The 72089-nt window shown below is 38.1% G+C and overlaps 1 pseudogene; it reads right to left on the bottom strand.

Moving 5' to 3' along the window:
- Positions 1-40265: 40265 nt before the first annotated feature.
- On the bottom strand, positions 40266-44588 carry LOC131411612 (transcription initiation factor TFIID subunit 10-like; annotated as a pseudogene).
- Between the last annotated feature and the right edge of the window lie 27501 nt (positions 44589-72089).

The following is a 72089-nucleotide window of genomic DNA, read 5'->3' as shown; positions in this document are numbered from 1 at the left end:
GTGCTTATATTATGTATTAACTGAAAATGCATTGCAAAAAATACTGTATATAATGTACAATGTATGTACATGTACATATACATGTATATGTATACACACACACACACACACACAGTTGTGAAGTAGGTTGAGGACAACCTAAGTGTAAGAGAGAGAAGAATTTAACCTAAAAAGAACTAAAGGGACCAATTTAAGCAGTCTATAAATATAAAACAAAGTTTATTGTGATAAGTAATGTTGACAGATTACAGTTAAGAAAAAGAAATGAGTAAGAAAGAAGAGAGAAAGTTCCTTTTGGAAAACAGCACAGTTGACAGAAACAAACAGAAAAAAGTTTGATTTTCTCTTTGCTCTGTGCTCCCCCAGTTCCTCTGTAACAAGTACTAAGTGCCATTTTTGGAGAAGAGACTAAGTTCATTTCAGGAGGCTTGTTCATGATGAGAAATCTGATCATTATTTTAATTCTGCCACTTTTGTGATTGTGTGTTCATTGTTACAATTACAAGATTGATATGAAGTCTGTACAGCTATGATGCCAGGTAAATTCTACCTCAATGAACATAGTCTCTAATGCTGCTTTTTTTTGTAGAAAAATACTAAAGTAGTGCTCAAATTCTGAATTGATAAATAAAAATCAAGTTATAAAGCCCTCCTATTTTATATGTGATATTTTTTATTATATTAATTTAATGCTATATTAAGATATTATCAGGCTTCAGCCTTATAACGAGAAAAGTAATTTCTCTATATGTGGGAGAAGAATTGTGACTTCAGGTAACTCTGGCCCCCCTCTCCATCCCCATCACGATGGCCCTAGTCGGACCCTCATCATTTCTCTGCTAGACCATTTCTGTAATCTACTGCCAGATTTTCACGTTGGGCAGTCATTGCTCTCTGCAATCTGTTATGTACATTACAGAAAGAGTGATATAAGGATTTGAAATGCACACCTGATCATTTATATCCTGAGATGGGCTCTGCGGTGAGGTGTTCCCCAAGAGTTTGGGAATCAGATTACGCTCTGGGAGGGAAACTTTAATATCAACACAGAATGATCAGATTGTAAAAGTCCAAATGGCCCCCAGGTGAGCCAGACTTCACTGAAACCTGATTGAATGTATCCACTCAAGTAGGGAGAATGCTAGTCAGTCACAGAAGCTAGAAAAAGGAGAATTAAAGAAGCCAACTTGCACTGTCAAGGAGAGATGGCCTATCGGCCCTCAGGTATTCTATCCCATTGGTAGGATTATATCTGCTGTGGAATTAAGTACTACTGCTTCTCCTAAGACACCTCAATGGCTCTACCTTGCTGCTGTGATAAAGCGCAAGCTCTTTGCACTCGCCCTGTTAAGTGCCCTCTCCTTTGCTCTCAAGACTCTGGCACTTAGCACAGTACATTCAGATTATACTTTGTGTGTCTAACTCTCCTGCACTGTTTTCTTCTCAAAGACAGGGAACAGAGACTGTATACGAGGCAACGTGTCTTATTCATTTTTTCACTAGGGCTCAGCACCGGGCTATTTCTTCTGTCTATTATGTTCTTGTTTCAACTGTTAGGTTTGCTTTCCTACCAGCTGTGTATGAGAACGACTGTTTCCCTAAGCCTTGCCAAGAGAGTGGTTTTTTTTAGTTTGCGTTTCTCTTAGTACGAATGAGGGTGAACATCTTTTCATACGTTTAAGGGCCGTTTTTATATCTTTTGTGTGTATGTGTGAATTAACTGTTCATGTCTTTTGCCCATTTTTCTATCATGTTTTTGATCTTTTACTCTTCAATTTTTAAGAGTTCTTCATATATGAGGGATATTAACCCTTTATCTGTGATATATGTTGCAAATATTTTTTCTGTTTGTCAGTTGTCTTTTTACTTTCCTTTTTTTTTCGCAATGAAGTTGTTGATTTTTGTGGACTTAAATTTATCAGTCTTTTAAAAATTGCTTTTGGGTTTTCAGTTATGGTTAGAAAATTGTTTCCTATACCAGTTTAATGAATAATTCAACCATGTTTTCTTCTAGTACTTGCATAGTTTTATTTTTTACATTTAGCTCTCTATTCCATTTGGAGATGTGTATGTGCGTGCGTGTGTATGTGTACCACAAGGTATGGATCTAATTTTATCTTTTTTCCAAATGGCTAAACGTTGTTCCAGTCCCATTTCTGAAAAAGTCCATTTTTGCTGTAGTGACTTGAGTTGTCATTTTTATCATATACTAAAGTTTAATATGAACTTGAGTCTATTATTTGAATTTCTATTCTATTTGACTGGTCCATTTATACACCAATACTACATTATTTTAATTATAGAGGGTCTATGGTGTTTTAATATCTGGTAGAATTAGTCACCACTCCCTCCATCATACTTTTCTTTTTTAGTGTTTTTCTGACTATTCTTATAGGTTTATTTTTCCCTGTGAAGTTTAGTATCAGTTGTCTAGTCTAGTTCCATTAAAAAGCTCATTGGTATTTTTATTGAGAGATGGCATTAAATTTATAAGTCAACTTAGGGACAACTGACATCTTTAAGATGTTGAATCTTCCCAACCAAGAACAAGGGATGGCTTTCTATATTGACTCTACTTTATGTCTTTCAGGGTTTTAAAGTTTTTCTAATATAGGTTTTGCGTATTTCTTGGTAAATTTTTTCCAAGTATTTTGACTTCTTTGTTGCTATAGTAAATGGGCTTTTTTCTACTCTTACATCCTCTAACTAGTTGTTGTGTATATGGAGGCTATTAATTTCTATATGTGAATTCACAAATTATTTTGAATAGGAAGACACAGTAGTGTAAAAATAATCTATAATTTAAGCAAATATAAATAAAAAGTTTAAAATACATTTTGGGTAAACCTGGAAAAAATGAAATTATATCTGAAAGAATAAATATGTGAGAATATCCAGGGAATTTCTTAAAATAAATTTTAATGAGGGGAGACACGATCAAAGACATTTTAAAATATATTATCAAGCTTTAGCAGTTAAAATAGCCTGGTATAGGGGCCAGCACAGTGGTGTAGTGGTTAAGTTCATGCGCTTCACTTTGGCAGCTCAGGGTTTGTGTGTTTGGATCCCGGGTGTGGACCTATGCACTGCTCATCAAGCCATGCTGTGGTGGTGTCCCACATACAAAATAGCAGAAGATTGGCACAGATGTTAGCTCAGCGACAATCTTCCTCAAGCAAAAGGAGGAAGATTGGCAACAGATGTTAGCTCAGGGCCAATCTTCCTCACCAAAGGGGGAAAAAATGTCTGTTGTAATAGCAGCCATGTGGATTAATGAAGCAGAATTCAGATATATACTTTTGTATATACAGAAATTTAATTTATGATAAAGCTGTCACTAAACTTATTAAGGAAAATGTAAACTATTTAATGAATCATGTTGGGAAAGCTAATGACAATTTGGGAAAAAATAGCAGGATTTCTTCCTTTAGTTTCTGCACTTAAAAGAATTTAGATCCATCAAACTTTTAATTACAAGAAATGAAGCCATAAGAATAGTGGAGAAAATATAGTTGAATATTTTTATGATGTGGGGGCTGAGGAAACCTTTCAAAGCATGATACCTAATCCAGAAAAGAAAGGAATAAATTCAAATAAGGCAACAAACAGACAAACGGAAATCAAACCAAAACAAAATCCCCAAATGTTGAAAGGTAAATTACAACCTAGGAAAAATATTGGCAACAGATATGATAGAGATGGGCTGGGAAACAATTTTTTTTTTTTGGCAGTCAAAAGTTTTGACTTTTGAGATTATCATCTGTACTATAGATATCAAGTGCTTATTTTGGAACTCAAAGTCAAGAATGAGAATTTTTTGTCTTCTCCCCACTTATCACTCTACTGAAGCAATGTTTCATTCTCATGGTCTAATTTTAATAGCAGGAGGGCCTTGAGGTAAAAGGGAATTTCCAAAATGTAAAATAAAAACCAGCATTAGATAAGTATGTTGCTAGATTTTAAACAGCTTTTATAAATTGATAAAAAAAAGATAAATCCATCAGTAGAAAAGTAGACTAAAAGATAAAGATGGTATTCGCAAATGGAGAAGTGCAAATGGTTAATACATATATACAACAGATGGTAAGCTTTGCTTCTGACCAGAGAAAAGGAAACAAAAACTTATTAAGATGTCATTTTTCACCTATAATATTAAAAAAAGAGAAAGAATATAATAATTTCCATGGTTGGAAATTGTGTAAGGAAAAAGAACTCCCACATAGTAAATACTGACACTTCTCAAGAGAGCAGTTTGGAACCTGCGGCAAAATGTGTAATGTATATACCTCTTATTCTATACCTAGGAATTTATTCTAAGTATATAATCTTTTATCTTCACAAAGGTATATGTTTGAGGAATTAATTACAGCATTGTTCATAATAATGAGAAATAAGAGGTCAGTTATGTGTGTCGTTTACAGACAATAGAATGTTATATAGTATGGTGGTGGGTGTGCTTCCTTATGAAGATGAGCCACCTCCGGCATAGCTGTGACAGACAGGGAAGGAATAAAGAGAAAGCTGAACTCTTCTGCGTAAGAAATTAAAAGGAATTTTGAGATTAGATGCTAGCTAGAGAGAGTGGAAAGGGAAGATGCGAGGTGTTATACAGCAGCAGGAAATAAACGGAAGATGTAGTACGTGAAAACTTCCTTATAGAAGAAATGGCTTAGGGACTTCTTCAAAAGAACAGGATGCATAAGGTGAAATTTTACATTGATTGCCTTTTTCTGATGCCCCCGCTGTTGTCTTAAGCATCGGTAATTTCTGCTACATAGACAGCCTTCATTAGGAAGTAATCTGCATAGTGAAGGGGGAGGGCAGTGACCAGCTGGATCTCTAGCAGAAAAACACAGAATGGAGGCAGAGAAGCAGTAGACTTAGGGTCAGAGCCAAAATACACGTACATGATTCTCACCAGTCACGGGGACTGTAGCTAATGTTTGGGTTAGATATTCATGTAAGTTGTTCGTCAAAATAAAAACTATTTTTTTTTTCAGGTGGTGGAATTTGGGGTATTTCTTACTTCTGTTTTTAACATCCCTCTGAACTATTTACAACGATCATAATTATTTTTTAAATTAGGAAAACCAGAAAATTATTTTCTTTTTAAGTAGCACAACAATGTGAATGTACTTAATGCCATTGAACTGCACTCTTAAAAGGGCTAAGATGGTAAATTTTACATTAGGTGTATTTTATCACAGTTTTTTTAAAAGGCCACACCAATGACACAAAGACATGGATATTTGCCACAAATCCTTGTGATTTAAAGGAGAAGGAAAAATAAAGATAAAAAATATACTACAATTCTTCTGGGGTAACTGAATGACTCCTGAAATTTCCTGCATTGTTTGCTTTGGACTAGGGATAGTAGTAGGAGAGAAAAAGCAACGAGGAGGCAAGGAAAGGAACAATTATCAAGCTACTGTGCATGACAAGGAAGGCATCTCATGATTTTTGTTTGTTTCCACATTTTATTTTTGCCCTTACTGCTGCCCATATACTGCTAAAAACAGCCACCAAGGGGCAGGAGTGTGCCAAAGTCAGGTGTCTGAACCTGCCACATTTGGTTTTCCTTGCAGACAATGTTCTCATGGAGGAATTACTATTCCCAACATACAGATTAAGAAACTAAGGCACAAAGTAAATAGTAGGCGACTTAGCATTACGTGAGTGGCAGACAGAGGATTTAAACACTGGTTTCAGTAATTCATTGGTTAGGCTCTTTTAGAGCTCGCCTGAGTTTATAGCTATGATTTCCACATTTTTTTCAATGTTTTACAACTCTCTTTTATTAAAGTCAATAAATTAAGCAAATTTTAAACAAACAACCATACAAAAAACAAAACAGAAGCCTAAGTGTTTACTTCGTGGATGGCATGGTGGTAGAGTCAGAATTAATGTGAGAAAGTCACAAACAGAAGATAAAACTCAAGGGAATAGTTTGGATTTTGCTTGTCCATTTCCCTGTTTTGAAACCCTTCTGCTTTCAGAGTTTTTACCTGTGAAAACCTTGAGTTTTGTGTTTTTAATGCAAAAGGCTGCCTTAAAATTGGCAGCAACAGTTGATTAAGATGACTCCTATTCACAGATAAGAATTTCTTTTCAGAGCAAAGTTTCTCAAAGGACTGCTGTTATGGGTGGAGTTGTGTCCCCCCCACATTCATATGCTGAAGTCCTAACCCCCAGTACCTCAGAATGTGACCGTATTTGGAGATCAGGTCTTCAAAGAGGTAACTGAGGTAAAATGAAGTCATTAGGATGGGCCCTAATCCAATATGACTGGCGTCCTTATAAGAAGGAGAGATTAAGACATAGACACACACAGAAGACCATGTAAAGACACAGTGGGAAGGTGGCCATCTACAAGCCAAGTAAAGAGGCCTTCAGAGGAAACCAACCCTGTTGACACCTTTATCTTGGACTTGTAGACTCCACAACTGTGAGAAAATAAATTTCTGTTGTTTAAGCCACCCCGTCTGTGTTACTTTGTTATGGCAGCCCAAGCAAACCTACATCAAAACACCTACATCAAAATGACACAGGAGGCTTGTGAAAAATGAGAGACCTGTGAATGACTGCAAAAAGACAGGAAAATCCTAAAGAAAATGTCTATAATTATAATTTCTTCTGAGAATAATCAGACTCAAGTTCTGTTGAAAGGACGGCACTGACCTCTTGTAATTTTCATTCTTCAGGAACCATAATCACATTACCATGTGAGCAAAGCACACAGATATTTTTTTGCCTAAAAAAGTGTGATTTTCTACTCTTTAGAATAATGCTATTACCTATGCATGGATATAGGTGTATATATCCATGGGATATAGGATGTGTATCTATAAGATATATATATCTATAGGATATAGCTGTCAAAAAGGCAGCTCCACGTTGACTATGGATTCTGAGATTCCCTTGTATTGCATTTACTCTTGGATTCTCAGGCCAAAACCTTGGGACTTAGACCAATGACTCATGGATTAATATGTGGATTTCTTAAAGCTCTGACTGGTAGATTTACAATTGTACTTACTTCTTGTGTATATCCTTAGATACACAAACAGAAGATCCTAAAACTTTCTGATCCAAAATATATTATTAGTTGATCAGTTAAGGTGTACAGATTCTGATATCTTTGCTCTTTGCTCTATTTTAATATTCTCTTAGTCTGTTTGTACCTCTTCTTCATGGCTCTTGTCTCCTCTTCCCCCCCCATCTCCTCTTTTCTTTTTCCTTGTCCCTGGCCCTTGCATGTCCTGTCATTGCTATAATCCAGTTCATAAATCCTTGTGCTAATTCCACTCCCAGTGGCTATTAAGATGGTATTCCACATTTATCACAATGAATATCTACATGTAGAAAACAATTAGTGATATTATTCTCTGAATGCTTCCTTTTTAAAAATTTAGAAGTAAAAATGTACAGAAAAAAAATAAAGCAAGAAACAAATGTTTGCTTATAAAGCATGCTATGCTTTTTGGATGTCATTAATTTTGTAACACCCCAGCAGGGAGAGGAGAAAAGGGAGTTGATTTTCAGCTACTTTAAAGGGTTTTGTAATGTTCTTATAAATGTCTTTAAACAAAATTAATATTAATTCTGTTTAATATTTAATAATGTTTTGACTAGAATTTGTAGAACTCCAAAGTCTTTAACCCTAAAAGCATTATAGTATGCACTTAATGAAGCTGTTTTGTAGCAATGTTCTATAGAGATGATCTCTAAATTTGGTACTAGCTGAGAAGAGTGCTATAAGAATGTCTGAATTTATCTTTGTGAGAAGGAAAGGAGAAAGGAGAAAAGACATTTTGAGAGGAGGTGAAAGAGGGCTGCATTGTGACCTGTAGAAATTAATCCTCCTCATAGAAAATTGGGGAACCATGGAACCATGGAACCATGGGGTCTGGGGGTAGAAGCAAAGGCTGGCTGACTTTTTGAATCCAGAAGGTGCAAGGAGATAAGCTCAGATGGTGTGAAACAGAGAGGTTTTATCTGCTTGGCTCCGGGAAGTAGACTAGGAGGCTGGCCCTGGGACAGGACAGAGCTACTCACCCCAGAAGGATGCATTTCTCTTGGAACAGAGAGCAAACTGAGGTTAGCACATATATTTCAGCTCTGAGAAAGTTGGGAATTGGAAACAGAAGCAAGTAGATGGCAAAGTTCTTATATGCAAAGGAGACTGCCCATTGCTGGCTTGAAAATGGAGAGAACCAGGTGTCCAGGACCTGAGAATAACTTCCAGCAGCTGAGAGTGACCCCTGGCCGGCAGCCAGCAAGAAAACGGAACCTCAGTCCCGCATCTGTGAGGAACTGAATTTGGCCAATGGCTCGAATGACGTTGGAAGCACATACTTCCCCAGAACCTCCAGATGAGAACTCAAGTGGGCTAGTCGCTTGAATGTGAGACCCAGAGCAGAGAAGCCATTTGATCAGCTCTAGGACTTCAGATTTACATAACTGTGAGAATAAATGGGTGTTGTTGTAAGCTTCCAAGTTGATGGTAATTTGTAATGCAGCAATAGAAAATTAACAGAGTGACATAGCATTGAAAACTCTTTCCTTAAGATATCTTAGTGTCCATAAATCAGCTTCAAACTGGCTCTGCCTTTTACCAGCTGTTTCACCTTGGGTAAATTACATAATCCTTCTGAATCTGTTTCCTTACCTGCATAGACAAAGGAAATAATGACTACCTCCTTGAATGGTTTATAGATGAAGTGAATTAATATTAATGAAAATTCCTAGTAGGTTTCTTGGCATGTGGTAGACACTCATAAATAGTTTATTGTTTCCCCCCTTCTCTTCCGTTTCCCACAAGCCATTCATGCTCCAGCGGTTTTCAAAGTATGGGCTGGGGTTCTTTGGGGGTCTCTCAGACCCTTTCAGGGGTCCTCGAGGTCCCTATTTTCACAATGATACTAAGATGATATCCACCTTTTCCACTCTTATTCTTTCATGAGCGTGTGGTGGAGTTTTCCAGAGACTACATGACTTATCACGACAGATGGAATGCAAAAGCAGATATGAGACTCTAGTTGTCTCCTATTAATCCAGACAGTAAAGAGATTGCAAAAATCTAAACAATGCCAATCTTCTCACAAAATACTTTTGTTTTGGAAAAAATAGTTATTTTTAAAATTGAAAATATTATTTATGTTAACATACATGAAATTTATTATTATATTTTAAATGAATTAATAAAAATTTAAATTTTCTTAGTTTTAATTGCCAATATGATAAATATCAATAAACAAAAGCTCTTTGGTGTCCTCAATAATTTTTAAGAGTGCAAAGGGGTCCTGAGACCAAAATATTGTGCTTTAGCAGATAACCCAATATTTCCTAAGTGTTTGTCTTCCATAAGGAGATAAAAGGTGCTTAGAAAAAGAGGTCTATGGAAAAAGAATTTAGGAAACACTGCAATGTATTCACCTCTACTCCAGCCCTTACATTGCAAATTAAAGGGCTGAGGAACTCTGGAAATGCAAATACAGTTTAAGTTTCCTTAATTCAGCATTTCCCCTACTTAAACTGCTCTTTACCATCAGGTTAATAACTTCGCCGGGATTATTTTACCAGCTACTGAGAGCAAGATTGAAATGCAGGCTCAGATTGTGAGAGAGTAATTTTATTTTAAGGGTATCAGAAAGGAAGAAAAAGACATTCATAAGAAGGAAGATACTTTTTCCCAAGGAAATAAAGTGTCTTAAAACAGAATGTCTATCAAGAGATCAACAGCCTTCTGTTCACAAGTTGCATAGAGCGACTCCAACAAAGTCATTGCCACTGCATTTCACCCACCCTGCTCTGTCTCCTCTCCTCTATGCTTATTGTTTACTTTCTTTGGGCATACATAACCTCCCTTTTGGAAAATAAAATTTTAAAATCTTTCTTTCATTTTTTTTTCTTTGTTTTTTTTCTGCTTTGAAAGAGCAACCATCGTTTCTAGAAGACGTTTTTCTAAGCCAAATATGTCCTTTCAGAAGACAAAAATGGCTGGGAGAAGGGGAAAAGTTAGCTATTACTGATTCTCAACCTTGTTTCCAGTTTCATCCTCACTGTCCTGTCTCTTCAGCCTGCTCGGTGCCTCAGACCATGGAGCTGTCATTACCCTGAGGAGAGGGGGCCCTAGGAGACCGCCCGCCCCATACGTAGGGAGCCAAAGCTGTGAGGGTGTAATGAAAGGTGTTAAATTCTTTTCCTTGTTCTATTTCTGCAACAGCTCAATTCTGTGACATGAAAATCTCCCTCTCTATCTTAAAATAGTCTGTAAAGAAAGCTGCAAAGCTGTAAATCATTAAATGTTGCCCCCAACTGATTGCTAAGGAACCTAAACATAACAGAGGAGGGTGTTGGGAATTTGAGAAATTCTTTCGGAGAAGAAAAAGAAATAGAACTAAAGCAGAAAAACCTCAACCGGTGATTGGGGATTAGGGGACCAAGGGGGAGATGTTACTTTTTAAATGGGGAAAGACTATTTTGAGAAAACCTTCAAACAAGTCATGATACCAGCAAAAGAAGTCTGGAGTGGAAGCATGTGAGCATCAGAGGGCCCTGGACAAAGATGCTCCTCATTATGCAGATCCTCTTCTTCCTTTCTGATCCTCCTGAGTCCCGCTGTTTTTCACAGTGACTGGTCAAATAATTCTAGCTAAGATTTTGATAGTCAGAGCAGTTTAAAATAGGGTTAGTCCTTTTGGGTATTTATTTTCAAGGTTGGGGAGAGAGGATGAGGAATAGATTGGTAGATCCAAACCCTGACATGGGTTGTGTAACACTGTTGGTGTCAGTATCTTGGGCTCAAGGGACTCCATTGGTAGCCTCTCAAATGCTGTCTCCACAGGAAGGACCTACCTGTAGGTAGAGAATAAACCCTCTAATGTGGAGTTTATTCTCATGGTTTGTTGCTTTTAGTTTTTATTGTTTGGCTTAGACCACATATGTTCCTGACAGCAGGGTTTTGTGTCTGCTGTGCTCATTACTGGAGCCCTGCTACGTTGTAGCACACGTTGTTTAGGTACCTAGATGTGGCCCTTGGTAATATCTCAGGGGGAATCTCAGTATGCCCTTTATTAGTGGGCATCTCAGTATTGCCCTTTACAGTGCCAAACAGGATACTCAAAAGCTAAAAGCATTTGTCAATATGCATGATTAGAAATTTCTATTTTCTGTTTAGTCCTTCAGAATTTTCATTATAGATACGCAAAGTGGTCAGAAACGGGTGTATATGAAAGACTGAAGGTATAATATTTCAACAGTGCAGCAGAAACTCTAGGAGGTTGGTTCCATATCCTATACATTAAATAGCGAATGAGGATATTTGTTTCCTTGATGTAAAAATAATATGTTCTTCTTATCTTGACCTTTCAGATGGAAATTTTTGGATCAAAGATTGACTATATACTGATTCCAAATAATTTGGTAGTCAGAGTATATCATCTATACATTTGTAAAAGGTGTAATACCTTAGAATACGTACAAAATCCAATTGTTGTTATTTAGAGATTGATATTAGCACAAGAACTGGAATAAAACTCAATCCTCTTTAAGATCAAAAAGATGAGATCATTGTACTAATAGTAGAGTAAATTTTAAAATTTAGAATGGAAATAAAATGTGCTTAAATAACTGTTTTTGTTTTTGTTTTTTAAAAGAATGATCTATTTGCTATGGATTTGTTTGGGACTAGTCTCTTGGAAACATGACAGATCCTCAAATTTGTCATCTTTTGTTCTTTGATTAGTACATACTTTTCTTTAGGAAATAGGTTCTCCAAGTTTATTTTCTTTTTGCCCTAGAGATTTCACTCATCTTTTTTGTATTATCCTATAGGGTTAGGCGATTAGGTCCATTTATTTTATGTTTCTTCTCTGAATGGATTTAAATTCCTTTGCTTAGAAGCCATCCCTTCAGGGAATGAAGAGGGCTTATCTTTGCTGGCCATGTGGATTCCTGTGAACTCTCTCATCCAAGATGAAAGCAATTTACATTCCCGCAATGCTGAGCTGTTCCCCCAACACTGGTGATTTTTCAGTTGCTTTTTCCTCTGTCTGGGATGTCCTTTCCTAGCTGTTAAACACTTTGTTCATTCTTTAAAATCTTACGTATGAATCAATTCTTTGTCAAGTTTTTCTTTTCCATCTTCCCCTCCCCCAATCCCTGCCCCACCCTCCTAGGACAGAATTTACCACAGCTTCTCCTCTAGTATCGCCACACCATGGATATACCTCTATTATTACATTAATCACACTATATTGTGGCCGTAATGTTAACTCACCTGATTTCATTTAGCTTTCTAGGACTAAAGTTGTTCATCTTTCCAATCTCTGTAAGCTCTATCCTCAGGTCTCCATACAGATCTCCTTAATAATGTTATATGTGATAACAACAACTAATATTTATTAAGTGCTTACTAACATGTTTTATCAATTCTAAGATGCACATAGTTTTCTCCCATATTTAAATATCTCTAAAATGAGGATGCATCTTAAAATTGATGAAGTCTTAGGTTTGATGATATACTATGTATGCCAGCCACTGAACTAATTTCTTTCTTTTTTTTATGTGTAAAACAATAAATTCTAATCAGTGTTGCAAACGATTCTGCTATTGTAACACCAATAAACTCAAACTAACTTTCTAAAAAACATTTTTTAGGATGGGCCAGCTAACATTCAAAAACTGCCCATATAAATTCTTAGCTTACACTCTATTTAAACATTTTCTAGAGCAAGGAGTTACTGTAATAGAAAAAAAACCAGACCATGTATCCGTACCTAAACCTAAATGTGAAAATGGATCCACAGGCACACTCTTAACCATTTTTCCAAAGAAATACTTTTAAACTAATTTCTTAATACTACATTTCATTCTTAAAAACCCCATAAGGTAAGCACTATTAATATTCAGTTTATGGATGAGGAAACAGAGACTTAGAGGGATTTAATAACTGGTTCAAGGTCACGTAGCTGCTAAGAGGCACAGCAAGGACTGAAACTTAGGTATGTACGTCTCCATCACCCATGATCTTAATCACTATGCTGGAGAAGAGTGGTAAAAATGGAAGAAAACAACAGTTTTAGGACCTCTATTATGTGGCAGCCACTGTGCTAGACACTTTATATACTACTTCTCATTTTATTCTTACAAAAACTTTATGAGATAGATATTATAGTCTTTATATTATAGACAAGGAAATTGAGGCTCATGTTAGCTTGTTTGAAGTCATACAGATGGGAAGTATTGAAGCCAGGATTTGAACCCAAGACTGGTGGGTGACAAAGTCCCTTTCACCACCATTTTAGCAGTGTCCTTGCAGCCTAAGGGAACCACCCACTGATATAGGCAACGTGAACCCAACAGATGATGTAAAAGTCCACTCCCCAGATGGCAAAATTAGGTAATAATTCCTTGTACCATGTCTTAGAGTGTCCTAGAATCTTGGCCATCCTTAAAGATAAGAAAAGTAAGCACCAGTGATGACTCTTCTGATAATCTGAATGTGAACTAGTCTCAGAGTGTTTTCTTGGCCTGCATAGCAAAGATAATGCTCTTTAGCCTCCACTGCCTCATCCTGTACCCCAGCAATGTGTAAACAGGTGACACAGGGCTCCAGTTAGCTGGACCATGCCCTGCAGCTTTGTGTGTTAAAGGACATTGATCTGGCACCATAAACAATGTTTAACTGATATTCCATTTGTTAAACTGTTTGACTTGGGGTCCTATGAAGTTGGTCTTATAGACTTACTGATTTAGCCTGGGCTAGACCATTAACACTTTGGACACTCCGTTATGTAGGATGCCTATCATATACATTTATTTTGTCTTGCATAAAGAAATACTTTCTCCCTTCTTTGTAAGGAAAAAGCAAGATGGTTTCACAAGCTAATCTTAATGAGTTCATTGTAAGAATTCAAATATGTGGTCTTTAGGTATATTCAGACATTTTAAAGAGTATAGCATGTGAATATGGCAATGTTTTCATTTTTAACTTGAGTAAATTTTGGTACCTAAGCAGAGTTAATGAATTTAAGTAGCATTCTAGAGTTGTGGTTCCCGAAATGTGTTCCACAAAGTATTAGCTCTAAGAGTTGACTTTTGAAAAATGGGTTCCATGGTCAAATAAATTTAGGAAATGTAGCAAAGCTATTCCTCCCTCATAGAGTTTAAACATTAGAGTATTAAAGCTTCTGATAAGTCCAGCTATAGAGAACTTGTTTTTTGGTAAACCTGTTGACATCTCATGGAACTAGTGTTTCCTTAATACACTTCAGGGTACATGGTCTGTGGCAGAGACTGTAATGGTCTCCAGTATCCATTTTCTTTTACCTTTTAGTAAGAGAACCTCTGAACTTCAGCTAGGCATATAGCTTTCCAGCTAAAGATTATGTTTTCCAGCTCTTTTCTAAACAACTGTGGCTTTGTTTTTGCCAGTAGAATGTGAACAAAAGTGGTGTGGACAACTTCCGTGTTACTTCTTTAAAAGGAAGTTGCTTGCCCTCTGCTTTCTGCCTTTTCGTCTTCTTGCTGGCTGGAACACTTAATTGCTGGTGACTCAATTTTGACCATATGGCAAGAACAACACTTCAGGAGATGCAGAGTAAAAAGATACAAGAAATGTGGATCCTGAATGGTTTTGTGGACTAGCCATCTATCTCTGAATTGTTTCATGGAAGAAAAATAAAATTCTATCTTGTTTGAATCACTGTGTTTTGGATGTCTTTGTTATAGCTCTATAACCTAAATTGCCACTAATCACTGTCCTAGAATTCTGTAAGAATTTTATGCTTTGGTTAGCATAAACTTCCTGAATTCTGTTGGCTTTTCTTAATAAATGTTTTTAATGAGAAATTCCTAAATGCTTTAGAGGAACCTAAAAATCTAGGTCAAGTAACATTTAGAATAAAGCTAATTTGTAGACTTAGCATTAAAATATAGAATGAACATTTAAATCATGAAACATTTGCTCAGACTGAGCCAGGTTAAAGACTGCACTTTCTAATGAAAGATGATGAGGTTTTAAATGACTCATGTTATGTATCGGATCGCTAATTCTTCTAAGTGTGTTTATACATAAGTGTCTCAAGCTACTGAAGTAAATGAATGATTCACATTAGCTTCAAAAAGAAAACCTTTGGGGTTTTCTGTGTCTGCTCAGTATTTTAACTTGCCATTATTTAAAGGCTTATTCAAGACTTCTAATAGCAGACACACTGGCAACAATGTCAATTCTGACCTCAGTCAAACATAATAGGAGAGAGCAAATTGTGTTTTCCTCAGAAAAGAAAACCACAGCATATTTTCCTCCTGGAATAATTTGATTTCCTTTTGCTGTAGAAAGTCCAGAGAAAATGACTGCAATTCTGCCATAAGCTTCCACAAGTTGAAATCGAATGTCTCTGATTTTACTTCCCATGATGACTTTTCTACACTAATGCTTCAGTTTCCATTTTAGGGCCCCTGATTACTAGATGTGCTGCAAGATCTTAATGGAACTAAGCACGCTTGGCTTGGCTCTGCTTTGGGGCAATGGCATCCTGCCGGCTTCTGTGATGAATGTGTCTTAAGCTTTAGCCCTGAAAACTCCAATCTCCAAGGAGTAGTCGATTTTCTCTCTGATGTTTATGAAGGACACCTGTGTAATGTCTGACTATGGCCTAAATCTCTGTATCTCCACATTTATCATGGTACCTGTGTTTAGCTGCAAGCCCAGTAAGGAAAAGGAGCAGTTTACTAATTGGAAATTGTAACAAGTTTTGACTTTTTCATTGCAACATCTGTGAAGTAGTATGAGATTTGATGGGTGTCTAAAAATCTTTATTTAACTTACTACCAGAAGCAGATCAAATTTTGATTCCCTTTACTGGCATTGGAGTCAAGATAAATCTTTTATAAGGGTGTACAGGCATTCTAAAGAAAAAATGAAACCAATAGCTTTGTAGATTTTCCTTGTTTTATGTTGAGGTTCCTGGAAATGAAAAATTGTTTCTTGGGAGAAAGTTAAAAACTGCTTGTGGAGAAGGAAAAACAAAAAAGGAGCCATGATATTTCATATTTTTAGACTCTTGAAGGCTGATTTTGATCCATTTCCTGTTCTTTATTTAAAGATTGCAATATAGCTCTTTGCAGGTCATCTTATCTCTGGAAGATTCTCACTCAGTTATCAATGAAAACCAAAGACATCTGTGGAATTATCTATTCTTTGAAGGATTAGCACAGATTCACTATCAACAAAACAAAATAACACTTGTCCTCTACTTTATAACATCTTTCGAGAAGAGATTTGTGAGCCTTTTGGGTGCATACGCTCTGAAGATGCAAAATGGTGGTAATAGATGACATAAAGAGGAAAAAACATTTCTACAAGGTCCCTTTGATGGTAGGGCATACCTGCTTCTGCCCCAGACTGCTAATTTTTTCTTTTTCTCATTGTTTATAAATAGAAAATTCTAATCTCATCATTCCATTCCTGAAATGAGTTCTCAACCCACATCAGAATGCAGAATTCCAAAGAACATGGGTCATGTTTGTGAAGCTTCTTGGTGAAGAGTCTTAGTGCAGCACCATCTGTGAGTAAATGCTTAAAAAAAAATAGGCTTTTGGGCCAGCCCTGGTGATCTAGTGGTTAAGTTCAGTGCACTCGGCTTTGGTGGCCCGGGTTCAGTTCCTGGGCATGGACATACACCACCCCTTTGTCAGTGGCTGTGCTGTGGCAGCAGCTCACATACAAAAAAACCCAGGAAGATGGGCAGTGGATGTAAGCTCATGGCAATTCTTCCTCAGCCAAAAAATAGGCTTTTGATCATGATGTTTCTTAGATTTAAAACAAATTATTTCTTTCATCTGAATAGCTTCAGGTTGCAACTCATTGTTAAATAAACTAGCCACCTGCTTCAAATCCTTTCTGAAATGAGGTAGGATTTATTCACTAAACAAAATAAGAGATCCACTCATCAATGCAATAAGTATTCATTCTTTTTTTTTTTTTTTGAGGAAGATCAGCCCTGAGCTAACATCCATGCCAATCCTCCTTCTTTTTCCCTTTTTCTCCCCAAAGCACCAGTAGATAGTTGTATGTCATAGTTGCACATCCTTCTAGTTGCTGTATGTGGGATGCTGCCTCAGCATGGCCTGACAAGTGGTGGGTCAGTGCGCGCCTGGGATCTGAACTCCAGGGCCAGTAGTGGAGCACGCACACTTAACCACTGGGCCACAGGGCCGGCCGCAGTAGTCATTCTTTAACATGGTTCAACAGAGCATGGTGCTAGGCTTGTGTCATCATTTGTGTTAGAAATCAGTGGGCACAAATGGGGTCACATTAACTCTAACAACTCAAATCATACTGACTTGCGAGAGCCTTAGCCTCCTGGAAGCTCTCTGACAAGTATATTTTTAGGGTATCCTTAGGGGGTATCTCCTAAGCGCTCATAAATAGCCCTTCTGCTCAATGATGTCCCCCATCTGAGAAAATACCTGAGAGTGGTTGCTGCCTGCTCTCATTGCACTCTTGGAGCTCCCAAAGCTGCAGACTTGAGGGACCAAGTAGAGTCGCATGTCCTGCAATCTACGCTGGCTCAGAATCAAGCTGTGTTCCACACAGAATACATTTTGTCAGCCGGGCACACAAAGAGGAGCTTAGACTGTCTCCTAAGTTTCTTTAGGAAAACTGTTTTTCTTGTTTTTGCCTGTAGCACTCTTCTTTCCTTAGGGCTCAAACACGAGTCTGAGACCTGAGCAGGACAGCCACCATGTTGTTCCCTTCAAATCTCATGAGTCTCCCAAAGTGTGCCTTGAAAAACCCTGCTCCCTGCAGCTACTCTGCTCTCACAGGAGGATCAATTTGTATAGACACCTGTGGGCCGCCACTCCCGCGTCAGACATGCCCAGACATGTCTCAATCCCAGCAGAGGCAACAATTTAGGCTGAAACCAAAGCCCCTGTACATGCTTAACAAAACTGCACACAAAATACTGTGAAACATAAAGTCTTTCAGTGGAAAACGCCTCATATTAACTTGATTCATGCATGCATGCTTCATTTATAATTCAAGTAAATTCCTAGGCCCCATATGGCCCAGTCTTGGCACAGTATCTATTTAAAGAAACAGTCTAGCAACCAAAAGTAATTAAAAAGTAATTCCCACATTTATTTGGGTTTCCTTAAGAATATTAAATGAATGACAAATTTGTAACCCTTAGTAACACTTCTAGAAGTTATCTTTCTTTTTCTTTCTTGTTCTCTCATGTCCCTCCATACTTCTGGTGCCTCTATTTAAGCTGTCCAGGAAGAGGGAGAATCCCACTCCGCCCTTTCCCTTAAGGTTCTTATGGCTGGCCAAATAATTAAAAGACAGGTTAGCAGAAGAAAATAATACCGAGTTTAATAACATGTATACATGGGAGAAACCAGGGAAACTGAGTTTTCTCAACACAATGGCAGAGATTCTCATCTTAAATACCATCTTCAGCTAAAGACAAAGGAGGATGTTTGGGGTGGGGAGGGAGACAGAAATCACAGTAATCAAGAGTATGGAGATTTAAGGCCTTATCCTCTACACTGATAAGTTTCTAGAGATGCCATCCCCCCTTGCCCCCAGAGAGGGAGATACCTTTACAAATGGAGATTTCGCTTATAAACGTAAATGTCTGGTAACTCTTTGCAGTGCCACCTGGAGAATGTAGCCAGAGAGAGACAGAATTTTTGATAAGATGGGCTTGTTGGTGCCTTTCCTATTGTAACATCTATTTTACATTATATTACAGCCATCATATGATAGTAACTCCTTCCTGGAACAGATCTTCTATGTTAAATTCTTTAGGCAGTTTTGGGGGAGGTGAAATGTCTGTCAGAGAAAATAATCAAGGTAAAGAGATATATTTCGGGGTAGCCAATTTTGATCTCCCACAAAGCTGTCCCCAATATTCTCTCCCAAACCTGCCTCTATGTCTCTTACTTTTTCTTCATCTCCTCTTCTCTTTTTGTCTTTCCAATTTGTCCCTCTCTTTCTCAAAAGCTGGGAATTTCTGGCAAAACTGAACTCATCTTAATGGGTCAAAGTGGCAGGGAAGGTGGCAGACTCCTTTTTAGTGAGCAGAAATCACTAATTTTTGTTCCTATTATACATTCATTTCACATCTGTTGAGTACCTATTATATATGGCAGGCATTGTGGAGGCACTGAGGACATAAATGGATAAGGTATTGTCTCCAACTTCAGAAAACTCAACTCCAGGCATATGAGACAAATGATTGTGATCAGTGGGGCAGGTATAAGAATGGAGTTAGATTTTAGGTTGTGGGTGACAACAAGCTTGGGTAGGTCACTAAAGGCCTCACAGAGGAGAAGACCTTGGCCTTTAAGGATAAGTTGTAGTTTTTAAGTGGGTGGTTTCCCAAGCTAGAAACCCAAGAGTCATCCTAGAGTCTTCCCATTCCTTCATCCCCTATAACTACTTTTAGTCCTTATGGCCTATTGATTCTATCTCCTTAACATCTTTTTTATCCATTTCTTCCTGCCCACCTACATTGCTATTGTTTATGTTAGTACATCTTTCACTTTGAAAATATACAACTCGCCTATTATTTATTTTCTTGCCTATAATCTGGTATTTTTTGAAAATATCTACCATATTACCTGTGGTCTAGATAACTGGTTTTCAAACATTTTGTCTCAAGACTCCTTTACACTCTCAAAAATTATTGAGGACCCCAAAAAGCTTTTGTTTATGTGAGTAATAGAAATATTTACCATATTAGAAATTAACACGGAGAAATTTAAAAATTAAATTAAAAACTTAAAGATACAAAGTAATCTCATTACATGTTAACATGAATAACATATTTTTATAAAAAATATATTTTACAAAATAAAATAAAATTTGTTGCATAGTATGGCATTGTGTTTATTTTTTTGCAAATCTCTGTAATGTTTGGTTTAGTAGATGACAGATGGATTCACATATATATTTCTACATTCAATCTGTTGCAATATCACATGTCATGTAGTCTCTGTAAGCCTCCGTTATATGCTCACAAGAAAATGAGAGTGAACAGTATTGTTATGAAAATAGTTTTGACCTTGCAAACCTTCTAAAGTGGTCTTGGGGACCCCAGGGCTTCTTTAAGAACTGATGGTATAGATCTTTCCAAATTACAAATCTGATTATGTTTCCTCCCTGCTTAAAATCTTTCAGAAGCTCTCTTTTGCTTATAGAATAAAGTAAATGAAAGAATGGGAGGACTCTAAGATGACTCCTAGGTTTCAGGCTTAGGTAACTAGATAAACAAAATGGAAAATAAGAAAGGAGAAGCATATTTTTCACAGTGATGAAGTTGAAGAATTCAATGTTTTTATTATTATTTATCTTTTTTTTTTGCTGTTTCCTGAGCTAACATCTGTGCCAGTCTTCCTCTATGTTGTGTGTGGGTCGCCGCCACAGCATGGTTACCAATGAGTGGTGTAGGTCCATGCCCAGGAACCCAACCCAGGCCACCGAAGTGGAGTGTGCTGAACTTAACCACTAGGCCACAGGGCCAGCCCAGAATTCAACTTTTTAGTCATGGCTTCTGAGGTGAGTACCAGTTAACTACTCTGCATAACAAACCACTCAAAAAACAGTGGCTTACAACAGTGTTTGTTATGCAACACCAAAGACACAATCTATGAAAGAGAAAATTGGTAAGCTGGACTTCATTAAAATTAAAAACTTCTGCTCTGCAAAAGACAGTATCAAGGGAATTAGAAGACAAGCGACACACTGAGAGAAAATATTTGCAAAAGACACATTTGATAAGGGACTGCTATCCAAAACATACAAAGAACTCTTACAGCTCAACAATAAGAAAACAATCCAATTAAAAAATGGGCCAAAGATCTGAAGAGACCCCTCACCAAAGAATATATTCAGATAGCAACCAAGCATATGAAAACATGCTCCACGTTATATGTCATTGGGGAAATGCAAATTAAAACAATGAGATACCACTACACATCTATTAGAATGGCTAAAATCCAGAACACGGGCAATACCAAATGTTGGCGAGGATGTAGAGCTATAGGAACTCCCACCCATTGCTGGTGGGAATGAAAAAATGGTACAGCTGCTTTGGAAGACAGTTAGGCAGCTTCTTAAAAAACTAAACATACTCTTCTCATATGGTCCAACAATTATTCGCCTTGGTATTTACCCAAAGGTGTTGAAAACTATGTCTACACCAAAACCTGCACAAGGATGTTTATAGTAGTTTTATTCATAATTGCCAAACCTTGGAAGCAATCAAGATGTCCTTCAGTAGGTAAATGGATAAATCAGCTTCATAATGGTACATCCAGACTGTGGAATATTACACAGTGATAAAAAGAAATGAGCTTTCAAGCCATGAAAAGACATGAAGGAACCTTAAATGCATATTACTAAGTGAAGGAAGCCAACCTGAAAAGGCTTCATACCATATGATTCCAACTATATGACATTCTGGAAAAGGCAAAACTAGAGAGACAATAAAAAAGATCAGTTGCTGCCAGGGCTGTGTGTTTGTGTGTGTGTGTGTGTGTGTGTGTGTGTGTGTGTGTGATGAATAGGCAGAGCACAGAGAATTTTTAGGGCAGTGAAAATACTTTGTATGATATTATAATGATGGATATATGTCCCTATACATTTTTCCAAACCTATAGAATGTGCAACAACAAAGTGAACCCTAAGGTAAAGTATGGACTTTGAATGATTATACATAACGTGTCAATGTAGAGTCATTCTTGGTAACAAATGTTCTGTTCTGGAGAGTGATGTTGATAATGGGGGAGGCTATGCATGTGTAGGGGCAGGGGGATATGGGAAATCTCTATACCTTCCTCTCAATTTTGTTGTAAATCTAAATCTGCTCTAAAAAAATATAGTCTTAAAATACCCAGCATTTGTTTATTATTTCTCACAAGACTACAGGTTGACTGGACGAAGCTGGGTTCATCTTGACTAGCTTGCTCATGTTTTTATGGTCAGTCACATTGGCTAGGGCGTGACTAGTATACCTTCTTGTGGGTTACTTGAACATTTTTTAGAACTCCATTTTTAATTTATTAAATGCACTTTTGAGTATTTTACTTTGTATAGTTTTCTTAGTGGTTACTCTAAGTATTACAATATACATACTTAGCTAACCACAGCCTACTAGTGTCACCGTGTTACCACTTCAACTGAAATACTGAAACCTTATTTCCATTTGGGTCTCTTTACCTTTCCCACTTTTGAAATACAATTGTCTTAAGTATTTCCTCTCTACATATTGAACACGCCATCAGATGGTGTCATAGCTTTTGCTTTAACCATCAAATATGGTTTAAGAAATTCTCGAAGAGAAGAATAGTCTATTTTACTTACCCATATTTTTAGCCATTCTGCTATTCTTTTCTTTCTGAAGTTCCAAACCTTCTTCTGTTATCGTATCTTATGTTTGGAGAGCCTTTTAAGCCATTCTTTAAGGGTAGGTCTGCTAGTAACAAATTCTCTCAGTTTTCTTTCTTCTGAGAATGTCTTTACTTCCTCTTCATTCCTGAAGGATGGTTTCCCAGATACAGAATTTGCGGTCAACAGTTTTTTTATTTCAGCACTTGAAAAATGTTGTGCCTCTTCCTTCTGGCCTCCATGGTTTCAGATGAGAAATCTGCTGTCATTAGAATTGGTGTTCACCCATAGGCATGCGGTAATGTGTCATTTCTCTCTTGTTACTTTTAAGAGTTTTTCCCTTTGCCTCTAGTTTTCAGAAGTTTAATTATGATGTATCTTGGCATGGGTTTCCTAGAGCTTATACTATTTGGAGTTTCCTCAGCTTCTTGAATCTGTATATTTATGTCTTTTTTGCCAAATTTGGGAAGTTTTCAGCCACTTTTTTCTTTGAATACTTTTTTCAGACCCACAGTTTGGTCTATTTTTTTCCATTGTTCAGATTGAGTAAATTCTATTGATCTGTCCTCAAGTTCACTGATTTTACTCTCTGTCATCTCCAATCTACTATTGAGCCCATCCAGTAAGGTCTTTTTTTTTTTGTTAATGTGCTTTCAGCTCTAGAATTTCCATTTGGTTCTTTTTTTTTTTTTTAATAAATTCTATCTGCTGAGATTTTATATTTTTCATTTGTTTTGAGAGATTTTATAATTGCTTATTGAAGTATTTTTTACGATGGCTGCTTTCAAATCCTTCTCAGATAATTCCAACTTCTGATTCATCTCATTTTGGTATCAGTTGGTTACTTTTCTTATCCAAGTTGTGATTTCTCATTTTTTTTGTGATGATGAGTGATTTTTGATTGTATCCTGGACACTTTGGATACTATTTTAGGAGACTCTTCATTCTATTTAAATCCTTTCTTTTAGCAGGCAGTCTTCCTGTTTAGGTTTAGTGCTGAGGTTCTGGCCCCCTTTTGAGGAATGTAGTTCCAATGACAATTTAGTTTTCAGAGCCCTTTCAATGCTATTCTGGTCTGCTTTGTTCTTCCTGCTCTGTTTGGGCTCCCACTTGGTCCTTGCTGTTGGCACTTATGGGGGCAGAAAGTGATTCCTTGGGCCTCCCAGTGTCACTAGGTGGTGAATGGGGGATGCTGGACCTGCAGGATGGGTGAAGGGCCAGAAGACTCCAGCAGTCTCCTGCTGCTGTGTGGAGGACTGGGAGAGCGTTTGCTTGGGTTGCTTTCTGCTACTGAGTGGAGGATTGGGAGATGTCCTATCTGCTTTTAATGTTCCTCCTCTGTTCTCACAATATCCTGTACTGGTATTTATAACAATACATATTAATTGTTGACTTTTTTTTCAGGCAGAGACTATGTCCCCAATATTCAACACAATGCCTAACATATTGTAGGCACTCAATAACTGTTTGAGAAATGAATGGATGGTGAAATTTGATATTATGCAAAGGAGGTTGACAACAGGAAGCCATAATAGACTTTTGAAGTGAGTTATGACATGATGAAAGTTGAATTAGGAAGATTATTCCATTATTATGGATATAGTGAGAAATACACTCCTCTACCTGGTTGACAACTACTTTTTTCTTCCTCTTGGAAGACTTCCATGGTAACTCGGTGTTTTTCATGTACTTAAACACAATTTTATAGTTTGGGCAGTAAAACCCATGTCAATTTGTGCAGGTACTAAATTAATGAAAAGCACTATACTATCATCCAAATCTTCCCAAATCTTAGTGAGAGAACTGAATCTGCAAATAGACAATGACCAGACCACATATGACAATAGACCTCTGACCCAGAAGCCCAGGAAACCAAACCACAACCTCTGCGGCAACTGGCCCAGAATGGTCAGGGCGTGGTCAATGACCGTCAACTTGACTGTTTTTGCCACGTCTTTCAAATCAGGACCAATCAGAGAAAGCCAAATATGCTCTCCAAACTGATCACCTCATAAGCTCTGCTTCTAGGTAGCTCAATTCTAGTTTCCTTATGCCAACAATGCTCAGAGCATATCTGAAGCCTTTCCTTTTTTTATTCACAATAAAGCCTTCCCATTCCTCTGCTTGCCTTTGAGTCTTTGCCAGACACAAGAGATGATGACTAACTCCCTTGATATAGCAAACTCTGAATAAATAGCCTCTGTTTGTTCTCATTTGGGTGATCTTCATTTATTTCCACACCAGTAAATGAAATGGTCCATGGGAGGCTAAACTAGGGTAGATATTGTTGAATATAACAAACATCATCCTGAACAATGGACCCGTCTAGACACCTTGGAAAGCTGCTTTATCTCAGTTGCTTTATATATTTTAGTGGAGTTGGTGGTGAAGAGCTCTAATACATAAATCTTAACTCAGGTGTCATGGTTCCAAATCATTTTTATAGTTGAATAAATCATTGAAAGCATTGTTTTTATTAACCTGTTGTCCAATGTTTCATCTCCTGAAGGCTCTGCCTTTTGGTTTGACATTAAGTTCTGTTGATTTGTCAATTACTATGTCTCTTAGAATTTTTCTTTCTGCTTACATTGCCACTACCCTTGTCCATGTTTGCAGGATCTCATAAGCAGCAATCATTCAAGTGACCTCTTTGAGCCTCTTTCCACTCCAAATCATCATGTATGCTAAACTTATGCTAATATTCCCCTAACTTCTAACATGTTAGTAATTTCCTCAAGAACTTACTCTGTTTGTAAACTTTAACTGGCATTTGAGCTTTTCATCATATGGTTTCCCTAACTAACCTAGCAACCTTGTGTCCTCCTGCTCTCCTTCACGTTCTGGGCTCCTATCCACACCATGTTAATTTCACTTTTGTGCCTTTGGTCATTCTGTTGCTTCTTCTGGAATGCCTTCTTTCCCCCTTTATATATATCCTTGCTTAACCCATCCTCTAACTGTCACTTTGTCCTTCAGTAGTCTAACCCCTTGTACTAGATCCTTCTATTGTGAACTTGCTTATGCTGTGAACTATGTTTCATTGTAAGGTTCCAGGTTAGAGTTGACCATAAGTGAAGCTGCAGGAGATTTGGCAGGCAGAAGTAAAACCAGCAGCCATTCCGAGACAACTTGGAAAGTTGTCTTTGGTTAGAGGCAGTGAAGACAGATGCTGAGATACCAGCAGGTTCCAGTTTACCTTCATGCTTCCTCACTCCACTTTCAGCTCTCCTTCTTAACTGCCTGCCCTACTGACTAATAGCAGCCCCAGGCCCACCACCAGATGCTTTGCTGTAAGCTCCTAGAAGCAGTAGCCCCAAAGAGTCAACCGTCTTCCATTGAGTTCTACAGCAGCCCCTTTACAGTACTACTCCAGCACTTGGACATCCCTATCTTCTAGATTCAACTATGATTGGAAAGCAGAGTTCTGGAGTCCTTTTTCATGTACCCACCAGCATCTAACACTTTCTGATCTTTTTCTACTTTACTCTCGCTGAATTCTTATCACTTTTAGGGCCAAAAATCTGATTTTATGTTATCTAACATGCTTCCTTACTCTACATTCATGGAATATATACTAGGTTCTAGATATTGATATTTTAAGGGAAGCTAATTTTTTTTTAATTCAAAATACCCTTTCACTTTTGTGCACCTTACTAGCGCAACTGAGAGCCAGGACTATGCCATAGATTTACAAAAATCCACTTGTGACCTCAAAAGCCAAGAATTTGACTCTGTTTTCCTTCTGTATCTGCTCTAGCCCAAGGGCAGTTCATATAGAAAGCTATTGCTGCTGCCTCAATGTTGAAGGCCGAGTGCTGGAAAACTGGTTACAGGACCTTGGTTTAAGGTTGGAAACCTTGCTTTAATATCTCCAAATGTTATCTTGATACGTAGGAATAAAATTCAAAACGTCACATAGAATGAATGGATTGTATATCCTTTCAGTAATGCTGTTTTTTGCAACTAGGCTTTTGATAAAAATTGGTCAGTAGCCAATTTGAGGCGGCATTTTCTGGCAAGGAACTGAAGTTCCTGTATTCTGCGTTTTTGATGAAGAGCAGATCTATGTACTTAGAAATCAACTTAAAAAAAAAAAAGAACAGAGGTAGGTTTGAAATTCTCTTGCAAAAATGAGAAAATCTAACCAGGTTTCTTGCCTGAATAGATGATCACCATAATCTTTGTCTTCTAAGAAAAAAGGCATTTTTTTGAGAAAAAGGAATATTCTACTTTCTGTATCTTTCATCATTTTCTTTCTACAGAGAAAGAAAGATTGCTGCAGATGACTGTTCTGACCTCCGACTCATACAGACTTTAAATCTCTCAATATCTCAGACTCTTGAAACCACTTTTTAATTGAAACTGGGAGTAACATTGGGTGTGCTTGGAAAGCACAATGTCCCGCTCTCCACGAACATGTAGTTAGGTCAGTCATTAACCAGAGAGCAGAGCTTTGAGAGCCTTGGGAAATGAAGAAAAAACATTAACATTCAGTCTTGATTTCTGCAGAACTGTTTTCTAAGAAAAATCTTGGCTCTTGTATTCCTCTGTGCAAAGAGGGCCCATCAAACAGATAGTGGTGATAGTTGTACAACATTGTATATGTAAGTAATGCTACTGAATTGTATACTAAATAATGGTTAAAATGGCAAATTTTATGTTATATATATTTTACCATCAAAAAATTTCTATGAAAAAGAGGGCTCATCCCCTCGTACAAGTCTGGGATAAGCTTAAGAAGGTCAATAGATTGGTGATTTATCTACAGAAGAAAGAAGCAAGAAAAAATATAACTTATATGAAGTTTCTGGAAAAGGATTCTGTGTTACTTTTTTATGAGACTGATTTTTAGGTTACTAACTTGGAGAGACAGACTGAATTTCTTTTCTTCATTTCCATTTTCAAGACCCTGATGTTTATAGAATTTATTCCCTTATTCATTCATTCTTTTCTCCTTAGCAAGTGCTATCTCTAAGAATATAGGAAATTATTTATTTTATTTTTGGAAAGGATATAATCATTTAAAAAGTAACTTACCTAAAAAGATTATAACATGAAAAATATAAAATCAACAATACATTTGTCTTTACGGTTTTGAATATGCTGAACTGTCATAATTTGAGATTTACAAAGGGAAGATTCTTTCTCTCTCTTTTTTAGTATGGAAGTTTTGGGATATGTTCCTACTGATTTTTCTAGATATTCACAGTATTTGATTCCTTCCACTTCTATTTTCTTTTTTGTAGAGGAAGATTTGCCCTAAGCTAACATCTGTTGCCAATCTTCCTCCTTTTTTCTTCTTTCTCTCCCCAAAGCCCCAGTACATAGTTGTGTATAGTTATAAGTTCTTCTGGATCTTCTATGTGAGCCACCGCCACAGCATGGCTACTGACAGACAAGTAGTATGGTTCTGTGCCTGGGAGCTGAACCTGGGCTGCCGAAGTGGAGTGCACCAAACTTTAACCACCAGGCCACCAGGGCTGGCTCCTTCCTTTTCTATTTTTATTAAGCAATTATTTTTATAACCTGGAGACAAACTGCCTTTACTTACATCACACAGGTATTTTTATAATGAATGAAAAATCACACATATGACAGAGCTTTAGGACATATTATTATATTATGTCTGCAGACTTAAACTTTACCTCGAAGTAATGTCTCAATTGCTCCTTGATAGCTGGATGTGAAATGCATAATTTTGATATGATTAAAAACAGACATTTTGATTATTTAGAGATCCTCCAACTATTGCGTCTTATAAAAACAATTCTATCTTGGTTTATAGAAATTGAAATAATTCTACTGGTATTTTTAGCTGGATTTAAATGTGAAGGTTTGAGACTGGCAGACAATGTCTTTGGAAGATCTTGATTCTGCCAATTCTATAATATTGTCAAAACAGATAAAACAAAGTGGAAAGACAATTTCCTGTAGCTACAATGATAAAATTATCTGTAAATATAAATGAGAACTGGGTGCTCAAACTATTTGAGTTCATATAATTCAGATACCGGAACCATCACTATTTTTTCTCCATGAATAAACAGCATGTTTTATTATTGTTTCTCTTGCCCAAATTATCTAGGCTATTTTTAATTTCCACTTGAATCTTCTAGGGTAGACATGGTCATATAGGCGGTACACATACACACAGCCAACTGAATATTCAAGCTTTATTCTATTGCCAAGATGTGATTTATAACAAACCTGCTGATATGATACATTCTCTGCAGAAATCACTCTGTGGTAAACTAGGTTTTTTGGCCACAGCAGTATCCCCTGCTAAGAGCTAAATAAGCCATAGTATTGAGAAGCCAGGCTGGAATTTAGCTGTTTAATTGTTTTCATGTGTTTGCATTAGAATGGGTATGAACCCTAACCAGTCAGCTGTACAAAGGTTGGAGTTGGAATCAAGGCCTTGTTCTCACAGAGCTGAAGCTAAAATGCCCCCTTAGTAGCCTCACTTAGCAGTCTCTGTTTCTCAGGGAAATAATTTCTATTGCATTTGAAGAAAAGCAAAGTTATTTTAAGAAAAGACCCTCTCTCTAGTCCAGTTATACTTCCACTTCCTCCTCTTTTCTCTTGGTATTTCTTAGAACTCTGCAATAACCCAAGTAAATAAAGCTAAACCTTTACTACCAAAAAATAGCTCCCAGACTACTCATGTATCATGCACTTATATTCTTGCACAGATTCCCCAAATCTACTTTCTGAGGTAGGTATATTATACCATATACTACTTTTTAAACAGCTTTATTAAGTTGTAATTGTTATACAAAGAACTGCACATATTTAATTCATACAATTTGATGGGTTTGAACACACCCGAACACCTGTGAAACCATCACTACAATCAAGGTAACAAAGGCTCAGAGAGAACGAATTTGCTAAAGATCTCAGAGATAATGTGTGAGCCAGTACGGATTTGAACACCGGTCTTTCTGACTCCAAAATCCATACTCTTTCCAGTTCAAGTCAGCCAAGTTATATTTTCACTTGGACTGATGTTTGTGTGTTGGCATAGGACTTGCTAGAGATGTTAGCACGGAAGACCTGTAGGTATGGGACCTATTTTCTCCACCAAAAATTAAGACATATAAACATACTTATGAGACATGACAATTGGAAATGGAGTATCCAAAAAATCCAGAGTATGTTCAATTCCAGAAAAGGTCACTTTACTCAGAGACAGAGACAAGAGATATTTACACTGTCTGATTATGTCTGTTCCCCAGTTGTAAAGGCAAATGGGGTGTTGCGTAGATGGTAGAAATGGGTTAAGAAGGCCTGCTTCCTCAAACTGCCACAGAAACACAAATCGCACTTTGTATTGTTACTGGTACCGGTCAGCTCGGTGCGGTGGGGTCCCAGGTTCTTGGTCCACAGACACAAAGGAATTTGAGAGTGGACACACAGCAGAAGTTTTAACAGAGGAGGACTTATTAGCAAAGCAAAAGTACACCTCAAGGGGAGGGGCAGGCAGGCTCGAGGGGGAGCAACTGCACCAAAGTTGTGGTGGATGGTGATTTTGGAATGTCGGGTCTGGGGGAGCGGGTGAGGGTCTTGGAAGGTGGGCCAGTCAGGGCATTGTCTCCACCCTCACATCGGGAGGGGGAGATTTTTTCCTTACATAGGCATCTCCGGATCTGTCACAGCAGTGACCCCCCCCCAGGGGGGCGTTCAAAACTGCAATGCAAATGAGGGTATAATGAGGCTTGGGGCTACTCTTGGTCAGGGTCGGGGGGACTGCTGCATGTCCGAAGAGCTGCTGCCTGGCAATTAGGATGCTGCACCTGGTGGAGTGACCTTGCTCCCAGCTCATATCTAGCTTCCTGCCTGTCTCATTTCCCCCTCAAGAGGTCTGGAGACCCTGAAATCCTTCAGGAGAATGGGACATGGAGCCTCTTCTTTAGCTACTTCCTGCTGAAAGGGGGCGATGTGCCAGGGTCTCAAGTATCCTCTTGTTCTCTGTCTGGGAGCAGGGTGGACCTAGAATTGGGTCTCCACTGTAGATGGGGCTCTGTCCTGGGTATCCTGGTGAAATCTTCGAGCAGCTGCATCCAGGGGCGAATAGAGGTCTCCTGGAAAGGCATGTTGTGGGAGAGAGGTGTATTTTATTGTAGGGAAAGTAGCTGGCTGAACGAACATTTGGAACTTTATGGCCTCTATGAGGGAAGAAGTAAACTTAGTTAAGACGTTTAAAAGACCAGGTCCAAAAATAAGCAGGAGTAGAATGCAAAGTAATGGTCGTATGAGAGGGAGAAACCAGGAGAGTGATGGTAGGGCACCTCTGATCGCTAACCATATCTGATTTGGGTCTGGTCCCTGATTATAGCGATGGAGCCAGACTGCCTCTTCATAGATTGCTCGGATGTTGATTTCAACCTGTACTGAGTTATTGACATAAGTGCAGCAGGTTTTGTTAATCACTGCGCAGATGCCTCCCTGTTCAGCGAGGAGGTAATCTAATGCCCGTCTATTATCCATGACAACATTTGCTAAGGAGTCTAGGGAAGTCTCGATGTTTTGCAGGGTTTGTCCTGTCTTTATAACCAGGTTTTCAAAGGCCCGTGTGAGGTTTTTTATAGTTGACTCATGGTACATAAATCTGCCCCATGGAGCTGCCAAACCCAGGGCAGCTCCAACTCCTGCCAGAGGTAGTCCAATTGCTCGTCCGGGTCTGGGTTTAGTATTGTGGATAGTTATACCTAGTCCTTGAGGACTTAGCTGGCCCAAGGTGCACTGTTGCCTGAATTGGGCATTATCTATGCAAGGGTATGCCAGTGCTTGGTCCTGGGAGCTGGAAAGTAGGGCTGGGGCTGTTGGTGTGGGGCAACATGTTTTGACGGGGGCCACAGAAGAACAGGTATCTGGGAGGAGCACAGGCCTGGCGCGGGGTTGAGGAATCAAACCAGGTACTCATGGAGGACGCCCAAGGAGGGGTGCCCTGACATTGAGGGGAGAGAAGTTCTCCTATGTAACCTGAGTTTAGGGGCTGTGAATGTGAAGCCACCTGCAAGGTCTTTTCCGTCACATAGTAGACTCGCCACCCATCTGGGAAGCTTTCCTGCCAGATGGTACATCTGTCCTGGGGCAGCATATGTTGGTTTCCATTGTTATATAGATGGGAGGCAGGACACAAATGGGTGGTATTTGGTAGGCAGGGCTTAGAGGTGTGGAAGGTTAGCGGAAAGATAGTGGGCGGGGATCGGAAGCCATAGAGATGGAAAGTGAGATTGCAGCGGGGATCGGAAGCCATAGAGATGGAAAGTGAGATTGTAGCAACAGCTTGACTCCTGGCAGGTACAACAAGGAGATGAAGTGTTTCGGCAGTCGAGCTGAAGGGCTGCGCTTTTGGATGAGTAATTGTATTGGGGGGTAAAGTCAGTACATGGGATGTTTGGGATGTTTCCTTGAACTGTACTGCTAGTGGGGGTGGATTGTCAAGGACAGAGGTTAGGTTAAGTGTTAGATTAGACCCAAAGGGAGTGAATAGGGGTCCTGGTCCCCCAACCTGTGGATGTGGGTGACAGCAGTGGGAAAGGCCATCCCCTGAGGCAATGATCCTGGAGACGTTTACAAGGGAGTTTTCTTCCCATAAACCCCAAACAACGGGAGCCAGAACCAGTAGAATTATTAGCTGCTTCATCCTGTCTATGGTATGTCTAATTAGCTGGACTAAAGCTTTCAGTTACAGAGGTGCCAGGGAGAGCACAGGAAGAGGTGCCGTTTAGAGTGGCCCAGGTGCAGACCCCGGGAGGGACCTCGCTAGGGAGGTTTGGTCCCGGGTTACTCGCAGTAGAAATGTAGGAACAGTCCTACTGAGAGCATGAGAAGAATACCGAAGAGGAAGAGGCCTCCAATTAGTAGGTCTCCCGCTGAATACTCATCTGGTAGGTGGTTTCTTGGTGAAGAGCTGTTTGAGTCCATCAGTTACCGTCGTGTCTACAGAACAAGTCTAGCTGGGAGGAGGGTGTTGTAGTTTAGGCTGCCATTGAGGGGCCAGAATTCCCCATCTCCCAGTGAGTACTGCGGCCAAACCCTGTTACAGAAGAAAATGCACTCTTTTTTTTCTTAAGTCTGTCGGTGGGGAGAGACTTTCATTTTGCCAGGAGATGACCCAGGGGTGACCCAGCCGGGATAGAGGGTTGGTTCCCCAGCTGGTCGTGAGTCCTTTACCTGTGGGAGAAGGAGGGGAGTAATCTGCTTGAACCTTTCTGGACTGGGGCGTGTGAGTTTTCCGGGCTGCCAGGAGTCTAGCGTCCTAGTCTCCTCGCCCGAGGCTATTGCTCTGCCAGGCGCCCGGAGCGTCCCCCGGTGCCTGCGCAGTAACCCTGGGACTTGAACTCAGGGCATCTTGGTCCGACCAAGGTGTGGGGGTGCGTGCCCATTAAGAATAGCCTCCCCGGGGTGCCTGACGTCTCGGAGTCCCCTTCATCCGACCCTCCGTTGGGCCCTGGGAGGGTGCGGAGCGCTGTCCAGCAGTCCAGAGCTTGTGGCCTCTGATGGGTGCCCCCATCCCCGGTGGGTCCCCTGGGACCTCATTTCCTCGTGGTTTAAGGCCCGGCTCATGTGCCAATCGGTCTCCTCTGTTGCCCTTGTGAGAATCTGGTGGACACAAAGCGTGGCTAGACTTGGTGGTCCTTGGTCCTTCTCCTTCAGGACAGACCTACGTGTCCATAAATATCATTTGACAAGAAGAGTTTTGGTAGACAGACAACTCGGGGGAGTTACAAACGACTGGCCACTGGTGATGTACACAACATAACACTGGGAAAGATGTCTGACTAGAATCGTCAAGAGGGTGAATTCCCCAACTGTGGGGTCTTTGACCTGCCAGAGCCAGGGGCATCCCCTGGGCCTCATCAGATACCCTTGACACACAATGCAACCCTTGTCCCTGTCAGACAAACAGGCTCTGCGACACAGGGCAAGGAGTAGATTAGGGCCCAAGAGACCCCAGAAATAGACACCAAAGAAAGTATGATTCCAGATGTAAAACATGGGATCAGGTGGCTGGTGATGAGACATGGTTTCTAGCAGACAGAAGCAGAAAGAGGCCTGAGGCCAGGTGATCTGTGATGCACTGCCCTTGCCTCAGGTATAAGAAGACCAACAGAGAAAGACAATACAAGTATGTGGACGGACAGGACATTAGGTTCAGACAAAGGACATCAGACTGTTGATGAGGTATAATTTCCCTCAAGGCCGAGAGGGCCGAGGGAAGACACTTGACGGATTGTAGAAAAGGTCACCTGTCGATGTCCTTGGCCTCCTCGTGTTTGTCAAGTCCTCTGTCTTCTGCAAGCCTCCTTGCTGGCTCACCAAGAAAGTATGTTACCGGCACTGTCAGCTCGGTGCCGCGGGGTCCCAGATTCTTGGTCCACAGACACAAAAGAATTTGAGAGTGGACACACAGCAGAAGTTTTAACAGAGGAGGATTTATTAACAAAGTGCAAGTACACCCCCAAGGGGAGGGGCGGGCATGCTCTAGGGGAGCTACTGCACCAAAGCTGTGGTGGTCAGTGATTTTGGAAAGTTGGTCCGGCCGTGGGTGAGGGTCTTGGAACGTGTGCTAATCCCGGCATTGTCTCCACCCTCAGGTCGGGCGGGGGAGATTCTTTTCCTTACATAGGCATCTCCAGAACTGTCATGGCGGTGATCTCCCGCGGGGCGGGGACGGGGCCAAACCTCAATGCAAAGGAGGGTATAACGAGGCTTGGGGTTACCCTGAGTCAGGGTCGGGGAAGTGCCGCACGTCCGAAGAGCCGCTGCCTGGCAATTAGGATCCTGCACCTGGTGGAGTGACCTTGCTCCCAGATCATATCTAGCTTCCTGCATATCTCAGTATGATGGATGGGTCCCTCTTTCTAGGGGATACAATATCATTTTATTAATACCTCTGTAAAGCAGGAGTGAGTTATATACATGTGTATATATGGCATTAGATGTATTAAACTACTTATTAAATTTTTTTTCATGCATTTGTCTTCCTCCTAATTATGTGTTTATGGCAATGACACACTGACATTTGGAGGTGTTGGAATTACTGAAAACGTAATCTTTCTTAAGTTTCCAGCACGTCAACATACCACGCAAGGGAATAAAATTAAATTGAAAAGAGTTTTGATTCCTTTCCAATAATAAAAATAATAATTTTCAGTAGAAGATTTGGTCGATGTAAAAAATGTTTATAAAAAAATAAAAATGTCTTTTAACCCCACCAACCAGATATGACTATTGCTTTTTTTTTTTTTTTGGTGAGGAATACCAGCCCTGAGCTAACATCTGATGCCAATCCTCCTCTTTTTGCTGAGGAAGATTGGCCCTGCGCTAACATCCGTGCCCATCTTCCTCTACTTTATATGGGATGCCGCCATGGCATGGCTCGACAAGCGGTGCGTCGGTGCGCGCCCAGGATCCGAACCTGTGAACCTGGGGCTATCAAAGCGGAATGTGAGCACTTAACCACTGTGCCACCGGGCTGTCCGACTATTACTTTTACCTGCTGTACTGATAAAGTTATTTAAAAGAAAGCTTTATATAAGTTGCTATGTATGAAGGAGTAAAGAAATAAATGTTTGATATTTTATACCACTCATTGTAGAGGAATTAAGGTGCACAATAGTAACACATTCTAGTATTTCACTGAAGAAAAATAACAAAACAATTGTATTTATAAGTAGACATTTTTAAGAAAAAAGAAGCATGGATTTCTTTTAAAATATACACTGAAAACCTAATTTCACATAGCAATCAGGATTATGGATCCACAATTTTGAAGTCATGGGGAAAAAAAGACAAAATCACAGTTACCTAGTGTTAAATGGCAGCCCTTTGTTCCAACCCCCCTGGGAACCTGTTCCAGTGGCTGATGGTTTGTCTTACTTCTTGCTTAAAAATAGCTCGAGAAAGAAACCATATGGAACAAAATCTAAAAGTATTATTATGCATCAGATTGTATTTTTGAAAAATGGTTGCAAAATAATTCCCGTGCCGTGTGCGTGTTTAGAACCTTGCCACTCACCCGTAAAGAGAGGGAGTCTAATTCACTCCCTGGCCTTGAATTTGGGTGGGATTGTAATTTCTTCACAAACAGAACACAGTTGAGGTGAATTTGCATGACATAGGACAGTAGGTAAGAACAGATGATAAGCTTCTATTTGGTTCTCTAGCGATGATTGCTCTGGAGGAAGTCAGATCGTGTTAGTTGACCAACTCCCCTGATACTGCTGTGCTGTGAGGAAGCCCAAATTAGCCCACATGGAGAAAGCACATAAAGAAACATTGAATCTACAGCTCCAGCTCCTCATTGTTCCGGTCCAGCTACTGTTATGATTACAAATGAGTGACTGAGCCAGAACCGTTAGCTGAGCCCTTTCTGAATTCCTCACCTAAAGAAATCAGGAAAAATAATAAAATGATTGCTGTTGTTTTAAGCAACTCCATTTTGGGGTGATTTATCATGTAGCAATAGATAATTGGAGCAGAATTTGTTGCAGAAATGGAGTGCTGACATGACAAAAACCTAATGTGGACAGAATCGTTCAGGAAGAGACTGTTAGTGAAATCTTGAAGCACCTAGGGAGGATGTTAGTGAAAGCTGGAAGGAAGTCAAGGAGAGTGTTAGCAGAAGCCTAGAAGGTCTCAAGAAGGCTGTCTGTGAGGGCTTAAAGCAGAGTGAGGAAAACATAGTTGGAAGTTGGAGAAAAGGGAACCTTCATTATGTAGTGGCAGGAAGTTTAGCAAAATTCTTGCCTGTGTGAATGTGGAACATAGACTGTGTGCCTAATGAACTCAATGATCTGGCTTCTTCTTGCTGCCCATAATAAAATGAAAGACGAGAGTGATGAACTAAAGAACAAATTATTTAGCTTTGAATGGAATTCATAGAAAATGCAAAGGATTCAGAGCAGTCTTTTCAGATAGCAAATTGTTCTCAAATTTAAAAAGGGCTTTAGGACAAAGATCTAAGGGATAGATAGGGCTAGAATATTCTCGGTAAGACCTCACAAAGTTCCAAGACATCATATAACACATGTAATACATGAGAGTCGCTGGGCCAGAACCACCCAGATGAGCCTTCCCTAAATCCTTGGCCCATAGAAACCGTGGGAAATAATACAGTGATTGTTGTTTTAAGCCGTTCCAATTTGGAGTGATTTTTTGGTAGAAATAGGTAACTAGAATATATTCAAAAGACAAGAATAGCATCTAAAGTCATAAGTATTCATTTTTAATTTTAAAAATGATTTTACCAGCAGGTAATTGGGAGTGAGTTAAACATTATTGAGATATGTGACTATTAAATGAATGTAACGTCTTATTTTATTTCAGAAGTAAAAAAATTAAAACAGAAATAAAAACCTCCTACTTAAAGATTAAACCATATTTTATTTAAATTTTGAATCGTACATATGTTCCTTTCTTTATTAAGTCATCATTAAAAGAGAGTGGAAATATTTTTATACTGGGGAATTTGGTTTTCAAAACTATGGGCGTTGCAATATATGACACCCCTTTTCATAAAGATGAGTGTTACAGACAGGGGGCCCATAAAAGATCATTGTAATTAAGCACTTAATTTTCACCCAGAAGTGAAAGTTTCCATATATAAGTAAAGTTTCTCACCATGTGAGCTTTTACAGTGACTTGTTGAGAAAACCAACTATAACTTTCTTTTACATAAAATGAAAAATGAAAGGTGACTGACACTTTGCCTTTAATCAATGATAGATACAGATTGATTTAAACATAGCAATTTAAATAAACTCTACTGATGAAATTCATTTGGTGTGTATAGTTGAACTGCTTTGCAAAGGGGTAATATTGTAGGACAGGGTTATATGCCAGATCTTCTATAGGCTTCTTCTTCACCATCTTTTTTCTCTGCTCTCCTTGTCCTCTTCCCTCTCCTCCTCTTCCTTTTCCTTTCCTCCTCCTCCTCTTTCTTTTCCTTCCTCCTCCCGTGGTTTTAAAAGATAGTTTTCTTTATGATAGGGCAAAATATTGTTTCTCTTTTCTTTGACTGATCTCTTTATCATTTGTATCTATACAACGTGTTTAGCCTAGTTGCTAGCTATGTTTAAGAAGAAAACCTTAAATTCTGTTAAAAATGGGTGACCTAGGTAATTATTCCTGACTTCTCACATTTTATTGCGGGAAATAGGCACGTATTGAGCTTATCACAGTATTCTCAGATACATTTAAGTCATACGAATAATGTGCTTGAGATCACAGACTAGAGAGTGATTAATATTTTGGGGGTGAAAGTGGGATTTCGGCAGTGGTGTGCTGGAGTCTGCTTGCACAGATTTGGGGATGATTTTATGGAAGAGGTGTCTTTTGAACTTAGTTTTAAAAGATAAATAGAAGGGTTTTTTGCCAGTTGAAAGGTAGCATGGGCTGGGGAAGGGCAGTCTAGGTAATAATCATGGCTACCATTTACTGGTGCTAACTATGGTCCAGGTACTGTGCGAATTAAGCACTTACAAACACTATCATAATTCATCTTCAAAACAGTCCTGTGATGTAGATATTACCAACTCCATTGTACATAGAAAATGGAGGCTCTGGGATTCGAAATCATGTCCATTATTTGAAAGGTTTACCACTTACTTTACTGCCTCTTAAACAAATAAGTGCAAGTGGGGAAGTTTGGGGCAGCAGACTAAGTTTAACAAAACACGTTATCACCATAGCCCCGTATTTTCTAAAGTTATGTATAGATTTTTCTGACTGGAGCAAACTTACTCTCCGGGCAAACTCATTGATGAATCCTCTGTTTTATAGAATCATATGGCCCTTCAGGATATTTTGTAGTTTATTCAGAATATTAAATTCCAGGATAGCAGTGAGTGATAAGTTTGAAAAAGCTGACATGTAAAGTCAGTTGGAGTTGTGACCTGCTCAGTGTTTTGGATGGGGAAAGTTGGGTGGCCTACAAAGAAGGGGATAGAGTTAGACAAAGTTAACTAACAAGCACAAAGAGAGGACATTTGCAGCATGTATAAACAAAAAGAAATTAATATCTAGCATATATAAGGAACTCCTGCAAATCAGCAAGGATAACACAAGAAAACCAGTCAAAATGGGCAAAGTGAATGAATAAGCAATTCACAGCAGGAAAAATCTCAAATGACCAATGAGTATGTAAAGAGATGCAAAACCCTACCAGAAATCAGAAAAATGCAAATTAAATAACCCAGCCTCCAGCCTCTCAAAAAAGTATGTGACAATTTGGTTAAATTACTACTCAGGTTTACATTATTACGATTATGTAAATATTATTCATATCTATGATTACATTTTATTTGACAGTTTTTAAAAACAGCTTTACTGAGGTATAATACACAACACAATGGTACACATTTAAAGTGGAAAATTTGATAAGATTTGACATGTGTTTACACCCATGAAACCATCACCATAATCAGGATAATGAATATACCCATCACCCTCAGCAGTTTCCTTGTGTCCCTTTGTAATCTCTCCTTACTGCCCATCACCTGATAGGCAACCACTGATAGGCTTTTTGTCGTATAGATTAGCTTGCATTTTCAAGAATTTTACATAGTCAAATCATAGACTATTAGTCTTTTTTGTCTGGCTTCTTTCACTGCTCATAATCTCATTATTTTGAGATTTGTTCATGTTGTTTCGAATCACAATAGTTTATTTTTATTGCTGAATTGTATTCCATTGTATGGATGTACTACCATTTGCTTATCTATTCATCTGTTGATGGACGTTTGGGTCGTTTCCAGTTTTTGGCTATTACAAATAAAAATATTATATACATTCATGTACAAATCTTTGTATGGACATATGCATATGTTTTCATTTCTCTTGGTTAAGTACCTAGGGGTGGGATGGTTGTATCATATGGTAGGCTGATGTTTAACTTTTTAAGAAACTGCCAAACTGTTCTCCAGAGTGGTTGTGTAATTTTACATTCATATCAGCAGTGTATAAGAGTTGCAATTCTTCCACATCGTCTCCAACACCTGATATTGTCAGTCTTCTGTCTTTTTAATTTTAGCCATTCTAATAGATGTGTAGCTGTATCTCATTGTGGTTTTAATTCGTGTTGCCCCAATAACTAATGATATCAAGCGTCTCTTCATGTTCTTACTTGCCATCTGCTTATTTTCTTTAGCGAAGTGTATGTTCAAATCCTTTGCTCATTTCTAAAATTGAGTTTTTAAAGTTTCCATATTGTTGAGTTTTGAGTTCTTCTTTATATATTCTGATACAAGCCATTTATCAGATCTGTGATTTACAAATATTTTCTCATAGTTTGTGGCTCATCTTCACTTTCTTAACATTTGAAAAGCTTTCAAAAAGCAAAAGTTTAAAATTTTGGTGAAGTCTATTTGATTAATTTTTTTTCTTTATAGATCATGCTTATGGTGTTGTATCTAAGAAATCTTTGTCTAACTCAAGGTAAAAAAGATTTTCTCCTAAGTTTTCTTCTAGAAGTTTTACAATTTTAGGTTTTACATTTAGGCTTATGATCCATTTTGGATTAATTTCTGGATACGGTGTGAGTTATAAATCAAAATTCTTTTTTTTTTTTTTTGCATATGGATACACAATTGTTCCAGCACTATTTGTTGAAAAGATTTTTTTCTCCACTGAATTTTTCTTCGCATTTTTGTGGAAAATCAGCTTCCATATATATGTGGGTCTATTTTAGCTCTTCATTCTGTTCCATTCGTCTATTTATGTATCTTGACTCCAATATCACATTGTCTTTACTGTAGTTTCTCTTCTTTTTTTTCACTTATCACAATGAGATTTCTTATGAAAACAAGCTTGTATGGGGACTTGGGGACAGACAAATACATTTAGATTGGGTGGCTCAGGTGAAGTATTGTGGCTTCTTTACATTGATGTCATATTTGCTGAGGGCAGAAGTCAAGTCCTCCATGCTTAGAGTGTACTTGTGGTCATTTCTCTTGCTTCAGGAGCTGCCAGAGGCTGTGCCCTTCCTTTTGCAGCACCACAGGACATCAACATCATTGGCAGTATCTGAGATGAATTTTTGGGCAGCTAGGGAGATGAACTGAGCTATGCCTGGATCTGAGGCCCCAAAGCCAGTACGGTTCAGGGAGTAGCCAGTCACCCTATCTGGGATCGTAGGTGTGTAATTCTCCAGCTGCACGAGGGAGTCCACTAGAGGCCTGCTGATCACCTCCAGCTTCATATCTTTGTTGGTTGTGCTTGGCACTATGTAAACCCGATTAGAATGGCCCTGTGGGGGCACCGTGGTTGCTGGAACCCCGCTGATGCTCCAGCCCCAGGCACCCCTGCTGCCCCTGAGGGTCTGGTCTTATTCTCCTGAGGGTTCTGCGGGGCTGCACGGCCTCCCCGGAGCCTTTTCCTGTAGTTGTATGATGAGTCTTGAAATCAGGAAGTGTTAATCCTTCAACTTTGTTCTTTTTCAAAATTGTTGTGGCTGTCCACATTTACAGTGAATTTTGGAGTCAGTTTGTCAATTTCTACAAAAACTCTACCGGGATTTTTCATTGGCTTTCTTTAATCTATACATCAATTTGGGGAGAATTGACATCTTAACAATATCGAGTGTTGTGACCCATTAACAAGGTATATTTTTCCATTTATGTAAGTCTTTAGTTTTTCTGAACAATGTTTTGTAGTTTTTAGTGTAAAGGTCTTTCACACCTTTGATCAGATTTATTCTTATCTCATTGCATTTGGCTGCTTTCACTTGGTAATATGTAGTTAAATTTTCTCCATTTCTTTTTGTGGCTTGATAGCTCATTTCTTTTTAGTGCTGAATAATATTCCATGTACCATGTTTATTTATATATTTACCTATTAAAGGACATCTTGGTTGCTTCCAAGTTTTGGCAATTGTGAATAAAGCTGCTGTAGACATCTGTGTGCAGATTTTCGTGTGGACATAAGTTTTCAACTCATTTGAGTAGATAACAAAGAGCATGATTGCTGGATCATATAGTAAGAGTATGTTTAATTTAGTAAGAAACTGCCACACTGTCTTCCAAAGTGGCTGTACCATTTTGTATTCTCATCAGCAATGAATAAGCACTCCTGTTGCTTTACATCCTTGTCAGCATTTAGTGTTGTCAGTGTTTTGGATTTTGGCCATTCTAACAGGTGTGTAGTGGTATCTCATTGTTGTTTTAATTTGCAATTCCCTAAACAAATAAAGTATGAAGTTGGCAATGCTTATTTGCCATTGAGACTTTTTTAATAGCTTTATTGAGATAGAACTGACATACAACATGGTGTGAGTTTAAGGTGTACAATGTGTTAATTTGATAGACTTATATGTTGCAAACTGATTACCACCATAGCGTTAGCTACCACTTGCACTATGTCACATAATTACCATTTCTTTTTTTGTGGTGAGAACATTTAAGATCTACTCTCTTAGCGACTTTCAAGTATATAATACAATATTGTTAACTATAATCACCATGTTATACATTAGATCTCCAGAATTTATTCAATTTATAACTGGAGTTTGTGCTCTTTGACTAACGTCTTCCCCTTTCCCCAACTCCCCAGCCCATGGTAACCACTATTTCACTCTCTGTTTCTGTAAGTTTGGCTTTTTCAGATTCCACATATAAGTGATATCACACAGTATTTGTCTTTTTTTGTTGAGCCTTTTTTCATGGCCCATAGTATGGTGTGTTTTGTGTGTACTTGAAAAGAATATGTAATATGCTATCGGATGGAGCATTTTCCCAGAGATCACTGTCTTTTGTTGCCTACCTTCCAGTGTCTTGAAAACCATTGTTTCATATATATTGCCTGGTTTTTTTTGGTTCAGGTGGTAGAGTTTAAGCCTAGCCCCTGTTAATTCATCTTGGTTGGAGCCCAAGTTCTCTTGTATAATTTTTTCCTTTCCTTGGACATTTTCTCTTCCTCCTTTTTGGTTTCCTTAGTTTTCTTTGTATCTGTCACTAATTATCCTTAAACTTCATGTCAGAAATTTGAATTTCCTCTCCGTATGTTCAGACACTTCAGGTAGTCTATTAGTTTGATATTTTTCTTAGGGACATCCTTTCTGAAGTCTTCCTTCTTCTTGTTTCAATGTAGATTAGTTGTCTTTGTTTTCTATGTGGTTATTGACCTGGGATTTCTGTTGACTAATATTCTGTAAATTTGCTTCTTTACTCTGCTGTGTCTTGTGGGCCTCTTATCTTCCTTTTTTTAAAAATTTACTCCCTAGTTTTGATGGAACACATCTTTCTGTAGCTTCCTGAGTAGATACATGAGAGAGAAATTTTCTTGAGAAATTGTAGGACTGAAAATATCTTTGTTCTATGCTCCCATGTGATTTCAAATTTGGATGGCTATAGAATTCTAGGTTGGAAATGAATTTCCCTCAGAATTTTAAGATATTGTGCCATTGTCTCCAGAGTCCAGTATTGCTATTGAGAAGTCTGACAACATTCTAATTCTCATTTTTTCTGTCTGCAATCTGTTTTTCTCTTTGCAGGCTTATAGGATCTTTTGATAATCTTCTTTTGTCATAAACTTTTTCATTGATCTCCATTATTTAGCACTTTTTAAATCTAGAAATTCATATTTAATTTCTGCAATCAGCTGAAATTTTTAGGAGCTATTTTCTCTTTCAACATTTCTTTTTTATTACATTCTATTTTTGTTTCATGAATTTAATATCTTCCCTTATCTCTTTGAGGCTAGTAATCTCAGTGTTTAAAAGCTTTATTTTGTTTTTTATATTGACTATTTCTTCTTAACTTCATTTTTCTTTTTATTTATTTTTGTCACTATCATTCATGTCAAAGATTTTTCTTCAGATATCTAGTAAGTTTTTCCTGTTCATAGTTATGAATGAAGGATTGAAGAGTTGATTGAAAGCTGTGTGTGTGTGTGTGTGTGTGTGTGTGTGTGTGTGTGTGTGTATGCATGTGCCTGGTTGATGTGTTGATTGATGAGCTTCTCTGTAGACTATTTCAGTGGAGAGCACATTGCTTCATTGTTCATACTCAACTATGAGTATGTGGATCTTTACATATGGTCAGTTTTCCCAAGTAGGAATCCTTTACCTTCTTGCCTAGGGATTATAAGGCTCACTGCCAGCATGCCAAGTGTCAAGTTGTGGGGGCGCTAAAGGGTCTCACTATTTAGTATCTGGAATTTCACTCAGTATGGCATCACCGCCTTCAGCTGTGCCCAATGACTCCTAGTCCAAAGTTTCTAAGGCTCAACCTCTTTAGTCTTTTGCTGGGGTGATGGAGGGCATCTAGGGGTTTAACTGCTTCTTATACAGACTAATAACCAATCCTTCTATTTTCAATCCCACCACTACCCGAATTTCAGGGGTAGCTGGGAGACCCAATTCTTGAGCCTTTTCATGGTTCTTCAAGGTTTGCATCTTGTTTCTCTGCAAGCATTTGGTTTTCTTTGTCTTTTAGGTCAGTTTTTATGAGTCCATGTACTCTCCAATTAACAAAGTTTAGTTAGCATCTCTCTTTTCAATTTTATCCTCTTCTATTCCTTTTGCTCTGTGGGTTTGGAATTTTAAAAAAATCCTTTTAGGGAGACGGTGTCAAGATGGCAGCATAGGCAGACTCTGAACTCACCTCCTCCCATGGACACAATGAATTTACAACTACTCTTGGAACAATTACCCCTAAGAGAGAACTGAAAACTGGATAAAAAGAACACCAACAACAAGAGACAGTCCTGACTGAGGTGGAAGAGGAAGAAATTCCTTTCTGGAGAGAAAAAAGCCACCATCTAGCTGTGATGCTTCACAGCCAGCTGGGAGCAACCTTAAGGTACGAAGCCTTCCCTGGAGGAGTGGTAGAGTGTTACCACAATAAGAAGCTTTTGGACTCAGCACAACCAAGTCAAGTGTCATAATACCTTGCTTTGCTGGCTATTAACTACAACGTGTAATATCCCCAGAAAAGCTATTGGACATAAAGGAAAAAAAAGCCTGCTCTTAAAGGGCCCACACACAAATTCACCCATTTCAGAAAGCAACCTAAAATCACCAGAAAGAAAAGTGCACAGTCCTTTGGTGAAAACAGACTCACCTGATAGCATCTGGGTGCAGCTTGTGAGAGGTGACACCTCTCCAAGGACTGATACGTTGGTGGCAGCCATTATTGTGACCAAGTACAGGCATGCTGACATAAACGTTGGCAGAGGCCATTGGAGTTCTTCCCCTGGCCTGTTAGTGCAGGGTCTGCCCCACCCGCTAGAGCACTGATTTAATCCAGCTCAGCCAGGGCAGGCAGCCTGCCCTAGGGACTGGCCCTGCACAACAGAAAGCCCTTGGTCAACTTGTGGCCCTGCATAGGCTGGGTGCCTGGATCCTCTGCAGCCAGGCCAGTGGGTCAGCCTCTGTGGGATAGGGCATGTGCGAGGAGCAGGTGGGATGTGTGGGGTGTTGGTGGAGTGTGTGGATTCTCTCAGTGAGGCAACTGGGTCCACTTCAGGGGGTTGGGGCAAATCCATGGGGCCAGACTATGTTGACGGGGTGTGTGGCCCTGTATGCAGTAGGGCTTGTCAGTTGTAGGAGACTTGTGTTTCTCAAACAGCCACATAGAGGATCGGCCTCACCTTCCAAAGCTTGAAACAACTGGGTGCTCTCGTACCTGGGGCCAGACCCACTCAGCTGCAATGCTGAGAGAGCTGACAACAGCCTTGCAGGCCGAGGCCTACAACAATTGTAAGCCCCTGAGCCTAGCAACCATCCATGCTGGGGGCCTACTCAACAGAAAAACTGCAACAGGAATGTGCTCTGAGATCTTACAGTCAACTGTGCTGGGGCTCCCCATGCCCAATAAAGTGACTGAAGTGTCCATAGCAGCCACGTGAGCTGAGCATTACAACCAGCAGGCCAGGGGTCAGCCTAGCCTCTCCGGGAACCTGCAGCAAGAACAATTCTGCCACAACAGAAGGGCACACGTAGCCCACACAGGGGTCACTCCCGGAACATTTGGAACTAGTGATGAGAGAGAAGCGCACTGCTGGGCCTCAGAAGGCATCTCTTACATAAGGCCACCTCTCCAAGGTCTGGAGACATAGCTCACACACCTAATACATAGATATAAGCATAGAGAAAGAGGCAAAAGGAGAAGGCAAAGGAATACATCCTAAGCAAGGAAACAAGACAAAACCCCCCAAAAAGAACTAAATGAAACAGAAATACATAATCTACCTGACAAAGAGTTCAAACAAAAAGTCATAAGGGTGCTCACACATCTTGGGAGAAGAATGGGTGAACTCAGTGAGAACATCAAGAAAGAATTGGAAAATATAAAAAAGAACCAAACAGAAATGAAGAATACAATGCTGGAAATGAAAAATTCACTAGAGGGACTTAAAAGCAGAAGATGATACAGAAGGACGGATCAGTGAGCTGGGTGAAAGACTAGAGGAAATCATCCAAGCTGAACAGATAAAAGAGAAAAGAATTAAAAAGAATGAGGACAGTCTTAGGGACATCTGGGACAACATCAAGTGTACTAACCTCTGTGTCACAGATGTCCCAGAAGGAGAAGAGACAGACAAAGGGGCAGAGAATCTATTTGAAGAACTAATAGCTGAAGACTTTCCTAACCCAAGGAAGGAAACAGACATCCAGGTACAGGAAGCACAGAAAGCACCAAACAAGATAAACCCAAAGAAGCCCACACCAGATACATCATAATTAAAATGTCCAGAATTAAAGATAAGGAGAGAATCCTAAAAGCCACAAGAGAAAGGCAACAAGTTATGTACAAAGGAAACCCCATTAGGCTATCAGCTGACTTCTCAGCAGAAACCTTACAGGCTAGAAGGGAGTGGCATGATATATTTAAAGTGCTGAAAGGAAAAAATCTATAGCCAAGACTACTCTACCTGGCAAGGTTATATTCAAAAAGAAAGGAGAGATAAAGAGTTTCCCAGACAAGCAAAACTAAAGGAGTTTAGCACCAAGAAACCAGCTTTACAAGAAATGCTAAAGGGACTTATTTAAGAGGAAAAGAGAAGCTCACAAATAGGAATAAGAAAATTATCAAAAAAAATGCAATAAAATCATTGATAAAGGCAAACATACAATAAAGATAGCAGATCAACCACCTATGAAGCTAATATGAAGATCAAATGACAAAAGTACTACAATCATCTATTTCCATGACAAGAGGGTAATGGATACACATGCATACAAAAAGAGGTTAGATATAATATCAAAAACATAAAATGTGGGAGGAGAGGAGTAAAAGAGTAGAGCTTTTAGCAAGAGGTCAAACTAAAGAGAGCATTAACTTAATATAGATTGCTATATACATAGGTTACTAAATATGAACGTCATGGTAATCATAAACGAGAAACCTATAATAAATACACAAAAAATTAGGAAAAATGAACCCAAACATAATACTAATGAAAGCCATTAAACCACAAGGGAAGAGAGCAAGAGAAGAAGCAAGGAACAGAGAAGAACTACTAAAACATCCAGGAAAATGTAACAAAGTGGCAATAAGTATATTTTTATCAATAGCTACTTTAAATGTCAATGGACTAAATGCTCCAATCAAAAGGCATAGGGTGGCTGATTGGATAAAAAAATAAGACCCATATATATGCTGCATACAAGAGATACACTTCAGACCTAAAGACACTCATAAACTGAAAGTGAAGGGATGGAAAAAGATACTTCAAGCAAATAACAATGAAAATAAAACTGGGGTAGCAATACTTATCTCAGACAAAATAGACTTTAAAACAAAACCTGTAACAAAAGACAAAGAAGAGCACTAGGTAATGATCAAGAGAACAATCCAAGAAGACCATATAACACTTGTAAATATCTATGCACCCAACATAGGCGCACCTAAATATATAAAGCAATTATTAGCAGACATAAAAGGAGAAGTAGACAGCAACGCAATAATAGTAGGAACATTTAACACTCTACTTACACCAATGGATAAATCATCCAAACAGAAGATCAGTAAGGAAACATTGACCTTAAACGACACATTAGATCAGTTTGACTTAGCAGATATATACAGAACATTCCATCCCCAAACTGCAGAATACACATTCTTTTCAAATGCACATGGAACATTATCCATAATTGATAACATATTAAGCCACAAAACAAGTTTTAATAAATTTAAGAAGATTGAAATAATACCAAGCATCTTTTCTGACCACAACGGTATGAAACTAGAAATCAACTACAGAAAGAAAATCAGAAAAGCCACCAATATTTGGAGATTAAACAAAATGCTACTGAACAATGATTGGGTCAATGAAGAAATCAAAGGAGAAATAAAAAAAATACCTGGAGTCAAATGAAAATGAAAATACAACATGCCAAAATTTATAGGATACAGCAAAAGTGGTTGTAAGAGGAAATTTTATAGCAATACAGGCCTATCTCAACAAACAAGAAAAATCTCAAATAAACAATTGAGCAGTGCACCTAACGGAAGTGGAAAAAGAAGAACAAACAAAGGTCAAAAGCAGTAGAAAGAAGGAAATAATAAAAATCAGAGCAGAAATAAATGAAATAGACTAAAAAAATAGAAAAAAATCAATGAACCTAAAAGCTGGTTTTTTGAAAAGATAAATAAAATTGACAAGCCTTTAGCTAGACTCACCAAGAAAAAAAGAGAGAAGGCTCAAAAAAAAAAAAATCAGAAACAAAAGAAGAGAGATTACAATAGACACCTCAGAAATACAAAAGATTATAAGAGAATACTATGAAAAGCTCTACATCAACAAATTGGATAATCTAGAATAAATGGATAAATTCTTAGAGTTATACAACTTTCCATAACTGAATCAATAAGATATAGAGAATTTGAATAGACCAATTGCCAGTAAGGAGATCAAAACACTAATCAAAAACCTCACAAAATATAAAAGTCCAGGACCAGACGGCTTCCCTGGTGAATTCTACCAAACATTCAAAGAAGACTTAATATCTATCTTTCTCAAATTCTTCCAAAAAATTGAAGAGGAAGGGAAGCTTCCTAACTCATTCTACAAAGCCAACATTACCCTGATACCAAAACCAGAGAAGGACAACACAATAAAAGAAAATTACAGGCAATATCACTGATGAACATTGATGCAAAAATCCTCAACAAAATACTAGCAAATCAGATAAAAAAATACATTATAAAGATCATACACTATGATCAAGTGGGATTTATTCTAGGGATGTAGGGATGGTTCAACATCCGCAAATCAATCAACGTGATACACCACATTAACAAAATGAAGAATAAAAATCACATGATCATCTCAATAGACGCAAAGAAAGCATTTGACAAGATACAGCATCCATTTATGATAAAAATCCTGAATAAAATGGGTATAGAAAGAAAGTACCTCAAAATAATAAAGGCCATATATGACAAACCCACAGCTAATATCATTCTCAATGGAGAAAAATTGAAAGCTATCTCTCTAAGAACAGGAACCAGATAAGGATGCCTACTTTCACCACTCTTATCTTACATAGTATTGGAAGTCCTAGCCAGAGCAATCAGGCAAGAAAAAGAAACAAAAAGGATCCAAATTGGAAAAGAAGTGAAACTGTCACTATTCACAGATGACATGATTTTATATATAGAAAACCCTAAAGAATCCACCAAAAAACTTTTGGAAGTAGTAAATGAATATGGTAAAGTTGCAGGACACAAAATCAACATACAAAAATCAGTTGCATTTCTAAACACTAACAACAAAGTAGCAGAAAGAGAAATTAAGAATACAATCCTATTTATGATTCCAACAAAAAGCATAAAATACCTAGGAATACATTTTAACCAAAGAGATGAAAAACCTGTACACTGAAAAGTATAAAACATTGTTGAAAGAAATAGAAGAAGACACAAAGAAACGGAAAGATATCCCATGCTCTTGGATTGAAAGAATTAACATAGTTAAAATATCTACACTTCCTAAAGCAATCTATAGTTTCAATGAAATCCCTATTGAAATTCAAACAACATTTTTCACAGAACTAGAACAAAGAATCCTAAAATTTGAATGGAACAACAAAAGACCCTGAATAGCCAAAGGAATCCTGAGAAAAAAGAACAAAGCTGGAGGCATCACACTCCCTGACTTCAAAATGTACTACAAAGCTATAGTAACCAAAACAGCATGGTACTGGCAGAAAAAAAGACACACAGATCAATGGAACAGAATGCAGAGCCCCGAAATAAGCCCACACATCTCTAGACAGCTAATTTTTGACAAGGGTGCCAAGAACATACAATGGAGAAAGGAAAGTCTCTTCAATAAATGGTGTTGGGAAAACTGGATGGCCACATGCAAAAGAATGAAAGTAGACCGTTATCATACATCATACACAAAAATTAACTCAAAATGGATTAAAGACTTGAATGTAAGACCTGAAACCATGAAACTTCTAGAAGAAAACATAGGCACTAAGCTCTTTGACATCAGTCTTAGCAGCATGTTTTCAAGTACCGTGTCTGACTAGGCACAGGAAACAATAGAAAAAATAAGCAAATGGGACTACATCAAGCTAAAAAGCTTCTGCACAACAAAGGAAACCATCAACAAAATGTAAAGACAACCTAACAACTGGGAGAAGATATTTGCAAACCATATAGCTGATAAGGGGTTAGTGTCCGAAATATATGAAGAATTCATACATCTCAACAACAAAAAAACCAGCAACCCAATTAAAAAATGGGCAAAAGATCTGAGCAGACATTTCTTCAAAGAAGACATACAGATGGCCAACAGGCACATGAAAAGATGCTCAACATCACTAATTATCAGGGAAATGCAAATCAAAACTATAATGAGATATCACCTCATGCCCATCTGAATGGCTATAATTAATAAGACAGGAAATAATAAGCGTTGGAAAGCATGTGGAGAAAAGGGAACTCTCATACACTGTGGGTGGGAGAGCAAACTGGTGCAGTCGCTGTGGAAAACAGTATGGAGATTCCTCAAAAAATTAAGAATAAAACTACCATATGATCCAGCTATTCCGCTGCGGGGTATTTATCCAAAGAATATGAAAACACGAATGCGTGAAGATGCATGCACCCCTTGTTCACTGCAGCATTATTCACAATAGCCAAGACTTGGAAGCAACCTAGGTGTCCATCAAGGGATGAATGGATAAAGGAGACGTGGTATATATACACAATGGAATACTACTCAGCTTTAAAAATGATGAAATCTGGCCATTTGTGACAACATGGATGGACTTGGAGGGTATTATGCTAAGCAAAATAAGTAAGAGGGAGAAAGTCAAATATCGTATGATCTCACTCATAAATAGAAGATAAAAAGAAGAACAAACAAACACACAGAGACAGAGATTGGATTGGTGGTTACCAGAGGGGAATTGGGGAGGGAGGAGGGTGAAAGGGATGGTTAGGCACATGTGTATGGTGATGGATTGTAATTAGTCTTTGGGTGGTGAACATGATTTAATCTACACAGAAATTGAAATATAATGATGTACACCCTAAATTTATGTAATGTTATAAACCAATGTTACCACAATAAAAAATATCTTTTTAACATTATTTTAATATGTTCTCACGAGGTTACAGAGATTAATGAGTGGTTGAAATATGTTCTCTTTTGTTAAAATTTTTTTTACTGCGAAATGTAACAAATGTGTAGAAAATTATACAGAAATTATAGTTCACTGATTTTCGAAGTAACCAGTCAGGTTAAGAAACAGAACATTGCCAGTCCACCAGAATTCTCTTTCATGCTTGAAACACTCACACGAATGTTTATCCCATCACAATCAGCATAATTCCAATGCACCCCAAATATCCTGAAACTTATTCTGTGGTCTCCTGAGTGTGTCACTTGATAACTAACCCAAACTAGCCTCAATTTCTCTATATTTTCCTGCTGTCTACTGTATGGAAAAAAATATTCCATGTAAAAGACCATATTCAGCGTTGATGTAGAGAAAGATATAACAGATCTTGCTGAGTAAGCATTACCTTAGCTAATAAGTATAATGTTTTATCAAGGAGCGTTTGTGTGCAGGTACAACCTGACTTTATCTAAAAGAAACTGCATTTAACATAGAAAACTGTTCCTCCTTTGAGATATTCATTCTGCAAGACTAATTTAATTTTCCAATATGATTTCTTTTTTAGTGATTTTAGAAGGTCCTTGAGAAACACTGAGGTTAGACTGTGATATAGAGCCAGTATAAAATAAGTTGAAAAGTAATATTTCTTGGTAATATCATTTATTCTTTACTTACGAAGCCCAACACCGCTCCTGTACAAAGGCCATAGTTTTCTGTGAACCAGAAAAACTATAAATTTTAACAGCTGGTTTTAACTAAAGAGAAATATCAAAAAATTCCTCCTCTGGGCTCTCTAAATGCTGAGATAGTAGACTGACACATGAAATATAATAACTGTAGTTATTCATGCCTTTTCCCCCTCTCAAACTTGTCCTAATGATTTGTTATTCTACTCCATTTATAAATAGCCATGAAGCAGAGTGTCACTAAGTGAGAGGCCTGCTGTTTTTTCTTATGTAATGTGTCAAGTGAGTTGAATATTTTGGGGCACATAAATCTTTGTTTGGCTCCTAAGAGCCAAACTCGTTCTCTTGGCAGAGAACGAGTTAATGGTTTAGCATATTGAGGTAAATTGGTTATCAAATTTTGTCTACATTTAGTTTCTTTTTTCTCCTTCAGAAATTAAGTTGAAATTGATAAATTTTTTGGAATTTTACTCTCTATTTATAATCTAAAGAAAAAGATGGGAAAAATAAACAAGTACACTCACTCTTCCTTTCCATGAATGTACAACATTGGGAAATTTCTGCAATACACGAGGCATTCTTTTGCATAAGAAACAGGATACTGGAAGAAATTTCCAGAACCTTCTAGTTCCACTATTTGCTTTGTCACATTCAATCTCCAGCAGTTTTGTGTTGCCTTTTTCCTGCTTAAGAGTCTTAGATTAGCTATTAAAATGGAGCAGTCAAAATGTAATTTCAGGGAAAACAATTTGCACATACATTATGTTGGAGATTTCCTAACCTTGCTGAACATTAGAATCCCCTGCAGAGTTTGTTGAACAGATTCCTGGGTCCTGCTCCCAGAGTCTGGTTTTGCAGCCATTTTTGATGGAGCATTTGGTTTCTGCTCCTGTAACAGTGTAGTGAAGAGGCCCTTTCACTATAGCTTCCGAAACTCTGAAGTTCAAACACCATTTTCATTACATTGCTTCTCTATTCCATAGAATAGTTATTTTTAACCACTAGCATTCTCTCAAGGAAGGAACAGGGATAGATAAATTGGGGGAATGAGGCTCAGTGAGAGAGAAGGGCAGGCTGGAGGGCAGAAGACATAGAATCCTCTGATATCAGATCTCTTAGCGGCCCCTGGGCAGCTAAAAGAATTGGGAAAGAATTGCAGGAAGGGAGGGTGGAGGGCACCTATTTCCCCTTTCTAAACTTTTCCTCACTAAGCACTCCCACGTGTAGTCACTCATCCCACACCTCAGCCAGCTGTGAGAGATTCTGCCCAAACAGCTGGAAGCAACCCCAATAATCCATCAGTATGGCAGCTCAGTATTCTCTGGAGGCCTGCTCTGTGGGGCGTAGGTTAATTCCAAGTCCATTGGGTTAATTCATTACTCAAAAAACATTTGCAAATGTAGGGCTGAGGAAAGCACACTTGAAATGAGAGTCAGGAGACAAAAGTTCTGGTTCCAGTTCTGTTGTTTATTAGCAAAGTGACTTCTTTAATATCCCTGGACATTAGTTTTTTTGTTTACTCAAGAACGATTGCATTAGATAATCTCTTGGGTCCATTTAGCTCTCAATCTATTATTCTGAGAAGGCTGAGTCTGAGGCAAGAAGTGAGTTTCTGATAAAAGTTCTACTGCCTGCTGTTGTCAAGTAACTGTTGTGAAAACTTTTGATGAGATTCTTTCTCTTTGGGAGAAATCAATGTTTTTGATGAGGTTGGCAACATTGCTTATTTCTGCATATTGCTGAGTGCTAGCACACCTTCTGTTTTTACACTTTGTAGATCAGTTTCTTTATGTTGCAAAGTCTAAATTTAAAGAGGCTGGGACTTGGAAATGTGATATGAGTTGCAAACTAGTCATTGAATTGCTACCTTAAATTAAGGTTGAAAATTCTCTTGGAGGATTGAACAATTTCCTGATAGAGTATCAAGACTTGTTTTAATCTATTTCTTTTAATATCAAAGTTATTAATGCTGTTAGTATTCTCATGGATAGATTCATAAGTAAAATCTTTTATTTTCAGGAATAACTAATAGCTCAAACTCAATCTGCCCTAGATAGACCAATCTTCTACTCAAAATGTGATTCATTTCCTGTGTTTCCTAACATTTTAAAAGAGATATCTGTGTAATCACCTCTAATCTCTCCTTCTCCTGCACCCTCCACATTTTAATCAATGGCCAGTTTTACTTGGTTCTACCTCTGAAGTGTCATTACATGAGCCTTACTGCCATTGAATCATTACTTCTTGCTTATGCCATTGCAATAACCTTCTCTGTATCTTCAATCTTTATCTACACTGATTCATCCTTTACTGTCACTAGGGTAATCTTTCTAATGCACTATTCTGATTACCTCTCTTCCTTGTTTAAAAAACATTAATGACTTGATATTATTTGTTGGATGAAATCCAAACTTAGTAGGGGGACTTTAAATTTTTTCTTGTTGGGACATGCCTAATATTCATACATTTATGTGATCCTCTACTTTTGCTTATGCCATTACCGTAGGCTTGAATGTTGTCTTCCCATCTCCACCTCTGTCTGGCAAAGTCCTACTCATCCTTCAAGGTCAATCCTCAAAGAGTCCTCCATCATGAATCCTTACCTGAGCATTTTATACCCAAATAAATGCTCCTTGGTCTAAGCTTGTATAACAGATCTTATTGCTGTAATATTATGCTACTTTATATTATCTTAATTTCTATTTGTCCTTCAACATTAAGTGTTCTTAATAAGCACCAGGTAGTCTTCAACCATTAAAAGTGATGCAAATTTTACATGTATTTGTGTATTTATGGTAAAAGAAGCCATATCTTTCAACAGATTTTCAGAAGACTCACTAACTCCAAATGGTTGATAAACACACTACTATATTGGCAAAATAGAAAAAAAAAATATTTTTGCCAATAGAAAATTTAGTACAATACCTTCAGTCAATAAATAATTTTTCAATAAATAATCAACTGTATAAGAAAATAAATGAATATTACATTTAAGTAGAGTTTGAAGAATCCTCTAAGTTCATATTCAGAATCATGTATTGGGTTGTTGTTAAAACTTGCTTGTGTTTCTAAATATCTAAGACAAAGAGGTTTGATATACGTAGATCTTATTTTACGAGAAGGGTTTTTTTGGCTAAGATCCCGTGGGATATGAACTTGACCAGGATTTATTTGGTATATTGGGTTACGATTAGAAATCCTTTCAGGTCTATTGAATTATTCTTATGGCCCCTGAATTAAGAGATAGTGTATATTAATCTTCAAGTGGGGACCTAAGATCCAAGGCAGATTTAATCTGTCTGAGTATCTGTGGTGTGGCTTTGGCCCTCTGCCTTCCCCTTTCACTCATTCAATCCCATCCTGTTAATTTACGTTTAGACACACTCTTGTTTCTCACAGACAAACACATGAGGAGGCACCCTCACCAGATGTGAGCACCCTCACCCTCAGCATCAGCTTCTCCTGTGTTTTTCCCCCAGACCACTTTGCACGGGCGTTTAGAGGAGAACCAGGCCTGATGAACCAATGTGGATACAAGACAAGGCAGGCAGTTTACCTGTTGGTTGATCTGCTTTTTCTTGTCTTTGAAATTAGGGTGTGGGAATTATTTGCAGATTTAGGAAGGCTTTGCCAAGAACAGTGGGGAGTAATTACCAATGAGGGAGAAAATACTGGCAGCCTGGGAGGGGTTCCACACACTCTGACTTATATTTTCTTTAAAAAGAAAAGGCTGGGGCTGGCCCAGTGGCATAGTGGTTAAGTTCAATGTGCTCCACTTCAGCCACCCGGTTTGTGGGTTCAGATCCAGGGCGCCAACCTACACCACTCATCAGCCATGCTGTGGCGGCGACCCACATACACAATAGGGAAAGATTGGCCACAGATGTTAGCTCAGGGCAAATCTCCCTCAAGTGAAAAGAGGAACATTGGGTGCAGATGTTAGCTCAGGGTGAATCTTCTTCAGCAAAAAAAAAAGAGAGAAGACTGCTTCTGGTATACAGTAAGCATAAGTGATTACAGAGACAATAACTGTTGAAAAATGCTTTTTCTTCTTTGTAGAATATTGCTTAACTTGAAGTATTTACTTATAACAAACTAGAGTTAATCCAAGGATTTATAGTCTATTTAGAAATAAAATGAATATACTGAAGAGGAGGCCATTTGAGATTTGTAGTTGTTTATACTTTTTCATTTTTATTATCTATTTAATCCTGACAATAATTCTGTGAGGTATGTAGCAAAATATTATTATTCCCATTTTTTTTTAAAAGAAAATTGAAGCTCAGCAGAATAAATAACCAGGAATCAGAACTAAAAGTCAAATTCCCTAGTTTTGTGCTCTTTCAATGATATCATATAATAGTAATAACTATTCCTAAGTCAGTTATAGCAATTTGTAACCTGTGGGTAATTTTGGGCGAAGAAAAATTTCTCCTACGACATAAATAGCACAGGCATTTTACACTCAGGGGCCAGAAATACTTGTGTGTTCTTTGATAATATGAATACAAATATTACTACAAAATATTCCTATTTAAAAAAGTAATTTCCATTTGCTTCTACACTAAAAGTTCTTATTATTTTGAGTGAATCAGGCAAGCAACAAGAACTTACTCTCTAGGGAATTTTGCGTAAAAGGTTTGGGCTTTTTTTCAAATTTCTTGAGGTAATTCTAGAGTGCAACCAGTGTTGAGAACCAGTAGTGGAAAGGCAAGGTTGGAAGCAATTGTAGCAGGATGCCAAAGGCCTGGATCATGGTAGTGGTGGAGAAAATGGAGAGGCATTTCTAAGAAATATTTGAAAGGAATGTTGATCAATTGAGTACAATGAGAGAAGGAGAGGGAGGAGTCAGTGTTGACTCTATGGTTTCCAGCCTTCTAGAAGAAGTGGCTAGTCTTGGCAGTAAGCTGGTTTGATGGGATGGGAGTAGGATAGAAAGACATTGATAAACCTGATTTTGGACATAAGGTGGTAGTAGAGATATAGTTAACCATACAAAAATAGACTCCTCCCTGTCTGAGTGATTTGTTCTAAACCTTCTTATGTTAGATCGATAATTACAATAATGACAGTTTTCTAAAAAATTAACATTTGGTAGTTACATGTATTTTTGTAAATGTTCACTTAGTAAATTGAGTAAATTAGCAAGTACTATCCTATTACTCCGCCCTAGCATGGATTTAAACTAAAGTAGAGCTGAGGGGAGAGGGGAAAACCTTGAGTGGTTTCATGCCTATAAAATATTATCACAGGGCACCTGTTCACATTTCCACTCTGAAGGAACTCAGTTTCTTGGACCGTAATTATATTGGCCTTCATGTGAAGGTAGCGCAGATACTATTTTTACATGTATAATGGCCTCATTATGGAACTTTTGTTATTATTGCTGTTCTTCTTGGGGGCACAGGGTTAAATTCAGGCTGGGGGGACCCCGTACATATATTTTGTGGCTACAGACAAAGCAGTATAAGGCTTTCCTTCTGTTCAGTTTCCAGGGTATTTCTGGGAAATCAGACCGTGAAGTTTGCCCCAGGAAATTGTTTCTTTGTGGCCAAGACCAGTGTTTACACGTTCTCATTGAGAGAATCTTTAATAAACTGTTCCATTTGCACACAAATTGCCCAAAGAAGGTATTTTTGCCCTCTTTTCTAAAACCTTGGCATTATAAGAATGTATTAAAACAGTGGCTCAATTGTGAGAGCTTATCCACTGCTGAAGGTTTGAGGTTTCTTTTTAAGAATGCTGTACATTTAAGCATCTGAGATGACTTAATCCTGTAGATTTCATGTTTTTCCCTCATTGGAGGGATGGTCCCTTTTTATTTTTGGAAGAAAAAAAGCAACAAAATGTTTCAAAACCTCCCAGTGGTTTTTGGATTTCAAGACGATTTATGAGGAAAGTACAGGAAGATAATTTAGCTCCATTTTACCAATGAGAAAGCCATGGCATTGACCTGGAAAGGTTAAAACACATTTTCAAGGGTCCACAGGAAATCAGTTGTCCAGCTGAAATTCGGATCTGGGAGAAGGATCTTTGACTACTTCTATTCCTTTACATAAGGAATTCTAAAATATTAGATCTTGCAGACGTTTCACACCAATCTTGAAAAGATCTAATGATATATCTACAGGTTTGGAATGGCTGTGAAAGATAAAGAAGAAAACATTCAAACACTTCTTTGTGTTTGACAAGGAATATGACATTATCCACTCAAGAGAGAAGCCTTGAATGGCCTGGTTACAATGATTTTCTTTGCCTCCACTAATTGTTTTACCATACAGCTGATTTTCTCACATTTTTCTTCTCCACAGTATTTTATGGCCCTTTGTAACATTTACTTAACTTAAGATCTTCCAAGTATATGGTTATATACTATAGGATGATAGGGAGAAGAGAAGGATGAGATAGACACAACTTTTCTTACTGGAGGTTGTCATATGGCAGGAGAGTATAGCATTGGGAGAAGAATGGAGAAGATATTACATTAGATCAACATTCATCAATATAATGCTGGGAAAAGTTTTCTCTTCCAAGTCAGGTTTGAACTGGGACACTTCCTCTCTCCTCTGACTTGCTGAGAATTACATGGTCCATAAAATCTCCTGATTCTCTCCTCCTTGAAGTACTTCAGACTCCAAATATCCATGGCTGCTGGGGAGGATGGGTCCTGTTAGGAATAATATACATGGTTATATATTTTTCATCATAATTAGTGATAATTCTGCTGGCAACATTTTTTCATTCCATTTTTTTTTGTTGTCAAAAAGATTTGCAAGAGTTCAGTGATGAGTCAGACTCACTGCCCATATAATGATCTTCTTTTTCACTGCAATGAGAAAGCCAGCAGAGTATGAGCTATATGTTAAGCTATTTACCTGGGAGCCGAGGACTGGGTATGTTATTTACATCCCCAACCAATATTTCTGGGTTTCCTGATAGAAATTAATTTCTTTTCTTCACTGTAGAGTAAAATGAAAGATTAACAAGCTCTATCTTCCTCCTAGATTGACATAATTCGACGTCACAGTAAGATATTGGGGAGAAGTGGTGGTTTCTATCCTCCTGATCATGTTACTAATAGAATTCTCTCCCTGTGCTAAGTTGTGAGAAGGACATGTGATCCACTGATGGTCCAGTGATTCTGATTAATTCTCAAGTCTCCTTCCTTTCTTCATTCTTTCCTGCTTGCCTTCCTTTATCAACTATTAATTGACTAGTAATTAACTTCATTAACTATTAATTGAGCACATACCATGATCTAGGCATCTAAAATGTTTGAGCACACAACCAAACACACACACATTTTATTTGCTTTATAAAATAGGGACAAATAGAGATTAAAGATGAAAAGATAGAACTAAATAGAAATAGAAGTTCTAACTTCTTCTTGTATCCATAAATCGCACAAACACAAGACTAATGGGGTCCAAGGAATAGACTTTGGTACCCCACTGAATTCCAAAAAGAGCCTGGGTTATGTGCATACTGTGGCTAATGAAAATATTACTCATGGTAGGTCCCCAAACTTACTAATATAATTTCCATCAAGACTCATGGCGGTTTTATGTATAAATTTATAAGGGGAGACTCTTAAATACTACTACTGTTCTATATCTAAGGGTCTAAAGTACTTTCAGGAACTTGTGTTTTAAAAACTAAAAATGAGGTGATGACTGGCAAATGAGAGCAAGCCTGTTTAATATTACGATTATGACGTAAATTGACAAAAGCCCAGGCATTCTGAGTCCAAGTTGCCAGGCACCTTCTTCTTGCTCCCATCTGAGTATAATGATGTGTTGTCAGCCTTAGCTGAGGTACAAAAGGGTTATTAGACCTTGGACTCCATCTGCTACGCATGCAAAAGAAACAATTGAACTAATACTGCCTGCTCTTTTCCTTGGTTTCTTGCCACCTTAATTATAGTTCATCTGGGCTATGTGTGTACTTGCTGCCTTGAGTAGAACATTTTCCAGGACTGTGTGAAAGCTCAGGTAAGGGAATTGAAGTAGAGTTTGCAGTTAGAACTTGGGGAAGGTGTTATCTGACGAGTCACCCAAGCAATCAAACCAACAGTACAGGCTACCCACAAATCATGTCGCCTTGATGTCCACTATTGTCAAACTATTTTCATGGAGTGTTTCAATTCAACCTTGGTCCTGGTTTTTATTTTTAAATGTTTTGTGAGTGTAGGTATGTATGTTTTCTATCAAGGCTGTTGCATCAGGAGACATTTCTTCTTGAATTGTAGGAATGAGAGATGAACCATCTTACCTGTCATTTTATTTACTTATTGTGTTTTAGATTGGTAGTCAGTCTCCTGTTTTCTGCTGGGGTACACCTCCTGGCAGATGTCTTCATGTAGAAAGTGACATGGTGTACCATGCAACTAGGTCTTGGCTTGGATAAGATAGACTCTGGTGATGTGCAACGCCCTGTGAGTTAGTGTAACTTCATCTCTTTCTGTATGGTCACTTTGAGACTCATTTATGTTACTACACCAGAAATAAAAATTGCTGCTCTAAGAATATGCCAAGTGGCTTCAGAAAAGGGGACAAATATTTAAATTCTGGAACTTCAAGGAAGACTTTGCAAGGGTCTTTCCTTCTCTAACTCTTTATTTATAAATGCTTTCACTGTGCCCAGCGTGGCTTTTCCTTACTCTGTGCAACAAGGACTATTGAGAACCTTTGGACAATCTTTTGCTTGAAACAAAACTTTCTTGTTGCATTAACCCACCGCCCCCTCGACTCCCCATAGTATCAAATATGTTCTTTCTTTTTGGGTCTGATTTTGAGTCCTGTGAGCATTAGGGACAAATCTTGGTTCCTTTAAATAACCACGTAGTAGAGAAATGTGGGCAAACGATTTGTGATGAAGGTAGGTAAGAATATATTCTCTTTGTTCTGTGTTGGTGGGTCTAACTCATTATTTTTATGGCTAAAAAGTTTTTATTAGTAAATTTGTTGTTTATTTTAAGATAGATTTTTCCTCAAGAAAATTAAGAAATTGAACTTGAAATTAAAATCTGTCAAGATCAATTGGATTGCTTATAACAGCCAATGGTATATGATGGCCCTGGTCTGCATTTGGTTTACAAGAGTGCTATTTTATGTGCTATTCAGAGGATTGAAATGATGCAATGGGAGTAAATTAGCAGTTCTCCACACTGTCAGATCAGAAGGATCACCTAGGCCTCATCCTCAGGTGATTTGGATTGGGGAAAAGAGGGAGGCAGGGAGTTTGTACTTTGATTACCCAAGGTGATTCTGAGGATCAAGCAGATTTGGGAACTGCGGGAGAAGACAGTAAGTTTTTTTCCCCCTTAGTTCTAAAATACCGTGACTATTCTCTATTTATTATGTTCCAAATCACATAAACTTAGAGCTAGAAAGCATCGTAGAGCACATTTGGCCTGAACTCCTCATTAAAAATAAAATACTCTTGGGCCGGCCCTGTGGCTTAGTGGTTAAGTGCACGCACTCCGCTGCTGGCGGCCTGGGGTTCTGATCCCAGGTGCGCGCTGATGCGCTGCTTCTCCGGCCATGCTGAGGCCGCATCCCACATACAGCAGCTGGAGGGATGTGCAGCTATGACATACAACTGTCTGCTGGGGCTTTGGGGTAAAAATAAATAAATAAAATTATAAAAAAAAAATTCTTAGAATTAATTATAGAAAATTTGGAAAATGGATATAAAAAAGAAGAAAATAGAAATCATTACTCCTACCTTACCACCTAGCCATAATTATTATTTATACTTTGGTAATTTTCCTTTCTTTCTTTTAAATATATATTTCTTTAAAAAATGAGACCACACTGTACACATATGTATGTATGTATGTTTCCAACCTGCTATTTTTCACTTCATATATTTGGGAACATTTTCCATGTCATTAGATGTTCTTTACAGAGTCAATGGTTTGGCTCTAAGGTAATCATTTTAATGAATGCCCTATTTTTGGTCTTTCAGATTATTTTCCTTTTTTGTTCCCTATTATATATTATGCTGAGATTAACACCCTGATTGAAAATTCTTTGAGCACATTCTTAATTATTTTCTTAGGATAAATTCTCAGAAGATGAAGTTCTGGAAGTATAGTGTAATGGTTAGCAGCATGGACTCTGAACCTTACAGCCTGGGTTTGTATCTAGGTTTTACCAATTATTGTTTGTGTAAACTTTGGCAAATTTTAGTGTCTCGGTTTCCTGATATGTAAAATGGGGTTAATAGTACTACCTCATAGAATTTTTGTGAGGCTTAAATAAGCAAATATACTTTAAGCACTTAAAGCAGTGTATGGGACAGAGTAAGAGTTAAATATTGGCCATTATCTGGCACTAAGGCAATGTATATTTGGAAACTCCCAGTTATTGAGAGTTATTGCCAATGTACTTAGGAAACTCTTGCTAGTTTGAGAGTTATTGCCAATTTTCCCTCCAGAAAGGCTCTAGCATCAATGTTCCCAGCAGAAATGTTTAGAATCCATTTCCCTGCAGCTTCACCAACACCGCCAGCCTTTTTTCATTTACAGATGAAGAAAAGTGAGGTGCAGCGAGATCAAGTTTGTTGGCACAGGTCTCACTGTCAGTCATTGACAGATTTGGGAGTAGAATATGGATCTACAACTTCACAAATTTGTCCTTATCACAGTTCTATATTAAGAATTTTACATCTGTACGTTTTAATATAACTTGTTTTGCAGGATTGATTGGAGTTAAGCCTTTTTTGCCCTCCAGATACAATGTAACTTTTGGAGCAGTGGACGAAAAAAGAAGTCATTCTCCAGTGTGCTATGTGGCAAATTGATTCTTATATTTTTCCTCCTCAGAAATAGAAATTGGCATTTATAAATATTTATGGAAAAAACTCTGAAAATGTATTAACACTGAAACTTTCTGTTCTCTGAGATTGAAATAAATGTGGGTCTTATGACAGGGTCACTAGAGGGCACTGTGACTCTTCAAGCTTTCAAGCCACACTGTTTGGAAAAGAAGTTCTTTTCTGAAGGGTATTTTTGACTTCAGTGAAGATTTTTGCTGGCATCCAGAAAAGCGTAATCAAATATGAAGAGTTTGAGAGGTGCCTAGAAATTGATATAAGACTGTATATGAATTGATCAGAGGTTACCTTTTTTGGCTATAGGAAGGTCCAAGTTTTAAGAGCTTTTAAAATATGAAAATAGTATGTTTTGATCTACCTTCCTTTCAGTTTAAGACAGTGTTCTGGTCTTGAGACTTCTCATTGTTTTCCCCTCTGGAATATTTTATGTTACAGTTGTAGCTGTGAGTGTTACTTGAGTCACCACGTGACATAAACCAATATTATGACAATACATATACATTGTCCTGATTTTAAAGCACTGTTAGTCATTACATAGCAAAATTTTTTCCAAAAAGTAACCTGGGCCTTTAGTAGGAACTTAAATTTACCTGAAATAGCTTCAATAGCATCCTTATTTTTACTTCTTTAAATACTGTGCTAAAGAGAAAGCTCTTCCACCCATGATGGTATTTCCCACTCAATTGTAAAGCCCGGGATCAGGTTAACACAATTATTTAGCAGCATTGCTTTACCCCTCAAAATAACCTTCCTAAGGACTACATACACAGTGCATCAAGTAGCACCTTTGTTAACAATTTAAACTATAATTTCCTTTAACACAACATAAGAACTCAACATTCAAAATGGTAGTTACTGGTTTTAATTTGATAAACTTGCAAATGATTTACCAAATTTTTTCTTTTATATGTGTGTCATCTTGGAGTAGGTTGTTTAGAAAAAAAAATCCACAAATTGTTAAGTTTGAGTTTGTTCTGGCCTTATTAAGTAGACTTGGTTTAAATGAGAGTCTTATAAACTCTTTAACATAATCAGATGCTGTGTTCTTTCCTTTTTCAAACTAAATAAATAAATAAAATGAAAAGAAAGGCTCTTTCTATTACTGCTCCTATCGGGAAGATAATCTATCAAAAATGAGTTGTCCAAATTGATTTCTTTATGTTTTCTAACCAAACTCATCTTCACAACAATTCACCAGCCCCATCCCCTTCACATCCCTCTCACCTCCTCAATTCAGAGCTTATGTTGGCAAGATTCTTTGATTCCTTTCCTCCCTCCCTTTCTCTTTCCTTCTCTCAATAATCAGTCTAACAAGCTGTAGGATTCTGTATCTCCAGTTGTGTATATATTTATTTTTTCATTTCTAGAGTGACATTTTCTAAAAATAGCCAAACCTTGTAATATTGCATCTTAACTATACCTTAGGTTCAAATCATGTTTCTGTATATGGTTCATTCCTTTCACTGTAAGGCAGAACATTTTAAATAGTGGTGGCTAGTGGTTAAGTGCCACGCTCCGCTACTGGCAGCCCGGGTTTGGATCTGGGCGCACACCGTTGCACCGCTTCTCCGGCCATGCTGAGGCTGAGTCCCACATACAGCAACTAGAAGGATGTGCAGCTATGACATACAACTATCTACTGGGGCTTTGGGAAAGAAAAAAAGGAGGAGGATTGGCAATAGATGTTAGCTCAGGGCTGGTCTTCCTCAGCAAAAAGAGGAGGATTAGCACAGATGTTACCTCAGGGCTGATCTCCCTCACCAAAAAAAAAAAAAAAAAAAAAAAAAAATTAGTGGTGGCAAGTCTTTCCCCCCAGTATCGGTTATAGTTTCCTTTATGGACAGGGAGATCAAAAGTGTGTGTTGTGTGCTCTTTGTTTGCTGGACTAGGGTAGCATTTGAAATTGGCGGTGAAATTAGTGGCCAGTTTAGCTTTTTACGGGCCCATGTGGATACAGGCTTGCTTTACTTTAAACATCAGTTCTGTTCTTACTGTGGCACTCTGATCAAAGCTGTTTCTGCCCCCTTTCTGCAGCATGGTAATCATAGCTCACATTATTGAGTACCAATATATAAGGCAAGCTAAGCACTTCATATACTATATTACAGGGTGCATCTCGGGCTCATCATACTCTCTTGGCTTAAGCAGGACTGGCCACCTGTTCTTGGGGCATTCAAGATCGAACATATTTCCAGAAAGGTTATCTTGTAGACAATCATTGAGAATTACCTGGCTGTTTGTGACTTGCAGAATGACCCCAGGACTCCTTTTATTTCACTTGAAAAATAATATGTTGCAGAAAGGATTATAGAAGTAGAAAATATGTGATGGAGTATCTTGTGTATATTAAACTTGTTTTTTTCAAACTCCCTGAAATTAATGTTTCTCTGCAGCCATTCCACCATTATGCTTCCCAAAAAGGGGAGCACTGCTGCCTTGGGAAGAGGAAGATGCATGCAAGGGAAGTCTAAGTTGAAGTCAGGCCAGGTAAACACAACGGCAGGAAGGGGCTGAGGAAGCGACTGGTCAGACGTGAGTATAGAGGTTTACTCCGCAGTGGGAGGGGGTGATAAAAAACAGAGGAATCTTGGGCCTCGCTCCCAGGAAACCTGATGGTGGGGAAGGGAAGCAAGAAGCACCCCGCTGCGCCTCAAAGAGAATGACCGCTTTGCAGGCTGTGCGTGCCCAGGCTCAGGCACCACGACAGTGCTGTGCGTCACCTCAAGAGAGGGAGTGAGGAGGTGACACGAGAGGACAGCGGTGCCGCGGCCTGCTTCGCGCGGGGGAGCCTGGGAGCACAGGGTCGGCTCAAGCAAGTCCCGACTGGGTAGAAGACACCTGGGAAGTCGCCCATTGCACCTGGGGGACCCCGGGGGGGGGGCCCAAAGCCCGGTGAGCCCAGCACGTCGTGGGTGGCTTCCCGAGGACAGAGCCCAAGGCCTGGAGAGAGCAGGCCAGGCGCCGCCCGAGAGGCCGCACAGGCCGAGCGCCGCCTGCTGAGCTGCGCAGGCGCCATCTTGGAGAGCGGGAGGGGAGGGAAGCCGTCAATGACCCGCCGTTACCCCGAAGAGGCCGCCGTTTCCCGGAAGTTCCCATTCTACCCTGGGATTGTGTGTCTTAGAACCGGAAGAAAAGGAGTAACCTTAATAGAGATTTTTACTTCCTAACTCCATTGAGAGTGGGAACTTGAGCCCCACGTTATACCAATTATACGGAAAAGAAAGGAGCCACATTTTCGCTAAAAGCCTGAGTGTGGTGTGTACTTTTCCAGTCTCACAAGGCACAATTTGTGTTAAAAATATGGAAAAGTGAAAAAATCTTAATCTAGTGAAAAAACCCTCAATATTTGGTATATTTTCTTAAGGAAAATACACAATTGCATCGCAAAATTGGAGTCATGCTGTATATACAATTTCCTGTCTCAATTTTTATACTTTATGCTTTATTTTGAGCTTTTCACCAATTCTTCAAATATTCAATGGTTATAACGACTGCACCCTTCGTCTTTCTCTTCCCTTTTCTCAAAGGTTTCTCCTGGCTGCTTTACTGCCACAGCTCTCTCCTTCATACCTCTCCTAGGTGCATCGGGCTTGCTCTTTTTAAGTCATGCCTGTATTATGGGAAGGTTTTTAAATAATGCAGCGACCACTAGGTACTGAGAAACTCTGTTGCCTTGTACATATTCTGCTCCATTTATGAATCAGTGCCTCACCCATAAATTGAAATGGAATTAGGAAACAATGGGCAGACTGGCTTGTAATTCCATATATTGAGAATATTTTTGAGAACTAACTAGTCTGAGCACTTTTACCGGAAAAAATGTCCAGAACCACCACAAGCTGTATTCTCCAATCTTCCAGCTAAGTCATTTTAAATGTTCTTGATAGAAAGGAGAGGGAGGGTGGCTTAGTTGGGATTAAAACGTCTTGACTATGAAGAATGCCCAGAGCTGTAGGAACATGCTCCTCTGAGAATTGCTCTTTCCCTACCTACATACAGAAGGCAGTTTCCTTTATCAGTGAAAAGTTTATTATTACTATATTTTTGGAAAATTTAGGTTTATTTTCATTTTCGCACTTCAATTTAAGACACTTGCAGTTTTACTCTCTTTAGCGATGGCTAGCATATATATCTGTAGTTCGTGTTTTCTAATCGTGGGGTGATTTTTACCAAGGTAACTTTATTTTCTACCTTGGCCTTAATCTACATGAGAAAATGGGTCTAGAATGAATGAATGACTAGCCATTTTTAGTGGTAATTATTTAAGAAGAGCTCCAGTTAGTTATTTTTATATTTTAAAACTTAAATATACCAGGTTTTAGGTGTGATTTGATTGTTTAAATAACTAAAGGGTTTATAAGAAGATTTTGAAACTCCTTTTTGAAGACTGAAGCAGGCACTGAAAAGGGAATCGTAGCTGTCCTCTTCCTCCATCTCAAAGTACACCCTCTCCATAACAAACCTAGCAGAATCCAAATTTGTTAATTTCTCTAAAATTAAAGGGAAATAATTTTGGGTTCAAGTTCTTTAACAGTGATTATTTGCTGGGGATATATGAAGATGGAAGGATAACTTTAACATAACTAGAAGGAAAGGTTTATTTTAGAAATTTTTTTAAGCTTAGTCATCTTATTGTTGCCTGTTTTTCACTTTCCTGGCAAAGCTGGAGATGCTGTTGTGATTTCTATTAGGTTCAATTAAAATATGTAAGATTATTCTCTGACTGGGCCTTATGTATTACAAATTACATTCTGGAGGTCATCTGTTAGAGCCATATTACCAGGCTTAGGCTTAGCTCAAGGGAAGATTATTTTATAGCAATTAGGAATTTAGAATTATGGTACCCAGGCTGAGAGCACTGGATAAAAAGAACTGGAAGAGAATTAATTCAGCTTAGGCTTAGAAGACTCTTAGAATAAACAGCCTCTGGCTATGCCAACTTAAATTTTATATGTTAGGGAAAAAGCGCATGTATTTTACCTGAATTCAGTACTAAACATGATTGCTTAAAGAGTTGATATATTGCCATATCTGTCAAACATGGGATAAAAGTATTCTTAGTCTGGGGGCTCTCCTAAACAAAGATATGACCTCCACTTTATGATGCTAGCTGGGTTATGAGAAGAAATTGGAAAAAAAGGGGCTGTCTATAAACAGTATTGATCATAGGATCAAATGGGAAAAAATTCTGCACTGTATTGTAAATATAAGGTACCACATGCAGCAAAAACTCCACAATAATTATATCATAATAATGTGAGAAGAGGAAGTTAAAGTTAGTAGTCACGTTTACTGTGAGGCCAACACAATCCCTTTTCTTCTTTACCATTGGATTTCTGTACATACATTTTAAGAGAGGTGTTTGGATCTGAGTTACACAATCTATTGTCCTTTGCTCCAGAAGAATATTGTGTGGCATCTTTAGAGATTTTCTGTCAGCTCCTCAGTAAAAAGAATCGTTTTTAAAAACTCTGCTGCTTGGAGCCAGGCTTCAGCTAGTGCAGTTTTTTCATACTAACCTTGCTGATAGGCAGAGCCTTCATTAAACATGAGTCTGATGCAAATTGTGAAGAAAAGGAAATAATAATGAGACTTATTCAGTCTTGTATAAGTTTTGCCTGAGGAAAAATGATGCAAATTTTTGTTATTATTTAATTAGTTTTTAGGCTCACTCTCTCTCACTTTGTGGAGGGCATTTACCCCATTAGCAGACTGAAAGTCTGTTTGACAGACCAAGGGCTAGTCAATATACAGCATTTTCTCTTTATTATTTATACTGTTAAGATTGAAAAAAAATTGAATGAAAGGAATCATATTTGTGGAATATAGCATTGGAAGAGCATATAGCTATTAGAGATTAACAGATTAGCCATGCAAATAGAAAATATCCTGAAGCTCTTGAAACTTCTGTTTGGTACTCAGTATTTGCATTAGCCAATTTCTCTTCTAAACTGTTTTTACTCACAACACTTTTGAGTAACTTTTTCCTCCATCCAACAATGAATTCTTCAATTCTCTGACACCAGCTGAGTGTCCTACAGTTCAATTCATTTCTGACACTAACTACCCAGAGTTAGCACAGACCCCACAGGTTAAGGGCTCAGTTTCATAAGACTGTCCCTACTTCAGATGCCCGTTGAAAGTCCTAGGTTTCTACCTATACTTCTGATCAGTAAGCTATATATGGGGGGTTCCCACGACTCCTTCCTCAGATTAGATAATTTGTTAGAATGGCTCATAGAACTCAGGAAACACTTTATTTACTATTACTGGTTTATTTTTAAGGATACAATTCAGGAACAGCCAAATGAAAGAGATGCACTGGGCAAGATATGGGGGAGGGGCACACGGAGCTCCCATGCTCTCTGTGGGCATATCACTCTCCCAGCACTTTGATATGTTCACCAACCCAGGAGATCTCTGAACCCCATCATTAGGAGTTTTTATGGAGATTTCATTGATTAATTCAGTTAATGACCATTGGTGATTAACTCAATCTCCAGTCCCTCTCCCTTCCCCTGAGGTCAAGGGATGGGGCTGAAAATTACAATGCTCTAATCATGCCTTTGTCTTTCTGGTAACCAGCACCTATCCTGAGGCTATCTAGGGGCCCACCAAGAGTGGCCTCATTAGAAGAAAAGATACTCCTATTACCAGGAAATTCCAAGGGGCATAGGAGCTACATGTCAGGAACCAAGAATAAAGACCAAATAGTAGAACAACAACAAGAACAACAACAAAAAAAACAAAAATAGTAGAACAAACCAAACAGACCAAATAGTCTACAAAAATAGTGGAACAAAAGGAAATTACAAAGATTTTAGGAACTCTGTTTCAGGAACTGTGGGCAAAGACCAAATATATGTTTGTTTGTTTTTTTTTTGATCACACTCTCTAATTTTCAATCAGGAGAAATATTATGCTCCTTCCTCCTTCACCTATCATATGTGTCAATTATATTTAAGTATCTGACATATATCCTCTCAGAGCTTCTTCACTAAGAAATATTTTCATGAAAATTCCAAAATTCCATTCCTACTATTATATGAAGGACATGGAAATGTTCACAAAAGTCTTGTGATTTGAGATAAATATCATAAGTTACAAATAAGTTTCCTTTGCCAAACAGTAAGTATGGTAAATGGGAAATAATAATCTGTCTTCTCAGAAAGCTTTTTTGTCTACTTTTCTGCCTGGTCTTAAAAATGTTGCTATTTCATATTCTGCTTTTGCTCCTCATCTATCCTTCGTAGTACATGTGTTGCTTGATTGAAGTCAATCATACATGGTTTCAAAGAATACCTGTATGCTAATAACTCCCAGATCTATATTTATAATCTAGGGCTGCCTCCTAAATTTCTGATACATGTAGGCAGAAATCTTCCATTTGTTCCATAGACATTTCAAGCATTCATTTATTCGTTCACTCAATATATTTTTCTTGAGGGCCTACTATGTGCTAAACACTTAATGTGTCCAGAACTTGTTTCTTTTTTCTCTCCATAAGTAAATATTCATCTTCAGATTTAAACATAGAATTTTTTGTTTTCTTTGGGGACTAATTTTCCCCTCATTCCTTTGATGATGATGATGATAAAAATAACTGGTCTAACACTATGATAGGCATTTAACATATGTCATTAACTCACTGAATTTTCACAATAACTCTCTGAGTTAGGAGCTGTTATTATTTTAAAGTTGAGGACAATTTGAGTTGAGAATTATGTAAATTATTTAAGGTCACACAATTAGTAGGTGGGAGAACCAGGTCTGAACTAAGGTCACACGTAGTAATAGAGACCAACTGATTCTCCTTTGTTAACACTACTAATATAAATCTCCCTCTTTTCCATTCTCATTGCTCCAAGTGTAGCTCAGCCCATCATCACTTGGCCTGGACTACTTTAACTGATTTCTCTTATCTTGGTTCATATATCTCCATTTCATTATCAATACTGCTAGCAGATAAATCTAAGATCTGATCATGTTACTTGTCAATTAAAAACCCTTCAATGGCTTTTCACTAACTACATGACATGGTACAGACTTCTCAGTGTATCATCTCTTACAGTAATCTTCCTTATATTCTATGCTTTAGTCACATGGAATTACATGCAAATCCTGTAAAGTATCATGTGATATCATGATTCTTTGCTTTTATTTAGTCTCTTTACTCTGCTTGAAATGACATTTTCCCCTGGCCCACTTGTTGAATCCTTATTCTTCATTTAAGACTCATTTCCTTTAAGAAGCTCTTTCTTGGTCTCTGGGTTTACTTGATTTTTTATGTTCTATTATTATTTCAACTATATTATTTCTTCTATTACTTCAGCTATAAAAATTTATTCACTTAATTGTTTACATGTTGGTCTTCTCTAGAGTCTGAATTCCTTGAGGCAGGAAACCATCTTCACTTAATTGTTGTGTCTAGGACAGTAAACGGCATACTGTGAATGATGGCTGAATGACCACTTATATATAGCCTAGATAAACTGCAGAATTAGCTGTAGGTTGCTCAGAGTCACAAATTATTTTATAACTATGGATTACTTTATTCTTCATAATTTCAAGAGTAAGGATACGTAAGAAGTTTATAACTAGCCTAGAATTAATCTTGGCTGGCTAGGTAATGGTATTTGAGTAGTTAATCCCTCTCCCCTAAAAAAGATTTCAGAAAATACAAGCTTCATTTTTATACTTGGTTCCTACTTAACTCTAACCTCACCTCTTCTTTACCTCCATTCATACAGATTATTTAATTTATGATTTCCCAATAAGAATGCTTTTCCCTCTCGTGTTTTTTTCTTTTTATAGTTCAAATCTGTGGATAGAAGTATCAGGATTCTATGTCATTGTGGGTCTTAAAAATGCAAAAATGGATATAATTATTTTGTTTTAGGAGCAACCTAACAGATAACTACTGAAAAAACAAAGCAAAACAAAAACATAAACACCAAAAGGTAGAGCTTGATTTGTTTTGGTATATCTCTGAACATTCCATCAATTCTAATGATGGTTATTTAAAGGGCCAGTTTCTATTCCTGATATTATTTTAGGAATGCACATTCATTATAAATTAATACATTTTTGTAATGAGCTATTATTTAATAATATAAAGTCACTCCTTTCTGCATTGCAGTAGAGAAATTTCAAACATGGAGAAATTCCAAAATTTTTAAACATTGATACCAATTCCCCCCTGTTGTATGAATGGAATACTACTGTCCTATAAGATATGCCTTTTCATGGGTTATAAACTATATGTATTAACATGCTCCCGTTTTTGGTAAACATTTAAAAAATATATATTCGCATAGGAAAAAAGTCAATGAAATGCTTATATGGTTCATTACTGGAGATAGTGCTTCAGGAGACTTTATTTCCTTATGTTGTTCTCCTATATGTTAAATATACATATTTTAGTATGTATTATTTGTGTGATATAAATAATAAGGAGAAAAATAAGATACACTTTACAAGATCCTCTAACACATGAAAATATAATTTTCATGTGATGAGTGTCCTTCTGGGAAGACTATTTTAAAGCAGGACTCAGCACTGCAAGGCTTCCCAA

The sequence above is a fragment of the Diceros bicornis genome, chromosome 11 (assembly GCF_020826845.1).
Source record: "Diceros bicornis minor isolate mBicDic1 chromosome 11, mDicBic1.mat.cur, whole genome shotgun sequence".
In the NCBI taxonomy this organism is placed as follows: Eukaryota; Metazoa; Chordata; class Mammalia; order Perissodactyla; family Rhinocerotidae; genus Diceros; species Diceros bicornis.
Note: the sequence above shows the minus strand (reverse complement) of the source record. Positions and strands in the feature narration are given on the sequence as shown.